At 37.6% G+C, this 69,905-nt stretch overlaps 2 protein-coding genes across 3 annotated transcripts; both read right to left on the bottom strand.

Annotated features, from left to right (window-relative positions):
- Positions 1 to 11,459: 11,459 nt before the first annotated feature.
- Positions 11,460 to 22,478, bottom strand: LOC307149957 (interferon-induced GTP-binding protein MxB-like; the record flags this gene model as incomplete). Its single annotated transcript, XM_079856614.1, has 12 exons — positions 11,460 to 11,684; positions 11,774 to 12,022; positions 13,131 to 13,207; positions 14,140 to 14,298; positions 15,909 to 16,050; positions 16,871 to 16,993; positions 17,091 to 17,169; positions 18,727 to 18,925; positions 19,002 to 19,140; positions 19,318 to 19,472; positions 21,818 to 21,955; positions 22,289 to 22,478. The coding sequence occupies 12 exons, from the start codon at positions 22,476 to 22,478 to the stop codon at positions 11,460 to 11,462; spliced, it is 1,875 nt and encodes a 624-aa protein (XP_079712740.1).
- A 16,669-nt stretch (positions 22,479 to 39,147) lies between these two features.
- LOC307149943 (interferon-induced GTP-binding protein MxB) lies at positions 39,148 to 56,836 on the bottom strand. 2 transcript variants are annotated; one of them, XR_013819638.1, is made up of 13 exons: positions 56,477 to 56,836; positions 52,749 to 52,886; positions 52,518 to 52,672; positions 52,223 to 52,361; positions 51,950 to 52,148; positions 51,758 to 51,836; positions 51,535 to 51,657; positions 51,281 to 51,422; positions 50,794 to 50,952; positions 50,270 to 50,346; positions 49,746 to 49,988; positions 48,801 to 49,667; positions 39,148 to 39,274 (listed from the first exon to the last, which is right to left on the bottom strand). XR_013819638.1 is itself a non-coding variant. In XM_079856579.1 (12 exons), the coding sequence occupies exons 1-12, from the start codon at positions 56,679 to 56,681 to the stop codon at positions 49,443 to 49,445; spliced, it is 1,884 nt and encodes a 627-aa protein (XP_079712705.1). In that variant the 5' UTR covers positions 56,682 to 56,836; the 3' UTR covers positions 47,902 to 49,442. The 2 variants fall into 2 exon arrangements, 1 of the variants encoding a protein (XP_079712705.1); XM_079856579.1 differs by lacking the exon at positions 39,148 to 39,274 and having other exon boundaries at positions 47,902 to 49,667.
- Positions 56,837 to 69,905: the final 13,069 nt, after the last annotated feature.

The following is a 69,905-nucleotide window of genomic DNA, read 5'->3' as shown; positions in this document are numbered from 1 at the left end:
TACATCTTGGACTAGTGAGTGCATTCATATTGCAATAAGAGGCACTTCAGGGGTTAAACGTATAGCTTCACAAACAGCTGATAAAGGGCCAGTGCACAAAGTAAGATATCAGTGTAAGAGGCAGACTGAGGAAGCCAGGGAAGAGCTGAAAGCAAGAGATGAAGTGATGGTAAAATGAGCAAAGTTTATTTAATAATATTTGTGCCGTCTGTTTCAATGCTCAGTAAAACTTCGTCTGACCAGCACAAATTCAACAAGTGTTATACATGTAGTAGCAATGGAAAATCTCTGCTTTACAATATTGTCCTGTGATGTTACAGTTTTTCTCGATTGCTTAAACACTATAACCAGGCTTTTGAACTAAAATTTCAAAACCATAACGCCATTAATCAAAAAGCACACCCATTTCACTAAACTATAAACACTATTCCCTGTTTTGACACATGAGTCAGATTTGTTAAACTGTCACTGCAAAACTCTACACACAAATCCCTTCATTTCTCATTGCTTAGACCATGTTGTCATTTAGAAAGCACTAGCATTCAAAATTGTTCACTCAAGTCAGCACAGCTTCAGCTCAGTTAGCACACAATTACCCAGGTGGAAACACTAAGAGTCAAAATTTAACACACATCAATCAGAACCTTCAATAGATATATAAAAGGGCCCAAATCAGTTTATTGTGTTTTGGAACAATGGACCCAGAAAGACATGAAGGAAGAGGGATAAGAATGAGGAGGAGGAAGGGCAAGGGCAAGAAGACAAGCAGTCTCAGATGAAATTCAAGCCACTCTAGTTGCCCATGTCTTTGTCAATGGTATGACTATGAGGGAGGCTGGGCTATGAGTAAGGCCAAATTTGAGTCGCTTTACCGTCGCCTCGAGAACCTTCAGGGAGGTGTGGTGGCAAACAAAATTCTATCACTGAATAAGAGACAAACATTTCCAATAGTATTTTATGAGGTTTATTTTCTTGCAAGAAAAGGCCAGCAGTCGTACAGTCACACAGTGTGGCTGCAGAGTGTGACAGTGAAGGGAGGGCATCCTTTCTCCTTTATAGTCTTGACTCCCAGAATGTTATCTTTCTAGGCAAATTATGGTATTTCAACCATATGTGGAACATTCTTAGACGTGTCCATCATATTGTATCCTTGAGTGGAGGCCCTCCTGTCACGACCAACACTCTTTACCATTCCAATACGATTCGAATTCCATATTAGAATATGGTTTGTGTGTGCTCTTTTACTGTCATATGTTGGTCACACACATCTTACTGTAAGTAAATATTTAAAAAAAAAATTAGAGGAGAGAGTAAAAAAAAAAAGTAAAAAAAAAAGAGCAAAACAGGAAAAAAAATTTTTTTTGTGTGTGTGTGTTTTCTGTGTATGAATAAAAATGTGCCAATGTATCCACTGGTTGTGTCTTTTGTGTTCATCATGTGAAAAGGTTTGTGAATGGTTTTGAGTGTAGAGCTTCATTTTGAGCTGAAAATAGGATGTTTGGGGAATTGGGTGAGACGTTATGGATTTGTGTTTATAGTTTTGAGAATACGAGGCATAGTTTCAAGAAATGTGTTTAAGCAATCGAGAAAAACTGTAAAACCCTTGAAATGGAGACTTATCTTTTATCTTTTATCTCTTATATTTCATTTGCAAAGACAACACAGCACACAACATAAAATTAAACAGTAATGGGATTGTTTTTTTATATAAAACATTGTAATATAATATAAACTAATTGATCAATGAATGAATCAAATTTAATGAGTAATAGTATATAAATGGTTTAAATGATTATTATAAGTGATTTTATGATTAAATATTGTTGCATTAAAACTGTTGCAATCCACTATATTCTAAAAGGTAACCAAGAGGCTGCATGCCGTTTGCTGTGCAGATGTTTCTGGCGCCTCCGTAAGCTCTCCCACTTTTGGCAAAGTCCTCTTTAAGCAGGTTGGCATCATCTTTTTCTTGCCGCAACTGCAACATGTTCCTTTCCAGCTCCAAAGCTGCTTCATAGATTAGCAGAGAGCGAATCACCATTGGGATCTGGTCACCAAGATGCTTGCTTGTAATCTGGTAAGATAAATAAGACAGCATCTCAGATATACATTACAGTTTGAGTTATCTGATATCAAAGAAAGCTTTAGCTGGCACACTTACTGTGTAGTAGGACTGAAGGTGAAACCTCCTCTCAGGCAAGGGGGCATGATTGTCTGCGCTAATGCCTTTGCTCAGGATTTTCATCCATTTCCAGTTTATCATTGCATCTTTCAGGCTCTGGCTTAAGAACTTTAGAATTCTTTACAAGTATTGAGAAAACAAAACAAAAAATCTTTAAATCTGATGATTGAAAGGCTATTTAGACTGAAAGTTTATCACAGAAAATTAATTATTTGTTTTTGTGAAATGTAAAAGCATAAAAAAAATAAAAAACTTATAATCAATTTCAAACTGTCCTTGATCAAGAAAGCCAACTGAAAGTAGTTTGATATGAACACTTTGAATTTTTGTATTGACAGATTTATTGTCTTAAAAAAAATACTTCAGCTATTTTCAGAAGATTAGGTAATCCATTAAAGCTGCCAGGACCAGTTGTATAAACATCCTTGTAACCACATCTATGAAAACATGAACACACTGTTACAGTTTTTCTTATAAAAAAAAAAAAAAATTCAAAACCTTAAACACAAAACCAAATATTCAAACTACACTCAGAGAACTCTTCTGGCAAAATCAAACCATTGCCTCAAAACCATTTTGTCTGTTCTCAAAATTATATAATGATTTCAGATCATACACACACCCAGTCAAAATATAAATTACAGATCATTCATTAGACACTGCATCAAAAAATGGAGAACAGAATCAAAAGCATGCAGTTACAGAAAATAAGTATATTGTAACCGGGTAAACAAATTTTGCAATTATGTAAAAAAGTATAGAACCAAATTGGTTTAGGCTTAAGGCTATTGAGGATTTGGTTCAGAGAATGTGATTGGGTGTTTTAGCAATTCAGAAAAACTGTAATACAACTCTAGCAAATGTTCATCTTGCAAGCTTGATTACCAAGTGTGTCCAGGTGTCTGGAGAAACTACTGTAATAAGCCACCTTTATCCAAAGCGAGATGTAAATTTAATCTAAGGGAAATCTGCCCGGATTAATTTAAGAGTAATGTGGTGACCCCCTTTGGTGGGTTTTCCATTCTGTGTGGGTGGATGGAGCTGGGCGGAAGTTAAGCTCACGGCCCCTTGAAAATCACGGAGATTTCCCTTTGGAGCTGGGCAAACATGGAGATTTCCCTTTACTTCCGTTTTTCCTACAGCATGGTATGCAGGTTGCATTCTTCTGTGTCGCAAGAAGAGCTATCGAGTATGCATTAAGCATTGAGCTCGTATTAAGTGCCGTAGACCAGTCTGAAATTCCCTTTTAACCCTTGTATGGTGTTCGGGTCTGTGGGACCCGTTTTCATTTTTTATAAAAAGAAACATGATACGATTAATTATTTTTTCAACCTCAGACTCATTGGCCTTGGCTCATTTTCTGTGAAGAACATTTATCAGAACACATTTTCAATGACCACACACTGTACACCCCCCTTACACATTTATATTACACAAAGTAATAAAAGTGTGGAAATTTTAGGTCCTGTGTACTCTGTCCTCCTCCTGTCAGGGCTTGCTGTTATTGTGTGTGTGTGTGTGTGTGTGTGTATGCGTGTGTGTGTGTGTGTGTGTGTTCTTGTATATGGTTTATGAGGACACAAATGTGTATAATGACATGGGTATTACAACGCAAACATGGTTTATAAAGACATCTGTGTCCTCATAAACCAAACGGCTTAAAAAAAACATACTAAATGGTGTTTTTTGAAATTCAAAAAAGGCCAAAAGTTTTCTGTGATTGGTAGGTTTAGGGGTATGGTGTAGGGGGATAGATTATACAGTTTGTACATTTGTAAAACCATTACGCCTATGAAGACTCCCCGTACACCACATATCCAAGTGAGAGTGTGTGTGTGTGTGTGTGTGTGTGTGTGTGTGTGTGTGTGTGTGTGTGTGTGTGTGTGTGTGTGTGTTGTGTGTGTTTGCATGTGTGTGTAGTGTGTGTGTGTGCAGTGTGTGTGTGCGTGAGTATGTGCATGCATGTGTGAGAGAGATTGTGTTTAAGTGTGAGTGCAAAAGTGAGTTTTGTTTCTACCCCTGCCGTTCCCGCATAAGGCTGCAATTCTTAAATGTGATCTAACAAAGGTAAAGGGAAAATATTAACCATATATGCTGTTTATATTGCTTTTAATTGGGATGAAGTAAACATCTGTTGAGTATTTTAACATAAATTGTTTGATTATGTTGAATTAAAAACCCAAAAATGCAGCGGGTCCACCAGACCCACGAACACTGGCTGAATAACAAAAATATGAACACCACACAAGGGTTAACTCTGGGTGTGGGCCTGAGGGTGTTCAACTGTATTAACACATTTCAAGGTATGTTACTGCACTGATATGTTGCCGCATACATTTTTTAGGCGTTTATTAATAGTGACTCGTTTATATATGATCCTGGTGGTTTGTTCACCGCTCTTATCGAGGGCCAGTCATTATTACTATGCAACCGTCTTCTACAGTATCACATCAGGGAGTGCATTGTAATCTCCCTAAGGAAAAAATCGATTCATTCATTACTATAGGAGAGGAAGAATTTTCTAAACTTGTTAAATCATCTAAATCGACAACATGTATGTTAGACCCTATACCGACTAAGCTACTGAAAGAAATGCTTCCAGAGGTCATAGATCCTCTTCTTAATATCACTAATTCATCTTTGTCATTGGGATACCAAAAACTTTTAAGCTGGCTATGATTAAACCGCTTGTTAAAAATAAAAAAAAACACACACAACTTGATCCTACAGAATTAATCAATTACAGGCGGATCTCGAATCTACCTTTTCTGTCAAAGATACTAGAAAAGGCAGTATCTTCACAACTATGTTCCTTTTTAGAAAGAAATGCTATCTGCAAGTATTTTTAATCAGGATTTAGACCGTACCATAGTACTGAGACAGCTCTCATTAGTCTCACAAATGATTTGCTCTTATCATCCGATCGTGATTGTATCTCTCTATTAGTGTTACTCGATGTTAGTGCTGCATTTGACACTATCGACCACAATAGACTCAATGATCAAATGATCAAATCAAATCAAATCCATTTTATTTATAAAGCACATTTAAAATCAACCTTGGTTGGCCAAAGTGCTGTACAGTAAAGTAAGAAAAACAAAACAAAACAAGACAAAAAACATACAAGTTATGGTACATTGAACGCATTAGAGAAAAAAATGTGTTTTCAGCAAAGATTTGAATTCAGCTAATGTGGATGCTGATTTAACATGTAGTGGCAGGGTGTTCCACAGCTTAGGGCCGACTACTGCAAAAGCCCGATCACCTCTTCGTTTTAAGCGAGATCGTGGAACAGCCAAGAGATGCTGATCTCTTGATCTGAGTGATCTGGATGGATTATGAGAGATAATTAAGTCAGAAAGGTATTTGGGGGCCTGGTTGATAAGAGATTTATAAACAAATAATACAATTTTAAAATCAATTCTGTATCGGACTGGTAACCAATGCAGAGAACGTAGGATTGGGGTGATGTGATCTCGTTTTTGGCTGCCAGTGAGCAGACAGGCAGCCGCGTTTTGGACCATCTGAAGACGAGAGATGGAAGAGAGAGGTAACCCGACATATAATTAGTTGCAATAGTCAAGTCGTGTTGAAATAAAAGCGTGAATAATTGTTTCAAAGCTATTCCTGTTTAAAAATGGCTTGACTTTGGCTAACTGGCGTAAATGGTAAAAGCTGGCTCTAAAGCTTTGGTCAGTTTAAGACTACTGCCAAGATAAAATCCTAAGTTTTTAACTTGGGAAGTGAGGTGTGGTGTGAGGGTGCCAAGATCGGTACATGGGGTTAAAGAGCGACAAACTCGTCTCCATATGTAATGCTGCCTGGATCATAATCATACACTGTTCGCTCGTTAGCCAGGGGAAAACTGGCCCTCGACTGAGCCTGATTTCTCCCAAGGTTTTTTTCTCCATTCTGTCACCTGATGGAGTTTTGGTTCCTTACCACTATTGCCTTGGCTTTTGGCTTGCTTAGTTGGGGACATTTAATATTCAACAATATTATTGACCTTCCTTACTTAAGGTAGACGATGACGCAATTTTATTCTAGAAACAAACTTTGTTGTATTATTTTCATGTTATCACTGTGAAGCTGCTTTGATGCAATCTGTATTGTAAAAAGCGCTATATAAATAAAGGTGACTTGACTTGATTGACTTGATTGACTGTGTGTGTGTGTGTGTGTGTGTGTGTGTGTGTGTGTGTGTGTGTGTGTGTGTGTGTGTGTGTGTGTATGTGTGTGTGTGTGTGTGTGTGTGTGTGTGTGTGTGTGTGTAAGTGTGTGCGCGTGTTGAGATTAGTTGTTATTAATTTGATTTTATTTTGATTAATTTGGTATTTCTTCGTTTGTTTGTTCATTGTGCTCTTGAGTACTGTGAGTGGCTATATCGCCACCGTTGATTATCTGTTGTCAATTCCTTTATAACCAACAGGGGCTATTATCTGCTGGGACTGGGAGGATTAACTTTATTTATTTATATAATTTTTGTTTGTTTACTGTGTGGATTGTTGTTTTGGGTATTTATTTTGAGTGAGGGTAATTTGGTTTAATTCACAAATTTGTATTACGGTGTGAATTTAGGTTGTTTGACTTGAATTTATTGGGATATTTGGAACATCTTTTATGTTCTCCTTTCCAAATGATGAATTATCCCATGGGATTTTGATATTGACCGTTTAAGATACGATTTTACAGATGACACTGTATGGTATCAGGATCCTTTATCTTTTGTCTAAATGTTATTGTATTTGTAAATTCTGTATTTTTCCCCAAAAATGTTTTTTTTTTTTTTTTTTTTTTTTTTTTTTGTATGATTACACATTTAAACCTCTTTGAGTGTCAAATAAAGAAGATTGTTTGTACACATCTCTGCTTGTTCTTTCCATTTGTTTGGAAACCCTGTAGTTGGAGCATTTACAATACATATTCTACATAGTAGGTGCATGGCACAAGCCTCCGTCCACATTTGGCGTAGTCGGCAGGGTTTGGTTTCAGACAGAGGTGTGTGCTTCCAATATTTGGACACTTTGTTGCGTGTGTTTGAAATTGGAGGTGTATTTATTTATTTATTTATTTATTTATTCATGTATTTTTTTTTTTATTTTTTTTTTTTTGGTGTGTTCTTTTTGTACTGTTTATTTGGATGTTTTGGGTGAGTGTTTATTTTACAGCGGCAAAGCAGCAGCGGGCTGTGATCAAGGGAAGCTTTCTCGAGACTGGCAGTTTTCAAAATACCTGTGAGTACCTTTTTATTTTTATTTTTTTATTTGCAGTTTACTAATGGAGAGCGAGTTGGAAGAGCTGCTAAGGCAGGTTCAGTCCCTGCAGTCAGAGAATGAGCAGTTAAAGCATTAAGCTAGTTTTGCAGCAGGGCCCTCAGTTAGTATTTGCTCTGCCTCTGTCACAGAGGTTCGTGTCTCTGGTGTGGTGGATGCCCCCAGGCCCATGACAGATTAAGGGTCATTTAAGGGCTCAAAATTTATCAGCAAGGGAGGAAGCTCTGTTTATTCCTGACCATCTAGGGGGATCAGCCAGAACTGAAATTAAGTTCAGACCCAGGGAAGAGAGGGAGGATCCAGAAATGGGGTTTTCTGTGTTAAAGGAGTTATATGGGTGTGCACACTCATATATTTCCCTTCAGTAGCAGTTTTTTTTTTCTGTAAACAGGAAGAGAGACAATCCTGGCAAGACTTTTTGCATGCCCTTTTTGCTTTGATGGAGAAGATGGTATAATGTGCTCCAGATGGCATGCCTAACTCCGCTACATTACTCAGGGATCAGTTTGTAGAACACTTGATCGACAACAGTCTATGCCTGAGCTTAAGTGTTATGTCCGGCTCAATCCACAGTCTACCATTTGGATGTAAGGAAAGAGGCAATTAGGTGGGTTGATGAGGGTTTTCGCCCTGATTCGCGGGAAAGAAGTTAGTCTGTTCCATCTCTCACTACTCAGTATAGAGTCCAAGGCCATAGTTTACCTCCTTGTGGTCAAGAGAATCCGTCCAAGTTGGCTGAATTGAAGGAGATGCTGAGGACCCATCAAGAGAAACTTAATCAACTCACCTAAGGTCTGCAGCAACTGCGGTCTCAGCATGCTTTTAATCAGTCTAGGCAAGTTAACCCTTTTATTTGCAGGCGTTGTAACCAACCAGGCCATATTGTCCGAAATTGTGTTTTGGATTTTCGTAGATCTACAGAGCAGCAGGCATCTTTGTCACAGCCGGGTAGCTCTCTGAATCCTAGTAGGCCGACGGAAAACTTCAACCCCCTGAATTGATGAGCCACACTTCAGGAGGGGTAACAGTTGGCTCCTGGCCCTTTGAATCAGGTGGGAACCAGGCCCTTTTAAAATTATTAGGTAACTGTCCTTCTGCCAGGATTACTATGGGTGGGGTAGAGGTTCCCTGTTTATTGGACACTGGGTCTATGGTGACCACTATTTCAGAGAGGTTCTTTCTCCAACATTTTGAGCCTTGGGGTAAAGAGAAGTTGTATAGTTGTTGATGGCTACATTTACGTACTGCAAATGGCTTAGATATACCTTATCTGGGGTATTTAGAGTTAGATTTTGACGTTCTTGGGAAGATAATCCAGAGTAAAGAGGTAGTCGTGGTGAAAGACCTGTCCCACTCTTCCTTACTGGGGAGTTTCCTGGGTTGCTGGGCATGAACATTATTTAGGAGTGCAATAGGGAGTTGTTTAGTCAACATGGTCACAATCTTTTTGACCTTCCCACTCCTGCATGGCTTTCTGCCCTACAGTATTGTTAGCAGACTGAAAATGATGCTTATGAGACCACGAAACGACTAGCTAGGGTTAGGGGCAGAGAAACTGTGCGAATCCCTGCTGATTCATTATGTTTTTTTGCCTGTTATATTTTCCTTACCGGTAGGCTCTCCACCTGTATTGCTGTTTGAGCCTTTGGGGAAAGAGAATTTGCTCCCTGCTGGCCTTTTGGCCTTGGTATCTCTCGTACCATTTGTCCGAGGGCTTGCCTTTGTACCTAATGTAGGGGAACAGGACGCCTTATTGCAGCATCATGTCGTGTTGGGAACCTTATGTAAAGTTGAGACTGTTCCGCAGTCAGAGGGGTGTGATATTGTTGTACCATCAGAGAAACAAGTCTGTCAGCAAGTCACTATTTCATTGCAGGCGGTCGAAGTGGATAGAATGGAGGCGGCAATCCAGAATATGGACTTGTCTCCGTTGCCTCAGGACAAACAGGCTCAGGTCAAGTCCCTTTTGCGTACATTTAGATCTCTTTTTTTAGCTCATGAGGGTGACTTGGGCTGTACTGAGCTCATTACTCATGAGATTCCCCTGCTCGATAGTGAGCCAATACTACAGAGGTATCGACGTTTGCCCCCTTCGGATTATGAGGCAGTTAAGCAGCATATTCACCAAGAGAGCTCTAGTCCGTATGCCTCTCCGATTGTAGTTGTGAGGAAAAAGGATGGTCAGATTCGTCTTTCTGTTGATTATAAGCAGTTGAATGGTAAGACACAGAAGGATGCCCCAGATCGAGGAGTCACTGGATGCCTTGTGTGGAGCCTAGTGGTTTTCCACATTGGATCTTGCCAGTGGCTATAACCAGGTTCCAGTGGTGGAGGTAGATAAGTGTAAGACCACCTTTTGCACACCCTTTGGGTTATTTGAGTTTAACTGGATGCCCTTTGGGTTGTGCAATGCACCTATTACCATTCAACAACTTATAGAGCACATGTTCGGTGACCAAAGGTTCCAGACATTGTTGCTCTATTTAGATTACATTATCTAAAGTTTAAAAAACATTAAATGAAAAGCATGTTACAGTACACTTTGTGCAACTACAAAATCAAGGTCAATGAGAGATTAATTCTGCCTCAGCATCACTTCTTTGTGCTGGGTCTGGCCTGAGGACTTTTTCCACATCACAGGTTTGCCAGGCAAAGGGAAAAACCTGCAACTTTTGGGAGATAATAACTGTATTTATTTGTGCACTTTCGACTTTGCAGAATGTCTAAATTCACAAACAGCTATATTACACTGCATGAATGGGAATACCTGAACTAACTGCAGTTGGTTTGATCAAATCATTTGATAAGTGTGAAAATTTTGTTTATCATTGTGTATAAACGATGACAACTTTTGCCTGCCTGTGTTTAGCATTTTGAAACGTGCATCACAGTGCAAAATGTATTTTAGTGAGTATTTTAGTGAATGAAAATGAGTTTAGAGTTAACAGTCTTAACTACCTGAACTTGTTTAATGTTTTACAGAAAGAGTGATTTATTTGACAAATTGGTTTAGAATTTGGTTTAGAACAAAGAATTTGTTTCAGAGAATGGGATTAAGTATTTTAGCAATTCAGAAAAACTGTAAGTCTTTTATCAGCCTGATATGCAGAGGGAGGAACCAATGAAAGAGAAGAAAGCAGGAGACGAAGTGATGGTAAAATTAGTTTAAAAAAAGTTTAATAATCGTAGTTGTGTCGGTTTCAATGTTAAACAAAACTTTGTCTGACCAGCACAAATTCAACAAGTGTTATTATACAAGTAGTAGCAATGGAAAATTTCTGCTTCAAAACATTGTCCTGAGATGTTAAAAACATTGAAATAGACATTCTCTTATCTCTAACTCACAAAGACAACACAGCACACAACATAAGACTAAACAGTAATGGAAAAATAAAAATAAAAAAATCTATAAAATAATATATCAATGAATGAATCTTAAATTTAATGAGTACACAATTGTTGAAATGATTAATATAAATGATTACATGATTAAGTAGAATAATAAAATGATACATGAATGAATACATATTAAAGAAAATAAAACACCACACAAATATATGACTGCTCACTTGCAGATTGCTGCAGGTTGCTACAATAAATCCTCTGATCCTTAACTTTTCTTCAATAAGGGATCGTAAAATTTAATATAATATAAAATGATCAATGATGAATTAGTGTAATGAGTAAAAGTTTATTTTTAATGATTATAAGACTAAATGGAATAACAAATTGATTAAATGATTATGAATGAATGAATAATAAAGGAAATAAAACAACACAAATGTATGGTTGGTTGCTACAAATCATTTTTAGATCCTTCACATGTTTCCAAACAAAAAGCTCAATTGCAATTTCCAAAATAAAAACAACAAAAGACATCAAGCAAGATTACATGTTTGTTCCCCTTGCTGAATATTTCAAGCTATAACCACTTGATCATTTTATTATTATTATTTGAATTATTATTGTTTAAAACTGTTGGAACCAGCTATATGAAGTGAATTCTAATAGGTAGCCAAGAGGCTGCGTGCTTTCATCAGGCGTTTCTGACGGCTCAGTAAGCTCTCCCGCTTTTGGCCAATGTCAAAGTCTTCTTTAAGCAGGTTGTCTAAATCATCTTTATCTTTCAGCAACTCCAACATGTTCCTTCGCAGCTCCAAAGCTGCTTCCTGGAGTAACGTGTAGCAGATCACCTTTGGGATCTGGTTGGCCAGACTCTTACTTACAATCTGGTAAAATAGATAAGACAGCATCTCAGATACACATTACAATTTGAGCTTCTGCTAATGGCACAGCAAGCTTTAGTTGGCACACTTACTGTGAAGTAGGACTCAAGGTGAAACCTCATTTCTCGCAAGGTGGCATGACTGTCTGTGCTAATGCCTTCGCTGCTGCAATTAACCCCTTCCTTAGTTTCTTCATCCTCTTTCAGGTTATCCTTTGCATCTCTCAGGCTCTGGCTGTATATGTCATCTTGACTGTAAACAATGAGCTCCATCTTGAATTGGGTCCTCAGCATGGATTCTGCCTGGGATTCTTTATCCTGCTTGATGGCTTCGATCTTAGTCTTAGAAAGTATAAAAAAAATTACTGAAAAAAACTTTAGAACTAGAGAAGTGATAAAACAACAGAAAAAAAATAATTTAAATTGTCCCTATTATGCTATTTTAAAGGATCCTAATTTTGTTTTGGAGGTCTCCTACAACAGGTTTACATGCATCAAAGGTAAAAAAGCACTTCCATTTTATCATAATATACATTGCACATCTCCACATTGTTCAATGATTCCCAAACAACTCGTCGGATAAATCAGTCTCTCTAAATCCCTCCTTTCCGAGAGCTTTCTCTGTTCTGATTGGCCTGATGGCCCAGTCTATTGTGATTTGTCTACAGTGTACAGTGCGTGTTTCGGAAAGCTAACGTCCATTGCCATAACTGAATTGCAGCTCCGTCCGGAGGTTTCCTCAGACCTCATCGATTGTACACACTGTAAAGACAGTAACAATGGCATCGATTTTACCATATCAAGCCGAGCGTGAGTCTGATGATGAAACATTGGTTCTTCAACCCGAACCTCCATCGCAAGGATGACTCCAGCAGGAAGTTCCTCAGTTATATTCTACTCAGTTTGAGGTACATTATGAGATGCTGAAACTGTAATTCCTCGCCATTAGAATTAACAAGTGTATGTCCATCAACAAACCCATGTGTGTATTTCTAATTTACTGCAGTGCACATGCGGGAACTGTATCAATAACAGAACATATAAATCCTACATTGAAAGCAGTCAACAGTAAAATTACATTTGAGGGAGGGTCCAGTTGTTCGCAGGCTGACAACGTACAACATAGGTGGGCATTATGCAAATCTATCTTAAAGGGACATAAAACCGTAAAGTAGTAGGATTCGATTTAAAAACGACTCGTAAAGGCGGTTCAGAGTCGATTCTTTCTTTTGGGAGACAATAACTTTATTTATTGTGCACTTTCGACTTTGCAGAACGTTTAAATTCACAAACAGCTGTATTACACTGCATGAAAGGGAATATTCGAAAAAACATAACAGGGTCACCTTAAATCTGATGATTTAAAGGCATAGTAATGTGATTAATTTGTATGAAATTGAATAGCTTTATCAATAAACTCGCCAGAATCATTGGCACAAAATCCATATACCTTTGCTGTCTTCAGAAGATCAGGGAATCCATTGAAGCTGTGCTGGGCCAGCTGGATGAACTTCTTTGAAACCAAATCTATGTAAACACAAACACACTGTCAATACAGCTTCTTTAGCAAAAGTTAATCTTTCAATCTTAATTATCCAGTGTTGGTTAAGTGTCTCTAAAAAAATAATGAATTAACTACTAATTACATTTTCAACAGTGTAATAAGATTACTGTACTAATTACTCTCGCTAAAAGACTACAATTCTTTCTAACTATCAGTTGAACAATATGAGGATAGGCATGCAACTGCTCTTTTAAATACTGTAAATAATATAAAAATGCATAAATTATTCTTGACCTGACCAAAGAACTTAAAGGGAGAAGGTTACATAAAAAAAACAATACATTTTAACATTAGACATTACATTTTTATGTTAAATCCACTATTGTTTTTGTTATTGAATTGTTTATGGTCTTTTCAGTATTTAATGCAATTAAAATAAGAGTCATCCCTTATTTTACTTTTTCAAGTGAAAATAAATTAAATTACAGTAATTAATTACTTAGTAATTAGTTACATGCAACACAGCCAGTTAATCCAGGTGTCAGAAGGAACTGTACTGTGCTAAGCCACCTTTATCCAAAGTGAGATGTAAATGTAATTTAAGGTAAATCTACCTGGAGCAACTTAAGGTTTAATTCTAAGGTTTAATTCCTTATTCTAGGACAAAAAGAGGAGTTCATGGTTCACCTTTCTTTGATATTTAACTATCATACTTACAAATGCACTGCATAAACTGGGAACTTCAGTGTGGCTAACATGGATTTAGATTTCCTGGTTTTCGGTATTCTTGACAATTCTAAGATTCCACCTTTGAGGCAACTGTTCTAGATAATTGCCTTATCTATCTTTACAATAGCAAAAGGCCCTTAACAAAGTGAAGTCCATTCACACATTAGGATTAAAAACTGTGGAAATGGAGTGGGTGGGATTTGAAATGTAAAAAAACAACACAAACCAGAGATGGTATTCAGCGTCTTTATGGCAGGTTCTTCCAGCTGCTTGATCTGTTTCTTAACCAGTTTTTCGAAGGTACTGTAATTGATGAATCCTGGAAGCTCTCTTCCCCGATACTTGGCTTCATATTTATCAACTTCGTTCTTAATCGTATTTATGGCTGCAAAGGATTTATGAATAATGTCAGAAGATGCTTTACATTATCACAGAATATACTTTTGAAAGATCTGCCAAGGGACCAGTGATTAAAGTCAATCAGCTTTTCATACATTAAAGAAAATGAAAGGCCCTGTTTACACCTGGTATTAAGATGGAGTTTGGTCGATCGGTTAATTGGACAACTCTAAATAAACGGGGTCTAAAACTATTTGAGCTTGTCCACTTTCGACTACTTCCAGAACAGGGGCAGCGTTAATGAATGGCAGTTGCCATACCCTGGCATTCAGACAAAACATGGGAAATAAACAACTCATGATGCTGCACCAGACAGCAGCATAGTGTCTGCCCAGATCCGGCCCATATCTGGTACGCGTTGAATCCACATGTACCAAATGTGGCCCGGATCTGGTGGTGTGATGTGGGCGGCCTCTCTCTGCAAGTGCACTGCATTCACAACGAAACGGATAAGTACATTATCAGATTCCTAAATCTTACACCATTTTAACATGATTAAAAATACATACTGAGTGACTGAAATAATATTTGTATCATAGAATACACTTGCTTGTTAACCATGAGTTTATAGTTTGAACTTTGTTGTTTCCTTTAATTTATTTTCAAGATCTGAGGTTTTAGCCTATCCATTGTTGCTTTCAGTACCTATGTATATAAAGGTCATGAAAAATGAAATTCAAACTCTAAATTATTTTTACATCAAATACAGCACACAATTAGCAGCTCAGATTATCATTGTCATTTGTATGTTGTTCCAGCTGGATTTTCTCCACATTTTGTTTAGATAGTATAAAATGATTGCATGGGAATGTCGTTTTTGTATGGCCAGAAGAAGGAATCATGCCATAGCCATACCCTAGGTTTTTGTGAAACGCCACCACTGTTCCAGAGCAAATCGCATTCGACCAGATTGTATGTAAGCGTTTAAAACAGCCACAAAAGACCACCTATACTCTCTGCCAAATTACCTCATGCGTACGCACTAGAGATGGTTGGCTAAAGACCCAAGTTTGGTTTAAAGACAAAAAACTTACCAAACACAATGTTCTCACACTGTACCTGTTTTCTAACATGAACTCGCCTCGTTCGGTGTGGTATTGCGGTTATCAGAGCAGAAACGAAAGCTGCTGCTCATATGTAAATGTATGAGAGCTTATTTCATCAATTAGATCGAAAGATCTGAAAAAGCCTGTGCATTTACCCACCCATAAACACTCCCCTTGAAGAAATCAGGACATAAGGTTGAAAGAGGACAAAAGCGATAGATTAAAATAGTATGTAAACAGGAATGTGACTCCCTCGTCTACTTGTGATCTGATCGACCAAAACGCATCTAAATACAAGGTGAAAACAGGGCCAAAGTTGTCAAATAATACAGACATGACTGTTTTTTTCCATTATAGCATCAGAAAGTTCTTATTAATGAAAATGTTACTTAGATTATATTAGAGATTTAAGTTGGTGGGTCTAATTAACAGATTGAAATTGTGATGAAGGGGGATACAGCAGATATATTATAAAGCAAATATTTTAAAGCAAAAAAAAAAAAAAAAAAGATTATAATAATAGTACACTAAGAAGGTATGCTTCACTTACATGATTTTCCAGAGTCATCCAAGATGCCATTCCATTTTGCAAATTCTCCACGAAGTTCTGGAAAAATCATTAGATCTAGTGCACATTTAAGCGCTTCCCCAGTGGTCAGTTTGAGTACATCATCTGTGAAATCTGTAAGTTTCTAAATTCAGTGATGAAATGTGAAAGATGTCAGTAACTCACTGATATCAATATGACTTAATATTCATACTGGAAACACTTTAGAATACTGTTCCATCAATAATGAGTAAAGGTACAAATGAGTATCGCACTATTAACATTCTAGAAACTACTGTAACTACTGTTAACTAACAAGAAACTCTAATTAACAAATTAGTTAGTAATAAAGCTTAGTTGAATGAGGTAGTTCACTATTAGCTTATCAGATTTCTTTCATACCTCTCAGAGGACTACTAAGAACTACTATAAAGGTTCATCATTACGGTTCCTATAAAAGTTTAGTGACACTTGAGTCATTCCTATCCAAAACCTTATAAAACCTTCAAAAGCTTACATTTATTTTAGTTATCATGTTTTTCACTTTAGAATACTGATCTAAATAATTAGTATAATTATAATATATAAGTATAATAATAATCAATAATTTGGAAATACTAGAGTCATTACTAGTGGGCTAGCATGACCTTCACTTTAGAATTAATTACATATTATGCATTATTCATGTTAATTATGACCCCGTATATAGTAGCTTAGTTCTTAGTAGTCCTCTGGGAGGTATTAAAAAATAGTAGTTACTGATTTGCTTACAGTGAACTTCCACTTCCACATTCATCTGAGCACTAATACTTATTCGTTAATCAGTTTATTTTTAGTTAATAGAAGTGTGTTAATAATGTGCTGCTCATTTGTTCCTGTGTATAGTTATTCATTAATGACGGAACAGTATTCTAAAGTGTTACCTTCATACTTTGATACTGTGTAGATTTTAATGCTGAACTCACATCACTAAGAAAAGTCCGTCTTTCTGCAGGGTCTGATGGGGGTCCGTCGCAATATTTCTCCAGTTCCGTCTGTGTTTCAGCGAGCTTTGTCTGGATTTGCTCTTCCAAACAAGGCAATGATTTCTATAGCAGATTAGTCATGAAAATAAGATAAAGTGTTTTTATTATGAGTCTAAAAGTTCTGTAGGTCTTTTTTGTACAAAAAAAAGAGCTATTTCACCTGAATGTGATGAACCAACTCAATTGTTAGTTTTTCAGCCAACTTAGGAATAGTTGCAAAACCTTCTTCATAGAGTTTGCTGGGAGAAAAAACACACAAATACAGTAAGTGAGCTGTGACTGAACATAACACCCCTAATTTACAAAAATCACAAATAAAGGGTACTAATTTGCATTTGCACTTTTTGGGCATACTTTAGGTGATTAAGAAATGCTATACAAATAACCACAAAAGCAAATAACAAGGAAAAATCTTTAGCCATACCTCTCACATAAAAGTTCTCACTACAGTTTTTTCCAGAACATAAGTCTCTGTTTTTTTATCACCTGAAATATCCTGCGACTTATAGGCCTATTCCAAAATTATTTATATTACAGGCTCAACTCTAAAGATTTGATCTACTGGCCTTGTGGCGATTATATGGCGATTTATTATTATAAAATAAATAAAATAAAACATGTCTAGTTATTGTTTTAGTTGTCTAAAAATCATATCTGTATTTTTTGGTTGAATGGCGATATATGGAACATGGTACACTCTCTTTTTCTGCATTTTTCTATTTGTATTAAAAAACATATTTGTAGCCTATTTGTTTAAAAAAAAAAAAAAAAAAATTCACATACTGTTCAATGTTGTCCTACAGACAATGTTCTTATTGAGGGCTATGAAAACAAATAGCATAGTGAATGTAACCTGGCCCTGGTATATATTATGTGCAAAAAAGGGTTAAAATCACATTACATTCTAACTTTGTGACATTAAAATCTAAAAACACAAATAATGATTTTATTTTAAAATTCACTAAACTAAAAATGAAAATAAATACAAACAAAAGCACAGACTAATGAACCTACATTTGATTAGGCTACACCATCTACTTTACAGTAGAGTTACTTCTATCATAAAAAATACACTTACTTGTAGGTTTAAATTTCTACATATGGCATATACATATTGTTCAACAACAAATATTTTAGCAATATTTTGTCCGAATTATTGAGCTCCTATTCTATTACGCTCCCTCTGTTCGGAGCGCACGAGTGTGGTGGCACTCAAATATATCTTACAAAATCGATATAGCTCAGTGTGAACATGTCCAAAATCTCAGGAAGATGTGAAAGAGTATTTGCGTGCTGTGAGACAGCTTGAATGCTTGAATATTTAAGTTGGCAAGCCTTAAAAACATGCAAATGATCAACTTCCGTGAAGATGCAGCACAAATTTCCGTCAACTGGCCCAAGTCTCTTCCACGCTTGCCACAGGCCACAGGGCAGTCCTTATTGTCAAGCCCTCTTAATTGTCAAGCATACAAAAAATAGCTTAAAGTTCAAGTTTCATTTTAAATAAATCTGTTTAGACTTGTCATTTATAAATGTTGTTTATAATAAATGCCACTATAATTTGTTTTATATGATACCTATAATTTTCATTCCTGTTCTGAATAACGGTAAATTTAAAGGTTTTGTTATACAGTGAGGGGAACTAAAATACATGTTTGTAGTGTTCATAATGTTTGTCGTTTAATTTATTGGTCATATACATTGATGTGACTTTTTCTCAACAATACAATTTTGGGATTTACTATTTCAGTTTGAATCTCAATAAATAACTAAATGTTGTAAAACCATTTACCCACCTGAAATGAGGATGGTTTTTGAAGAAGGCATTCTCTGTTGCTGTGGCGTCATTAAGTGTGACCTGATCTTTAATCTCTTTTTGTCCCCTGCACCTTACAATCATGTAGCCTTTAGTAAGGTCAATGACCTCATTGTGCACAATGTTTACCACTGTCTCTTCAGTGCCCTTATCCACCAGATCGGGCTTTGTTAAGATGCCTGTAGTAGACAAACAATGGTTATGAGTCTGATTCAGGTTGATTTATAGCAATGAAATGCAACGAGAAATGCACACCTAAAGTTCTTTCGCCCTCAGGGTCCTCCACCTGAGCCATCTGCAATGCTTCTATGGTCGCGATGTCAACATTGCATGGCACCACAACCAGGTTGATTGTTTCTTGCTTTGTAATAAACTTCCTGATCAGTCTCTTAATCTAGAAGAAATGCATATCATTGATTTTCCTGTGTCTTTAAACAGACTATGACATCACAATGGTCTTTCCAACAAAATATCATATAAAAAGAAAATAATATTTTTAAAAAAAGCATACTTTTGGGGGCAGAAAACCCCTTGGTCATTATTGAAACCATCATGAGAAAGTTAAATTTACCGTTTCTGCAATATCATCACGTTGACCATTGACTGCCACTCGTGCAATCCCAGGGAGGTCAATGAGAGTGAGGTCAGGAACATTGGCAGAATGGATCTGCAGACTGATGAGTTCATCACTAATGCCAACACCTTCTCCAGCCATCTCATCCTGGGCTACAAATATAATTTGTGTTTGGATGCAATCAAGATGCTCGATCGTATTTTAGGCATCGTAAACCTTCCCTCTTTTCCACTTTTCACAAATTCGTATTGTAGAAGCAAATCTTAACTTGATTTAGGATTCTTATCCAATCTTACAAAATCTCATCTTATCTGTAGTATCTTAAGCCACTCCATTGAGTACAACCACTCAATTAACTGTGTTACCATGCAACTACCAACGTGCAAGTAGCTAAGAAAATGCTAGAGATTAAAATGGAGAAACAAAATAGGCGTGCTTTTAAGTGTTACAGAAAGAGAAGTTTTGATAAGCCTGGTAGAAAAGGCAAAGCCTATCACTGTATTTCATGGGATGCTGTAATTATCAGTGTTTTGACGTCAAAGGACATCATTTGGGTGTTCACAAAAGTCTTTCCACCATCAAACATCACTGTTCTGTGATGTGAGGCCATTCTCAGACAGGGCTATTGGTATGTGATTTTTACAGTAGGCTTTCAAATAATTTTGAAGTTAGGACACCAGTGGTAGTTTTTAGGATATTTTTGTAGAGTTAGGATGCTTTTGTAATACTTTCCCTTTCCGTAGTTAAGATAAGATTATGCACTAAAGAAATGTAATTCTGTAATAGCTTTTGTCCTAAATGATGTTCTAACTGAAATTACCAAGGTTACCAAACAGATAAGACAGGATTCTAATGTAAGGATCTTTCTGTATTCAGTATTTTAGTATTACCTTTGCGGACCTTGATGACACTGACCAAGAGAGGCCTTGACTCTCTCCTCGAGTTTCAAAGGCCTTCCAGGAAGGTTGATGACTCCATCACCAGGCGCCACAATACCTATACCTTCAAGTCACTTTTGTTGTATTCCCCTGTGGGCCATCAGCTCACTCCCAACGACCTCATCAAGAATCTTCTACTCTACATGCATCCAGACTCTTGTTCAGCCTCAAAGCCAATGCAAGTAACTGCTTCTCAACTATTAAGATGCATCTTTAAGTGTTTACCCCTTTATTAAGGTGATTTTGATTATCTGATGGTTCTTGTTAGGTTGTGATTAACCAATTGTAAAGCTTGCCATTCTTTGTTCTCTCTCTTTTTCTGTACTTTTCTCCATTCTGTATATATCTCTTTTGCTTAGTTTAGCTGTATGTTCCCCATAATTCCATTTGTTAAACCCTTTATACTGGTTGACTCTTGGTTGCCAACTCACAAATCAAAATCACTTAAGCGTTTGATCTTCCTACATGCATTTGCTACTGTTAGTACTATATACAGTAAGAAAGTTATTCTTCTTAGCCAGGAGAATAATTTTTCTTAGAGTTTATATGATTGTGCTGTCTGTTCGATGGATGAACAGATCAGTCGATTGTAAAGTTAAAGGGTTAGTTCACTCAAAAATGAAAATTCTGTCAGTAATTGCTCACCCTCATGTTGTTCCAACCCCGTAAGACCTTCGTTCATCTTCGGAACACAAATTAAGATATTTTTGATTAAATCTGAGAGCTGGATCACTCCTCCATAGGCTTCTAAGGGACTGAAACTTGCTGGCCCAGAAAATGTATTAAAGACATCATTAATATAGTCCAAGTGACTCCAGTGGCTCAATCTTAAGTTTATAAAGCGATGAGAATACTTTTTGTGCGCAAAAACAAACAAAAATAATGACTTTATTCCACTTTTCATTTCCTTCTCTCTGGGCCTCGAGTCTTTTCACGTAGTGTTTAAGCGTAGCGCGTCTGTGTTGCACGTCACCACGTATCACACACATGACCAGCGTCGGCCAATAGTGAGCCTACGTGGTGACGTGCAACACAGAAGCGCTACGCTTAAACACTACGTGAAAAGACTCGAGGCCCAGAGAGAAGGAAATGAAAAGTGGAATAAAGTCATTATTTTTGTTTGTTTTTGCACACAAAAAGTATTCTCGTCGCTTTATAAACTTAAGATTGAGCCACTGGAGTCACTTGGACTATATTAACGATGTCTTTAATACATTTTCTGGGCCAGCAAGTTTCAGTCCCTTAGAAGCCTATGGAGGAGTGATCCAGCTCTCAGATTTAATCAAAAATATCTTAATTTGTGTTACGAAGATGAACGAAGGTCTTACAGGGTTGAAAGAGAGTGAGTAATTACTGACAGAATTTTCATTTTTGGGTGAACTAACCCTTTAATTCTGCTAGAATTAATTCTGAAAGCTGATTTAAATTTGCATAATTAATTATAACCCATTATAATTAATTATACATATTTTCCTTATGAGCTAATTTGCTACATTAGATATGACATTAATAAATGCTGTCTTAGAGAGACATCAGGATACATTCTATGCGTTTTCTACCTTCCAAAATCTTTTTCTCCACTTCTGCTGGGTCATCAATGTCTTCCTTGTAGTCCCGGTAACTGATTCTCGCATGCCATTCGTCCTCACCTTTAGTTCTTATCATCTTGAGCTCAAGAGGGCACCGTGTAACAATTCCTGCACAAAACACGAAAGAGTGGATGCCAGACAAATGCTGAATTCAGAACTGCATACTAGTGTGCTACTCATACTATTTTAGTCATAATACGTGCTAGTATGCGAATCCGAATTCAGTAATATTTTTACCATGTAGCCGACCATGCAAATTCCATATAGTAATCATTCACTATCATAGCAAAGTGTATACCATACCATCACTGTGCCATAGCATTTGTTGGTAGGCTGTAGTCATTAAATAACATTTATATTTTACATATGTATCTATGGTTTAGTTATATATATATATATATATATAGACTATATTTAATATTTTGTATGTGTTCTTCTTACCACTACCCCTGGGTAACGCTACTCCTGACAGCGCCTCTAGAATAGAACTCTTTCCTGAGCTTTGGTCTCCAATGACGGCGATGGCAGGCAACGCCAGGTCCTTTTCCACTCCCAAAGACCGTAAACTGTCGATGGTGTCGATGCAAGGGCGGATTTTTTCCTCATATTGCTGACTGAACGAATAGCTCATTTTCTCTATCTTTAACAATGTTCAAATGTCAAAATAATAAAGAAAATACTTCACGTCGATTTAACAGATGCTGTCGGTTTGTGCACTCTTCGATAGGATGTCTCAAAGTGATGCTGTTTCAAAGTGAATCCACCAGCGGTTTTATACTTCAGTAAGAGGAACTCATCATACAGGCGGAACAAAAAAAAAAAATACTAAGTAAGTCTGCATACCAGCAGATCCTGTTTTAAATAGATAGTTACATAGCGATCTTGTCTTATTCTTGCTAACACTTTACAATACGGGTGCACTATATGCATCAATGCAACAAAGAAGAAGAAGAAGAAGAAGAAGAAGAAGAAGAAGAAGAACATTCTGTTAAATAAAGGTAAAATACTGGTAGCAGAGGCCCCAGCAATCTTGTTCTACATTATGAATACTGTGAAATTGCTATAGGGTAGTTCATCACACTCAGAGGAAATAGTGCAAAAGCTGTTGACAGTACCCTTTAAAAAGGTTACATACCATTTAGGTACTAATATGCACTCTTTACCTTTTTAAAGGGTGCCATCCCAGTGACAGCTTTTATACTATTTTTCTGAGAGTGCTGGGATTCTGTGCCTTTTGTGACCCCAGTGAAAATCATGAACTTACAGCCTTACAATGGTGAATAATATTAATTTTAAAGCTGTCGTATCATAACAATACATTAATTATAACCTTATTGAAGTTAATAAAAATAAAGGTAAAATACTGGTAAAGGTAAAATAAAGGTCAAATAAAGGTAAAAGCCCCTCCTTGAACTGCCACCTTACCGTGGTGGAGGGGTTTGAGTACTCGAATGACCCTATGAGCTATGTTGTCTGGGGCTATATGCCCCTGGTAGGGTCTCCCAAGGCAAACAGGTCCTAGGTGACGGGTCAGACTAAGAGCGGTTCAAAAACCCTTATGATGGATATAAATTCAAGGACCGTGACGTCGGCCGGCATGGCGCTATCCCAAGAGATAGTTGGGATCACCTCTACGCACGGCTTGGGCTCTGGAACCACACTCCTCGAGAGAGGATGGACTCTTCACCACTCTGGAGTTGCCCAAGGTTGAGAGGCGGCGGGCTGGTGTGGGTTTGCTTATAGCCCCCCAGCTCAGCCGCCATGTGTTGGAGTTCACCCCGGTGAACAAGAGGGTCGCTTCCCTGCGCCTTCGGGTCGGGGGTAGGTCTCTCACTGTCGTTTGTGCCTATGGGCCAAACGGCAGTGCAGAATACCCGGCCTTCTTGGAGTCTCTGGGAGGGGTGCTGGGAAGTGCTCCGACTGGGGACTCCGTCGTTCTACTGGGGGACTTCAACGCCCACGTGGGCAGCGACAGTGACACCTGGAGGGGCGTGATTGGGAGGAACAGCCCCCCTGATCTGAACCCGAGTGGTGTTCTGTTATTGGACTTCTGTGCTAGTTACAGCTTGTCCATAACGAACACCATGTTCAAGCATAAGGGTGTCCATCAGTGCACATGGCACCAGGACACCCTAGGCCGGAGGTCGATGATCGACTTTGTGGTCGTTTCATCCGACCTCCGGCCGTATGTCTTGGACACTCGGGTGAAGAGAGGGGCGGAGCTGTCAACTGATCACCACCTGGTGGTGAGTTGGATCCGATGGCAGGAGAGGAAGCTGGACAGACTCGGCAGACCCAAACGTACTGTGAGGGTCTGTTGGGAACGTTTGGCCGAATCCCCTGTCAGAGAGATCTTCAACTCCCACCTCCGACAGAGCTTCGACCAGATCCCGAGGGAGTCTGGAGATATTGAGTCCGAGTGGACCATGTTCTCCACCTCCATTGTCAATGAGGCCACTCTGAGCTGTGGCCGTAAGGTCTCCGGTGCCTGTCCAGGCGGCAATCCCCGAACCCGGTGGTGGACACCGGAAGTAAGGGATGCCGTCAAGCTGAAGAAGGAGTGCTATCGGGCCTGGTTGGCTTGTGGGACTCCGGAGGAAGCTGACGGGTACCGACGGGCCAAGCGGACTGCAGCCCGGGTCATTGTGGAGGCAAAAACTCGGGCCTGGGAGGAGTTCGGTGAGGCCATGGAGAAGGACTATCGGTCGGCCTCGAAGAGATTCTGGCAAACCGTCCGGCGCCTCAGGAGGGGGAAGCAGTGCCCTACCAACGCTGTTTACAGTGGAGGTGGGCAGCTGTTGACCTCCACTGGGGATATCACCGGACGGTGGAAGGAATACTTCGAGGATCTCCTCAATCCCGCCGTCACGTCTTCCATTGAGGAAGCAGAGGCTGAGGGCTCGGAGGCGGACTCGTCCATCACCCGAGCTGAAGTCACCGAGGTAGTCAAGAAACTCCTCGGTGGCAAGGCACCGGGGGTGGATGAGATCCGCCCTGAGTACCTCAAGTCTCTGGATGTTGTGGGGCTGTCTTGGTTGACACGCCTCTGCAGCATCGCGTGGTGGTCGGGGACAGTGCCTTTGGACTGGCAGACCGGGGTGGTGGTCCCTCTTTTTAAGAAGGGGGACCGGAGGGTGTGCTCCAACTATAGGGGGATCACACTTCTCAGCCTCCACAGGAAAGTCTATGCCAGGGTACTGGAGAGGAGATTCCGGCCGATAGTAGAACCTCGGATTCAGGAGGAACAGTGTGGTTTTCGTCCCGGTCGTGGAACACTGGACCAGCTCTATACCCTCTACAGGGTGCTGGAGGTTGCATGGGAGTTTGCCCAATCAATCCACATGTGTTTTGTGGATTTGGAGAAGGCATTCGACTGTGTCCCTCGCGGCATCTTGTGGAGGGTGCTCTGGGAGTATGGGGTTCGGGGCCCTTTGCTAGGGGCTATCCGGTCCCTGTACGACCGGAGCAGGAGCTTGGTTCGCATTGCCGGCAGTAAGTCAGACTTGTTCCCGGTGCATGTTGGTCTCCGGCAGGGCTGCCCTTTGTCGCCGGTTCTGTTCATAATTTTTATGGACAGAATTTCTAGGCGCAGCCAGGGGCCGGAGGGGGTTGGGTTTGGGGACCACACGATTTCATCTCTGCTTTTTGCGGATGATGTTGTCGTGCTGGCCTCATCAAACCAGGACCTCCAGCATGCACTGGGACGGTTTGCAGCCGAGTGTGAAGCGGCTGGGATGAGAATCAGCACCTCCAAATCCGAGGCCATGGTTCTCAGTCGGAAAAAGGTGGTTTGCCCGCTTCAGGTTGGTGGAGAGTTCCTGCCTCAAGTGAAGGAGTTCAAGTATCTTGGGGTCTTGTTCACGAGTGAGGGAAGGATGGAACGGAAGATTGACAGACGGATCGGTGCAGCTTCTGCAGTAATGCGGTCGCTGTACCGGTCTGTCGTGGTGAAGAAGGAGCTGAGCCGCAAGGCGAAGCTCTCGATTTACTGGTCAATCTACGTTCCTACCCTCACCTATGGTCATGAGCTGTGGGTCATGACCGAAAGGACAAGATCCCGGATACAAGCGGCCGAAATGAGCTTTCTCCGCAGGGTGGCTGGGCGATCCCTTAGAGATAGGGTGAGAAGCTCGGTCACTCGGGAGGAGCTCAGAGTAGAGCCGCTGCTCCTCCACATCGAGAGGGGTCAGCTGAAGGTGTTCCGGGCATGTCCCACCGGGAGGAGACCCCGGGGAAGACCTAAGACACGCTGGAGGGACTATGTCTCCCGGCTGGCCTGGGAACGCCTCGGTGTCCCCCCGGAAGAGCTGGAGGAAGTGTCTAGGGAGAGGGAAGTCTGGGCATCCCTGCTTAGACTGCTGCCCCAGCGACCCGGTCCCGGATAAGCGGAAGAAGATGGATGGATGGATGGATGGAAGGAAGCTAATAAAAATAAAAATAAATCAATTCGTACGAATTCTACAAGGTGACTAATTCGTACGAATTCATACGACCTCACTTGTACGAATTCGTACGATTTTGCTAAATCGTACATATTTTACGAATTGCCCAATTCATATGAATTCATACGAATGACCTACCCCTGACCCCGCCCCTAAACCTACCCATCACGTGGGTTTAGACAAATCGTACAAATTCGTACGAGTGAGGTCGTACGAATTCGTACGAATTAGCCACTTTTTTATCACTCGTACGAATTCGTACGAATTGGTCGTGAGATAGCGTTGTCAGTTCAGACATTTTACAGCATTTTGAACCTCCATGTCTCCAGGCATGCAATACCCATATTTCATCATAAATTCATGTGTTCAGTGTTTTACAATCACCATATGACATTCAGCACTGTGAGAAAAAAAAAAAATGTATGGCATAAATCAAAGCATGTGACAGACCGTGGTCAGAGGAGATCAGCTGAAAAGGTGTCATAATGGACGATACCTGTCCTTAAAATGCAATATATCAACTATGATAAACGGTCAAAAGCTTTGTGTTCTCCAAAAATGTGTCTTAACTTATCGCACGTGTGTCAATAACTTTTTACGTATAAGCTATAAAACATGACGTCACTGAACATGCACAGTAAGAACAAATACAAATAAAATAAATTAATAATTCACAAAAATAATAATTATTATAAATTGACATAATACAAATATATAAATTTGAGCTCTTAAATTTCCGGCCCCTAATTGACAAGCAGCGAGACTGACGATTACCTTTTCACCAATAACAAAGGAGCCATTCTGATATACTCACATTATGCATTAAAAGTCTATTTTCTATTTACTGAAATGTCCACATCTTTTGCATATATAGTCCACTTCACAGATAAGACATAAATTGTCAACAGGCCTTTCCAAGGCTTGGTTTTAACATGTCTTAAAAGTTTTTTTTTATTTTTTTTTATCAGGGAACACTTTAATGATTCTTCCAAAGACCCATGAATTTCTTGGGGAAGAGTAATCTATTATCAGGACAACATCTTCAACTGAAAGGTTGTTCCCTATCATTTGGTCACTTTCGATGTACGTCGTTGACCGAATAATAGGAATCTCACCAGAGAGCCAATCTACTCTGAATGTAACTAAACGAGCCAATGAAAATTGGCATACAATGATGTGCAGTAGCAAATTGCTGCATTGCATCTTTAACTTTTCACTTCGGACCCGAGCGTTTCATGTATACTCATTATCTGCAAGCATTGTCTTCTGAACGAGCAAGCTCTTCAAGGAGAACCTCTCGATTTCATTGGTGTTGGTGTCATGGCACGGCAGTGGGGTCGATTTTTTCTTTCTTCTTTCTTCTTATTTGCCTTTCATTGAGCAAAAAAAAAAAAAAAAAAAGGCTGCGCAGCTCTCTAGATACGCAGTCCCCTCACCTATTCCCCGTTTTAGCGCCCTCCCTGGTGGCTACCAGGAGAGGTCTCCTTCGCTGGAATAGCTTGGGTGATCTGAGGGTTACAGAGGGCTTCTTCTTTGGGGAATCAACCCCCTACAGCCCATCCCCCTCTAGCACATCGTAAGCTGTGCAGCTTCCGGATGCGATTGCTGGTCCCTAGCGTTTCATTCAGGGCTCCAGCTGAGGATCAGATGTCAATCGCTGCATTGGAGAGATGGCTGTTATGCTCTGGAAATGAAGGTGATGCTGAGGTCCCACTGTATTGGTGTGTGCTTATGCTGACTCAGATTCAGAGTTGCCAACCATGCTTTCCCAGGTCTTTTCCCAGATGTGCACTGGAAAACTTGGCAGTTTGGAGCTATTTGGTGCCAATAATATGGAACGCCATATGTGCCAAAATCTGCATAGTTCTCCCCTCTCTCACTACCCTCAACGGTGGGGTGGCTGTGCGTAGACCACCTCCACCCAGCATTTGAGGCCAAGGCACTCTTAATGCACAAGGGTAGTTCTGAGCCGCGGTTGTGCAACGCATGTTGACTAACCGTAATCAAGGTCACTGCGCAGGTCCTCGGGGAGGGTAGACGGGGAGGCTTGGGTAGACCTCTTTGCCTCTCAAGAAACCTCTCACTGCAAGCTGTTTTACTCGCTGACCGAGGGACCACTCGGCATGGATGCACTGGCACACAGCTGGCCCCGGGGCCTACGCAAATATGCGTTTTTCCCAGTGAGCCTACTTGCACAGACCCTGTGTAAAGTCAGGGAGGACGAGGAGCAGGTCCTGCTGGTGGCTCCCTATTGGCCCACCCGGACCTGGTTCCGGGAACTCATGCTCCTTGTGACAGCCCCTCCCTGGCGCATTCCTCTGAAGAAGGACCTTCTTTTTCAGAGACGGGGGACCCTGTGTCACCCGCGTCCAGACCTCTGGAAACTCCATGTCTGGTCCCTTGACGGGATGTGGAGGTTCTAGGTGACTTACCCTCAGAGGCACTTAACACCATCGCTTCAACGCAACCACCGTCTACGAGACACGCTTGCGCCTTGTAGTGGAACCTGTTCGTCGAGTGGTGTTCCTCTCACCGAGAGGAACCCCGAAGATGTTCGATTGGCACTGTGCTTTCTTTCCTGCAGCATGGGTAGGAGCAAGGGCTGTCTCCCTCCACCCTTAAAGTACATGCTGCCGCTATTTCAGCATATCACGATCACATAGATGGCAAGTCAGTTGGGAAGCATGACCTAGTCGTCAGGTTCCTTGGGGGAGCGAGACGGTTAAATCCTTCTCAACCTACCTCCATACCCTCTTGGGACCTTGCCCTGGAGCTTTGAGCACTTCAGGTTGCTCCCTTTGAGCCTCAGCAGTCAGCAGACTTAAAGCTTCTGTCCAAGAGGACTTTGCTGCTGGCTGCACTGGCCTCTATCAAGAGGGTAGGGGACCTGCAGGCATTTTCGGTCAGTGAATCACCAACTTTGGGTGGTTGATCTTGTATTACTCTTGTCATGTGGCAATTCTGACATCTTTTGTTCTACATCCTTGCAAACCCGGCTATTGGCCCAAAGAAGGTTTCCAATGAAACGGGGAAGGTTTCTCTGCGCATTACTGTCTTTCCTTTTACGCAACACAACAAGATTAAATGGAACACAATTCTCATATGTATTTTCTCATTATTTCATCTGACTCCATAAATGAAAAGGTTTTAATGACATCTGTGCATCATTAAACGTGAACGAATATATGATTATTCTTTTAAACTCTGATTATATTTTACCCGTTTAGATCAGGAAACTATATCGCTTTGCAGTCCTTCTCTCGAGGTTGCACGATCACAATCTCGCCAGTCTGATTTATCAGAACAGAGGTAATTGGCTAAATATATATGCCGTATTCACACGTACAAAATAACAAGACACTTACATAGCCCCCTTGAATGCCACCTCAGGAACTTAATTAAATTGTTTCACTTAAGTAGAGGTCATGACCACCATAAAAAGACGTCAGTTGATCAACTTACTTTTCTTAAAATGGCTTTAGTTTAGTCAAGCCCGTGGTATATCCACGTACACTTATCTAAAGGAACATTAAATTAGAACAGAGGTTATGGGCGCACCCGAATCCAGGTTGATCAAACAGCATTTGCTGATTCCAGACGGAAATAACTCGCCCCCCTCATTCAAGTACACTTGAATCTGATATCAAGTATTAGTCGTCACTAATGTCTAGCGCAGGCTTGTGGAAATATACGGATCCTATAATCTATAAGGGAAAAAACTATCTCAGAGTCAGTCAGAATAAGATCAAACGTTTCCAATTTATTGACCAGGTAATGAAGTAATAATTCAAAATCCAATTCAAAAGAATAAAATCATCAATGAAGTACACCAATAATAATAATTAAGAAATCACGGAATTTGTAGAAATTACCTGTCAACAAAATTACACACAGCATTGTGTGGGCAGTCAACCTACAGACTCCTCGAACTTTTCTACACCTTTTCCTTATATACCCAGATAATTCAATATTCTTACCAAATGGTGGTGTCTGTCATTATAATTAGATTTTGGTTCCTTATTCAGGGATTCACACTGTGAGATCAGAATTTGTATTTGAATAGGTTCTTGTTTTACATACAGGAGGTAGTCTGAATGGAGGACCTGGGGGAGGGAAACACCTTTAAGGGACACATCACTTTTCTCATATTTTATAACTTCTTTTAGCTTTTCATTATGGTTGGGAGAATGAAACCATTTTACCAGGCGCACTGAGGCACTTTAAATGATATCAAACATGCCAGCCTGATCTCACGGCAATTCGTACGAATTATACGAGGTGGCTAATTCGTACGAATTCATACGACCTCACTCGTACGAATTCGTACGATTTTTGCTAAATCGTACATATTTTACGAATTGCCCAATTCGTATGAATTCATACGAATGACCTACCCCTGACCCCGCCCCTAAACCTACCCATCACGTGGGTTTAGACAAATCGTACAAATTCGTACGAGTGAGGTCGTACGAATTCGTACGAATTAGCCACTTTTTGATCACTCGTACGAATTCTTACGAATTGGTCTTGAGATAGCGTTGAACATGCATAGTTACTTCTTGTACATACATAGCATTGCATAGGTTTTCAGTGTATTTCAGGTGAGGAGGAGGGGGGATGAAGGGGAGATAGTGTGTGTGAAGTGTGAACTGCACTGTGTGCTGCGCCTTGGAAATCCCTGTTACAAATGCAGGAGATAGTTCAAGTGTTAATTTTCAGGAGGGCCTTTTGTTTCATCGAGGGGTCGACCAGACATACTGGCACCAGCCTTACATCCTTTTCTCCGACACTCATTCACCACCATCTATTTTGCTCTTACGTTCGTCCCCTAGACCAATCAGGAAATCGTATTCTTTAAAATTCTAAGAATTCACTTTTGAGGCAACAGAACAGCCATATCGTTCTTCAGAATGACAAAGGTCCCAAGTGCACACAGTGAGTTACGTGTGAAAATAGTCAACACATAAGGAATTAAATCTGTGGAAAGGAAAAGAATGGGATTTGAAATATAAAAAAACAACCAAACCGGAGATGGTCTTCAGCATCTTTATGGCAGGTTCTTCCAACAGTTTGATCTGTTCACCAGCAAGTTTTTACTGTAATTGATGAATCCTGATATGAGCATTGCTGTCCAAACAATACAGAACCCCACTGAAAAGAAAACAACTTATTTTATTTGTGTCTGTTACAGACAGAGGACAAATATCTGAAACACATTCAATTAATTTATAACTTGAGCAAAGAAAACTATTAGTATTTAATATACTTTGCTTGTAAATTATGAGTCTTTTACAAATCAACAATTGCATTAAACTCCACTAACAATAGTCATTGATTGTATAATTTTGTGGTGCCGAAGTTTCATTTTTAACGTGTTGAAATACAAGTTCTGCTGCCTCACCGATACTCTGCTAAGATACTACCATGAAATTTCATTTTCAACATTTGTTGAAATACAAGTTCTGCTAGCTCACAGAAACTCTGAAACTACAATGTATTAAGTCTTTAAAATAGTACAATAATCTTTTTCAGCAGATCTTGGACTTATAGCGAATTAAATAGTGAGTGCATTCATATTGCATTAAGAGGCACTTCAGGGGCTAAAAGTAGCTTCACAAACAGCTGGACAACAGTTCTAATATTCTTTATCAAAAGAATATGTGGGAAATGCATCCCATGTTTCTAAGATTCCACCTTTACGGCAACAGTTCTGGAGAATTACCTTTTCATTTTTTCATAATGATAAAGGGCCTGTGTACAAAGTGAGGTACAGTCTAAGAGGCAGACTGAGGAAGCCAGGGAAGAGCTGAAAGCAGGAGATGAAGTGATGGTAAAATAAGCAAAGTTTATTTAATAATCTTAATTGCGTCTGTTTCAATGCTCAGTAAAACTTTGTCTGACCAGCACAAATTCAACAAGTGTTATTATACATGCAGTAGCAATGGAAAATCTCTGCTTCACAACATTGTCCTGAGATGTTACACTCTTGAAATGGAGACCTTCTCTTATCTCTAACTCAAAGACAACACAGTACACAACATAAGACTAAACAGTAATGGAAAAATTTCATAAAATATATTAATATAAATTAACTGATCCATGAATGAAATGTAATGAGTATAAATGGTTTAAATGATAATTATACATGATACATATATTATACATATTTCATGATTAAATATAATAAATTGATTATGATAAATTATAAATTAATGAATATGAAAGGAAGAAAATAAAACAACTACACAGAAAGGTTGCTACAAACAATTATTCGATCCTTCACATGTTTTGTAATAAAGAGCTCAATTGTAATTTCCAAAAGGAAAACAAACAAAAAAACAGCATGCAAATTTACATAGTTCCTCATGCTGAATATTTCAAGATATAATCTCATGAGCATATAATTTTGTTGCATTAAAACTGTTGCAATCAACTAAGGGATTTAACCAAGAGGCTGCGTGCTTTCATCAGACGTTTCTGTTGACAGAGTAAGCTCTCCCACTTTTGGCCAATGTCAAAGTCTTCTTTAAGCAGGTTGTCCACCATCTTTATCTTTCAGGTTCTGGCTTTAGAAACTTTTGAACTCTCTACAAGAATTGTAAGTAATTAAAAGTAATTGATCAAACAAAACAAAAAATCTTTAAATCTGATGTTTGAAATGCAGCACTGAATATTTATCACTGAAAATTAATGTGATTTTATTTGTGTGAAATTTAAAAGCATCAAAAATAAACTTATAATAAATTTCAAACTGTCAACTTGATAGTTCAAGAAAGCCAACTGACAGAAGTTCGCAATGAACACTTTGAATTTATGTATTGACAGAATTATTTGGCATTAAAAAAAAAAAAAAAGAAAGAAAGAAAAAGAAAACTACTTGTGCTATTTTTAGAAGATTAGGGAATCCATTGAAGCTGCATGGGCGAGTTGGATAAACATCTTTGTATCCACATCTAGGAAAACATCTATGTCTATACAATATAAATCCCATAATGTAACCACTTTTCCTTTACATTATCTGGGATTTATATTGTATAGACATTTATACAAGTCTATGGTTAGGACATACCGTCTCCTAATGAGGATTTGTAATTTTAGGTTAGATATTTGGGTTATTGTTGTTACACAATTCTGGGCCTGGAGATGTGGTGGTTTCATACTGTTGTACACTCATTCACCACCATCTATTTTGCTCTTACGTTCGTCCCCTAGACCAATCAGGAAATCATAACACTTGGTATTCTTTAAAATTCTAAGAATCCACTTTTGAGGCAACAGTTCTAGAGAACGGCCATATCCTTCTTCAGAATGACAAAGGTCCCACGTGCACAAAGTGGGTTACGTGTGAAAATAGTCAACACATAAGGAATTAAATCTGTGGAAAGGAAAAGAGTGGGATTTGAAATATAAAAATAAAAAAAACCAAACCGGAGATGGTCTTCAGCATCTTTATGGCAGATTCTTCCAACAGTTTGATCTGTTCACCAGCAAGTTTTTACTGTAATTGATGAATCCTGATATGAGCATTGCTGTCCAAACAATACAGAACCGCACTGAAAAGAAAACAACTTATTTTATTTGTGTCTGTTACAGACAGAGGACAAATATCTGAAACACATTCAATTCAGTTATAACTTGAGCAAAGAAAACTATTAGTATTTAATATACTTTGCTTGTAAATTATGAGTATTTTACAAATCAACAATTGCATTAAACTCCACTAACAATAGTCACTGATTGTATAATTTTGTGGTGCCGAAGTTTCATTTTTAACGTGTTGAAATACAAGTTCTGCTGCCTCACCGATACTCTGCTAAGATACTGCGATGAAATTTCATTTTCAACATTTGTTGAAATACAAGTTCTGCTAGCTCACAGAAACTCTGAAACTACAATGTATTAAGTCTTTAAAATAGTACAATAAGCTTTTTCAGTAGATCTTGGACTTATAGCGAATTAAATAGTGAGTGCATTCATATTGCATTAAGAGGCACTTCAGGGGCTAAAAGTAGCTTTACAAACAGCTGGACAACAGTTCTAATATTCTTTATCAAAAGAATATGTGGGAAATGCATCCCATGTTTCTAAGATTCCACCTTTACGGCAACAGTTCTGGAGAATTACTTTTTCATTTTTTCATAATGATAAAGGGCCTGTGTACAAAGTGAGGTACAGTCTAAGAGGCAGACTGAGGAAGCCAGGGAAGAGCTGAAAGCAGGAGATGAAGTGATGGTAAAATAAGCAAAGTTATCAGTAAATTAGTGTGGCATGTAGAGAACTGTGTTTAGAGTTCTGCAAAAAGTTTGTTTTTCAATTTCAAACTGAGTGTAAAGCGTATAATGTGCTTGCAGTTTTGCAGACTTGGTCTGAAGATTAGGTACATGAGTGAATGGTTTCACTGAGTGGGCCTCAAGTTCTACTTTTAGTGTGTAAGCAATTTGAACAAACTGTAAATGTCGACCCAGGAAGGGTTAACGACTGAAGCTTTGGGGGTGTTGATGGACTCAATTTACTTAATGTGTGTTTTGATCATCATTCTAAATCCAATCCGGACGTACTCAAAAATGCGATTTTCTCAGCTTTTTGTTTAAAATGTTGCTTTTTAAATAAAACTTAACCACATTTGTGTGTTGATAAAAAAAGAATGCGTGAAGCTAGAATAGAATGTTTTTAAAATGAAAAGACTTAAAGTACAGTTAAAGGTATATTTCAAGTATAATAATACCTAAAAAGGAACTTAGACTTAAAATGCAAATAATTCTAAATATTTAAATAGTAAAATATAAGTATAATATTATGTTCACTTAAAGAGAACTTACAAGTATACTTGCAGTATAAAACTACTAAACTAGTTGTTTACTGAGAGTATAGGCCTACTTCAAAGTCTGCTTTCATAAATTAAAACATGTACTACAAGAATTACAGTTTTTACCAACTGCTTACACACAAAATCTTTTCATGTCACACGATTTTTGAAACCTCTCACTCAAAGTGCAAAACTACATGCCAAATCTTCAAAACCATAAGCTATTTCTCAGCCTTTGACTCAGTTTTCAATTGCATAAAACACTTTTTGCAAAACACTACACACAATTCTCTACCTAAAACACAAAGATCTATCAGGAAGTGCTTTCCTTTTTCAAACACAACCAATCAAAATGCTACACTTATTCACCAGGTCACACAGACACACTCCTCACATGTGCAAACACTAATTGCTTAACTGAACACTAACCAATCACTGCTTTACTGTAGTATAGGCCTAAATAGGTCAAAGGTCAGATGATCTGTTTTGAACAAGTGGGAAGGAAGTCGACCGGAAGTTGAAGCCGGCCGCGTGCCACCATCTTGTAGCAGAACTTCACCTGCTGTTAGCATTCCATTGACTCCCATTCATTTTGGCGTCACTTTGACAGCGAATAACTTTACATCTGAGGCGTTTGAAGACTCCATTTGTCCATTATTTATTTCTAAAGAAACACGACAATGTATAAAATGCTCCATTACCTTGTAGCTTATGTTATGGCCCCGTAGAAGCAGTTTTTGTAAAAATAGGCTAACGATTGCGTCATAACCACGCGACTCTCTGTCGCACAGTAGAGAGATTACCGTATGGATGGGAGTGGAATGGATCCCCCCCCCCCCCCCCCCCCCACCTCAAAAAATTAAAAAATGAAGTACTGTTACAGTACACTTAAACATACTTATAATACTTTTATGCACTAAAAAGTGGGCCAATTTAGTCCCAAGTAGTATTGAAATAGTACACTTACAAGTTTACTACATTGATATTATACTTACTACAAAAAGTGCATGAAATTTGCAAACAGTGTTTTACCTGAATTTGTTTAATGTTTCACAGAAAGAGTGATTTATTTGACAAATTGGTTTAGGCTATTGAGAATTTTGTTCAGAGAATGGGGTTTAGTGTTTTAGCAGTTCAGAAAAACTGTAAGCACTGATCTCTTGACTCTCTGGTCTCTCAAATCCCACCCACTCCATTTCCACAGTTTAATTCCTTGTATATTGAATATTTTCACACAGAACTCACTTTGTGTACGTGGGCCCTTTGCCATTCTGAAGAATGACAAGGTCGTTCTCTAGAACTGTTGCCTCAAAATGGAATCTTGTCAAGAATACAAGGAAATCTAATTACATTTTAGCCACACTGAACTTTCAGGTTTATACAGTGCATTTGTTGGTACAGATGTAACCATAAATTACTAAGGGTCTATGGGTAGATTTCCATTAGATTAAATTTACATCTCGCTTTGGATAAAGGTGGCTTAGTACAGTACAGTTCCTTCTGACACCTGGACACACTTGGTAATCAAGCTTGCAAGATGAACGTTATAGGGTTGTATTACAGTTTTTCTGAATTGCTAAAACACCAAATCCCATTCTCTGATCCAAATGCTCAATAGCCTAAACCCTAAACCAATTTTTTACTATACTTTTTTTTACATAATTGCAAATTTTGTTTCCTGTGTTTCAATATACTTATTTTCTGTCTTTAAATCTTTGGATTCTGTGTTCTCTGTATGCTCTGTATGCTTTGGATTCTATGTTCTCCATTTTTTGATGTAGTGTATAAGGAATGATCTGTAATTTATATTTTGACTGGCTGTGTGTATGATCTGAAATCATTTTATGATTTTGAGCACAGACAAAATGGTTTTGAGGCAATTGTTTGATTTTGCCAAAAGAGTCAGATGTTCTCTGAATGTAGTTTGAAGATTTGGTTTTGTGTTTAAGGTTTTCAGAATGTAGGTAATGGTTTCGAGAATTGTGTTTTAGCAATTCAGAAAAACTGTAACAGTGTTTTTTTTTTTTAATGTTTTCATAGATGTGGATAGAAAGATGTTTATCCAGCTGACCCAGTGCAGCTTCAATGGATTCCCTAATCTTCTGAAAATAGCATAAGGTTTTTTTTTATTTTATTTTATTTTTTATGCCAAATAATTCAATATACATAAATTCAAAGTGTTCATTTCAAACTTCTTTCAGTTGGCTTTCTTGAACTATCAAGTTGACAGTTTGAAATGTATTACAAGTTTATTTTTAATGCTTTTAAATTTCACACAAATAAAATCACATTCATTTTCATTGATAAATATTCAGTGCTGCATTTCAAACATCAGATTTAAAGATTTTTTGTTTTGTTTGATCAATTACTTTCAATTACTTACAATTATTGTAGACAGTTCAAAAGTTTCTAAAGCCAGAACCTGAAAGATGCAAATGATAAGCTGGGAGAAGATGAAAAAAATTTAACTAATGAACAAAGTCATTAGCAAAGACAATCATGCCACCTTGCCTGAAATGAGGTTTCACCTTATGATGTTTTATTAACAAAGTTTGGGAGGAGCACGTTCAGATAATTAAACCTAATTTAACACATGTGGAGCACACTCTGTTAATCAACCCAATCAATGAGTCAATACAGGTGTATATATACAGCAAACTTACCTCTGTTCATTTACAGTTTAACAGCATCCCTCCACCACACCATCTTCTCACTTCTAGTCTTAAATACTCTTACAACAATGGAGGGAGCACTCTAGGTTCAGGGCAAGTGTGAACTCGTGAACAGTCCTACTACACAGTAAGTGTGCCAGCGAAAGCTTTCTTTGATATCAGATAACTCAAACTGTAATGTATATCTGAGATGCTGTCTTATCTATCTTACAAGATTATAAGCGTCTAGCTGACCAGATCCCAATGGTGATCCGCTATATGTTGCTCCAGGAAGCAGCTTTTGAGCTGCAAAGGAACATGTTGCAGTTGCTGCATGATAAAGATGGTGTGGACAACCTGCTTAAAGAAGACTTTGACATTGGCCAAAAGCGGGAGAGCTTACTGAGTCGCCAGAAACGTCTGATGAAAGCACGCAGCCTCTTGGTTTAATCCCTTAGTCCCTTAGTGCAACAGTTTTAATGCAACAATTTTATGATCATGAGATTATAGCTTGAAATATTCAGCATGAGGACCAACTATGTGAATTTGCATGCTGTGTTTTTTTTTTTGTTTTGTTTTTTTTTTACCTTTGGGAAATTACAATTGAGCTCTTTATACGAAACATGTGAAGGATCGAATAATTGTTTAACCTTTCTGTGTAGCTTCAAGAGAGCAAACATACATTTGTGTTTTATTTTCTTCCTTTTTATATTCATTCATTAACATAATTTATCATTTTATAATGTATTATTTAATCATGAAATATGTATAATATATGTATCCTGTATAATAATCATTTAAACCATTTATACTAATTACATTTGATTCATTCATAGATCAGTTCATTTATATTATTATATTTTATGAAATTTTTCCATTACTGTTTAGTCTTATGTTGTGTACTGTGTCTTTGTGAGTTAGAGATAAGAGAAGTCTCCATTTCAAGAGTGTAACATCTCAGGACAATGTTGTGAAGCAGAGATTTTTCCATTGCTACTGCATGTATAACACTTGTTGAATTTGTGCTGGTCAGACAAAGTTTTACTGAGCATTGAAACAGACGCAACAAAGATTATTAAATAGTTTCAAGAAATTGAGCCACAGTTTCAGAAATTGTGTGTAAGCAATTTGAAAAAACGTTTTGGTAATATTAGGTTTACTCAGTTTTGACTTCAGACTGTTTAAAGTTTGATTGCGTTTTTACATTTTACACAAATCAGATTTAGGAGCAAATCAGTTTTCTTTATAAATCAATATTTTCAAACAATGTAAGTTTATTAGTTATCGAAAATCCTGAACCACCCCTTTAAGCACAAATGCAATCTTGTATGACCTATATGTGACATCTAATGAATACCATTTGATCAAATCTTATGTAAAGGAGATTAAAAGTCTGTTGGAAATTTCAGGATGGATTAAATGTAATGTAAATGATGGATTGTGTTTGTATATGTATTCCATTCTTCTTGCCACTTTTTTAATATATAATGATTGACAGGTCTAAGGACTGAATGAGGTATTTGACATTCTTATACTTCCAGATTAATAGCCTCCTTTGCATCTATATCAGCTCGTTAATTTCCCGAAAGACCAATATGACCTAACCCAGCAGAAGATAATAGAAAAAAAAATATTCTGTAAGTGGTCCACTTTAGTTAAAATGCAGTCCACCAAAGGATGATCAGCTTTTAAAGTTTGCATTACTTTATTTGTGAAAATTATAAAATTATTTTGTTGTGAGTTTCCAATATATTCAAAAGCTAAAAGTAAAGGAAGTGTGAAAATTGACTGAGTCCAGCTTATGAGCACCACTGCATGATGATGTTACACCAGAGGGATCAGTGCTCTCATCAGACAAAGATCTCAAATGCAGTCTCAGTTTAAGGACATGTGTTGATCCTGATAGCCTGCAGAAACTACAGAACTACAGCAGAAAAACAAAACAAAAGTGAGCTTTAACCCTATTAAATACCTTCATTATGACACACAAGTGTCCTGCTCCCCACTTTAAGGGCTCTGCCATTCGGAGTGAGTATAGAGCCGAAAATAAACTAGTCATATATGTGAAAACCTACGGACACTCTTGAGCGTAGGCCTACGTATCCACTGTTTTACTGGTGTGAGCGAATTAATGAAGTAAACAGAATGAGTTTCATCACTATTTTCATTTTAATACACATTTAGATTAAATATGCCACTCTCATTAATGGAGTTATGCACTCAAATGACATGAAATTATTATCCTGAAGTTACAACATTTTATCTGAATTTAAATAATGTTGTGTAATATGCATAAGAATACCCTGCTTCGTTGTTTGACGTATTTAGCTAATGTATACTCTTTTATTATTTTGTTTATTCCCTGGAAAAGCAATTATGCAATTGGCAATTATGTTACTGTTACATAGTTATTTTATTTTTAATACAATTAATATAACATTTATATGATGTCTTATATTCATCTAGTAGTAGCCTAATGTGAGTGTTAGAGCTTTGCAGAGTTATACGTGTGTGCAAGTGCAAAATCGGCGGTACAGAGTTAAATTCGAAGTCAAAGAGGTAAGGATGAGACCGCTACTTATGCTCAAAGTGTAGAGAAAACATGTATAAGAAAGACCACTTTTTTTGTACTTTAAAAGTATTTTATTAAAAGTAGAGTAGAGAGAGAAAACATGTTGCTAAGCTATAAGAAAGACCACTTTTTCATATCATTACTTTTATTAAAAGTAGAATAGAGAGAGAATGTATAAGAAAGAGCACAAATATTACAAGAAGGGGGAAAAAAGAGAATGCGTTACCATCAGATTGATGAATATGTTGCAGACGAGACGCAGAAGGCAGCCAAAGAGCACTGAGGAGACAAGAGGAAGAGACAACAAGTGTTATATAAGCAGACCCTGAGGGTGTTACCAGTCTGGATGACCTCCTTCTGGGAGGTCCCTAATTTATCTATACTATCCGTGACGACGACAGTGCTTTCGGTCATTCAACAAAAGATGTTATTGGTGAGCAGGAGAAGAGGTAACCGCTCTACCTACTTTTGCACACTTTATTTTATTTTCCTTTCTATTTGTGACCAGAGTGGAATGTTAATTTGTATGCTTTTTCTGACTCAATCCCCATGTATGTGGATGAGTGTGATGTTTAAGTAATTTTATTAAATATCTTACAGCGCACATTCTATTCAGAGATACGCCATCTCTCGTGCATCTTTTCCTCCGACAACACATTATTGTTTTTCTCTCTGGGCAACAAACATCTCAACTTTTAGCGTTACAGTGCACTTGTTGTGTAACATTTTGACTGAAATGGGTAGGCCTACAAAAATATTGTATTGTATAACCTGCAGCCTATCTTGATCAGGAAAAAAAATGTTTTGTGCATGCTTTCCTTGATTCTGCAAGCCAACCTTGAATAAATATTGATTGTGTTGAAAAGTCATTGATTTAGAGTTGACACAGCCCTCGGAAACCATACGATCAGGTAAGCTTGCTTAATGTTCGATTATTCGATATTAATTGAATTAATTAATTGTCCCCAATCAAATAGGCCTACTGTTACTCGTTATGGTGTAGTAGCCTAACCGACGCAGTGCAGCAGACAGTCATTGAAATAGATTTTGTTAAACCAATGTCAAAATCTGCCTAAGTTAACTTCGTGCTGATGGCTGTCGTGGTTCACTTCCAACAGGTTACAAAGTTAGCAAAACCTCCGAGCCCAGTCTATGTTTGTAATAGCTAACGTGGATTAAAATGTCTCCATGATCTGCTTTTGAAGAAGTATGGTATCATGCTACAGCGCACATTCTATCAGCTGCAGTTCTCGCCTCCGTCCCAACACCTACAACTCGACGTACATTCACATCACACGTTAACGCAGCGGTTGAGTTACACTCACAGGACACTGCACTTATTCGCAATCACAAAAGTTTATTATTTGCTTTGCCAGTTTTTAAAGCTTTGCCAGTTAGACATTTCATTGGCGTTCTGTTCTGACATGATGCATTTTTTCTGAGCGCGTAGCTTACGCCCGAAGCGCGCGCACTGTCAAACACTGCCCCTTGTCCTAACGGATAGTTCACTCTCCAAAAAATGCGTCATAGGAAAAAAAATACTATGGAAGTCAATGGGGTCCATCAACTGTTTGGTTACAGACATTTTTCAAAATATCTTATTTTGTGTTCACCAGAAAAAAGAAATTCTTACTGGTTTGAAACAACTTGAGGGTGAGTAAATGATGACAGAATTTTCATTTTTGGGTGAACTATCCCTTTAAAGGAGGACCCGATTCGTCACCAAGTAAACATGCACACACTCATCACCGAAGCTCCCATGGCGCCATCTTGTGCACAGGCTATAGGACTGATCTATATAAATGATGTAATTTATGTAGATATAGGTGCACCTAGTCAATCAAGATGCCACTTAAGGAGCTACCAAAGATGAACATAACCAATGTCCATCGTATATGCATATGATATCTAAAAGTAGTGAAGGGCGCTTTTAAAACACGCTACCTGAAGCTTCGAAAAGTTGTCTTTTTATGGGTTTTCATCTCTTTCATCATTTTATCATTTGCATGTTGCAGGCTCTGGCTGTATATGCCATGTTGACTGTAAACAATGAGCTCCATCTTGAATTGGGTCCTCAGCATGGATTCTGCCAAGGATTCTTTCTCCTGCTTGATGGCTTCAATCTTAGTCCAAGAAAGTATATAAAAGATTTACTGAAAAATGTAACAAGAACACAGTTTCTTTACATTTGTATTGTGATTCAAAGGCATAAATGATGAACATTGAGAAGTAATGCGACTTGTAATTCTGTGGAATTTATTAGCATCATTAACATGCATAATTAAAAGAAAAGCCCATAAAAATGACTTAAACACTTGAAAAAAGTTCCTTTGCTATTTTCAGAAAATAAGAGAAGATCTGAAAAAATCTGCTCTGGGCCAGCTGGTTGAAATTCTTTCTAACCACATCAATGTTAAAACAAACACACTGTTAGTACAACTGCTTTTGCAAACGTTCACTTCCAAGGTTGATCATACAATGAATCCGGTTTTGCCACATGTCGCAAACAACTGCAGCAACTTACGAAAATAGAAAAAAGAAAAAAAACACATGCAAATAGAAAACACACACACATGCAAATCAAAAAAAAAAAAAAAAAAAACCCACACATGCAAATCGAAAAAAACACCCGCAAATGAAGAAAACATCTTCATCAGTTTCACAACACAACCAAATACAGAAATGCGCTGCAAATAGCACAGACCACAACGGAAATGTTTCCTGAGGACCCCAATAAGTGACGAACCCGGCTGGGACGTGCTTATTGCTCGTGCATGAGCATCCCTATGCCCTACTCCCTTCTAAGGGCAGACGGCAGAGCCCTTGAAGTGGGGACTTTGGAGTGAGCAGAGCACTTGTGTGCCATTATGTAGCCGCTTGGAATGCACTTGATGAAGGGAGCAACGAAAGACAACGTAATTTCCTCATTATTTTCACCTGGGATGTTCCCATGTCAACACAGCACGGTCCATCAGCTGAATATCTGTTCTTACTACAGAAATATAATGTTGTTAACATAACGGTTGCAAATATATATATCCACCTGAAGCAACCTGGGTTGCATGCCTTACTCAAGGAGAGAATGTTAAGTTCATGGCTTGCACTTCAAAAGAGTCCGCACACTCCACCAAAGACAAGAGTCATCAAAAAAGCGAGATAAAATACATGCTTTACTGAAGCAAGGGCAAACGTTTCGGTCACATGTGACCTTTATCAATCCCAAGCTTACTATGCTAAGTGTAGGAGCTATCTTAATTTATGAAGTCACATTACATAGATCACATGATAAACCAAGCCAAGACCAATAAATAATCTAAACACAGTGTTGGACAGCATGCTACAGAAAAAAATAAAATAAAATAAATAAAAATATATATATTTTTGAGGGAGGACCTGATTCGTCATGACTGGCTAGAGAAATATTTTTAATATTAAAGAGAAGATGGTGGACTATTAGAGACATCTTTCTTTTGTATACTCTGCAGTTGGTAATTCATCAAGATAAATCCACTTAGCTTCACATTGCAATAGTTTTTTGTAAAAGTCACCATCTCTTCTTGAGTTAGACAGTCTCTGAATGCCACAAAATCTCATGTCAGTAAGCTTGTGACCAGCATCTGCAAAATGTCTGGCCACAAGATAATGGATATCTGTCCTTCTTATAGAACTCCTGTTCTCATTGATGCGGATCTTTAATTGGTGGTTGTTTTTACCAATATATTGTAGGTAAGAACTTACCAGTATATCGCACGAACATGAACAACAAAAGACAATGCGCAAGTGACTCTATGATTTTATATGTTTTCTGAGTTGCGGTGCTCATAAATGAATCAGTTTTGATGGCATTATCACAAGCTGAGGATATCTTACATGGAAAAAAGCCAGTAGCCTAGAGTGGTCCAAAGTCACATGTTTGTTCTCCTTGATGAAAGTTTCCAAATTGACCAGATAATATATTATATTACATCCCCTATAGTGTTAAAAAAGGGGAGGCTCCTTGAAGATTTTATTTCCAATGTCATCAGTTTTCAGAAGATGCCATTGTTTATTAATGATGAACTTAATTGTCTGACTGTGGACAGTATAGGTGGTAAAGCACGTGAGACGATCTATGAGATGACTAAGATTGTGACTTAGTTGATGTAGATTTGACTTTTACAATTGCTTGTTTGAGCCGTTTTTCAGGATATCCTCTTAGAAGGAACTGCTTGTACATCTTGTCACACTCCACCTCAAAATCGTCAATGTTCATACAAATTATCTTGTTTCGAAGAAATTGGCTGTAGGGCAGACCTTTCTTCAGAGGGATGAAAGCTTTTAGTGTGAAGAATACTGTTACGGTTCATGGGTTTTCTATAAAGAGTTGTAAATAATAAAGTATTGTCATTGACACAAACATACAGTAAGTATCCAAAATGTTTTTTTGTTTTTTTTTAAAACTTGCTGTACCATTCTTTTGCAAATAAAACTCCTTATTATACATTAAGTAGTTCTTGGTCAATACAAGTTCTGCCATATCAACAAGAAATTTACTAGGAGGTGTAGGGTCACTTCTTGAATCCATAAAATGTCTCATCGCTGTAAGGCCCACAGAATGTGGAATATTGGTGTATAGACTAACTACATCCAAAGTCACTAATTTGATCTTTTTGTCCACCTTGACTGATTTTAGCTGATCAATAATGTCACTTGTGTCTCTCAAATATGAAGGCTGGTTGGCAAAAAAGATGATGGTCAATGAAAATTGATAGAGGTTCTTTGAGAGATCCTATACAACTTACAATTGGACGTCCCAGAGGATTTGAAAGTGTCTTATGTACTTTAGGCAAAACAGAACTGGCCTCACTGCATATTTGCATGCTAGAAACGGCAATTCCATTTCATTAATAGTTTGGTTATTGAAAGCTGATATAAGAAATCCATCAATATCTTTCTTAAAAGACTGGGTAGGATCACCATTCAACTTTACATAGAAATCATCATTATTAATTTGACGTTGTACTTCTTGATCATACGATTCCCTGGACGTTAGAACAATACCGCCACCTTTGTCTGCAGGCTTGACGACCTTGCTCATTTTCTGCAGGGAAGAAAGGGCTTGTGATTCACCTTTGGTACAGTTAGACAAAAATTATCTTTTTTGACAAAGAAGATTATCAACTTCCCTCTCAACCAGTTTCACAAAAGTATCGATTGGAGCACTTGAAGTTGGCGGGCAAAAGGTGCTCTTCATTTTAAACGGAGTGTAGATTCTTTGCGTTACAGGGGTTGTCTGGTTTTTGTCAAAAAAGTTTCTCAGTTTTAAGCAACGGAAGAATGTAAACAGTTCAATTGGTTCATAGGTTGCCTTTCAATGTAATCTTTCATATTTATCCATTAGGAAAAAAAATAATAATAATAATAATAATAAATAAATATCTACAAATGCATTGTGCCAACTGGAAAGTTCATTGGGTTTGGTATTTCCTGGTCCTGGTTTTCTTGTCAATTCTAAGATTCCATCTTTGAGGCAACAGCCTGGAGAATGCCATTTTAATTTTTTTTTCAGCTTGACCAAGAGCCCAAGCACAAAGTGAGGCCCATGTTAAAATGGTCAAGATGTTAAAGGGTTAGTTCACCCAAAAATGAAAATTCTGTCAGTAATTACTCACCCTCATGTTGTTCCAACCCCGTAAGACCTTCGTTCATCTTCGGAACACAAATTAAGATATTTTTGATTAAATCTGAGAGCTGGATCACTCCTCTATAGGCTTCTAAGGCATTATAACTTGCTGGCCCAGAAAATGTATTAAAGACATCGTTAAAATAGTCCAAGTGACTACAGTGGCTCAACCTTAAGTTTATAAAGCGACGAGAATACTTTTTGTGCGCAAAAACAAAACAAAAATAACGACTTTATTCCACTATTAATTTCCTTCTCTCTGGGCCTCGAGTTTTTTCACGTAGTATAACTGTGTATAACGGCGCATCTGTGTTGCACGTCACACGTAGGCTCACTATTGGCCGACGCTGGTCATGTGTGTGAAGCGTGTGACGTATAACATAGAAGCGCTGCGCAGTTATACTACGTGAAAAAACTCGAGGCCCTGAGAGAAGGAAATAAATAGTGGAATAAAGTCGTTATTTTTGTTGTTTTTTTGCGCACAAAAAGTATTCTCATCGCTTTATAAACTTAAGATTGAGCCACCTTAGAAGCCTATGGAGGAGTGATCCAGCTCTCAGATTTAATCAAAAATATCTTAATTTGTGTTCCGAAGATGAACGAAGGTCTTACGGGGTTGGAACAACATGAGGGTGTTACATGAGGATTACTGACAGAATTTTCATTTTTGGGTGAACTAACCCTTTAATGATCAATGTGCAAGTGTCCACATTGGTCATGAAGTGCATTATGAGAGTATCCTCAAGTAGAACAGTACCCTGTTACTGTAGTGTTTAATGTTCTATTATTTTGGAATTTAAATTTTTTTCTGGTATGTGTGAGTTTTTGGGGTTATCATTATGCTGAAGAGTAGAGCCTGTGGTTGGGTTAACGACTGGCCAAAAACCATTAAGACTAGAATTATTATATTTTATAAGTAATGAGCACTGTGATGACTCTTGGCTAAATACTTTAGTACATACATGTATGCATGTGTTTTTGTTAACTAGCTTGAAAATATAAAACATTTATAATGATAATAATTTAAAAATATAAGAAATATATTACACAATGTATTTTTCTATACAAGTTTTTATGTTTCATGAGTAAATATATCTGCAATATATTACACATGCAGTATATCTGATCACATATACATCGATATATTATCATCCCCTTGGAATTATAAGGTTCTATCTGCATTCTGAGCAGTTTTGAGATATTGAGCTTCGAAGTTTTTGCATTACATATAGGAAAATGTATATGGGGAACAAGTTTCTTTCAAACATGAAAATAACAGGGACCCTAAATGTATTCTAAATATACAATATCAAAATCCTCTCAAATTTGTAAATGGGGATTTTTGGAATGGGTCAAATGCAAATAGAACCTTCTAATTCTAAAAAAAACACTTTTCGCTTAGAATTATAAGGTTCTATCTGCCAAAACATTATTTGAACACTAAATATAAAATTATTAATGTTGTAACAATGTCTCAACATTTGTTAGAAAGTAAAATTTGATCCTTTCTATTACATTTATTTCATATTTTTAGCACTTCCATGTATTTAGGACATTTCAAATTAAGCAAGGTAGGTCTAAATATTTTGTCCAGTGCAGATGTTAATTTTTGGTACCAATTTGGTGGGTAATTAAACACATTATTGCAGAAATTGTTACTTTAATCTTTCTTTTGTTTAGACAAAAAGCAGCTACTGTAATACATCTGAGCAGGACTTTATTCCACCTAAAGTGGGCCAGGTAAAATGGCTTTCTCTCTAGACATCAGTATGGCTGAAATAACATGCTAACGTTTATTGTTGTAATTAAGACCCCATCAATTAAATTGTTGATTATTTCACCTTTAAGGCTTAATATTGTAAAAATTAAGACATTTTAAGACTTTAAAAACTGCAAGAAAACAGACATGCATCAGCAAATTAATTCATAAAGTTTAATAATCATTGAAAAATGATTCACTGACTATATAATCACAAAAAAGGTCTAATTTTTTCATTTTTTCAAGGTCTCAAAAACTCATATTTTAAAACACAGAACTATAATACTCTCTGTGACTCATTTTGTAAAACACAGACTTATACTCTCTATGACTCATTTTTTGATTGGTCCTCTTCTGTCCATTCGAAGTGCTGATTGGCTCACGCAGATAGAACCTTATAGAGCCAAGTTAGAGTTCGACTTTGTAGATAGAACCTTTTTGTTTTTTCAATAAAAAGTCCCAAAATGTACACAACTTAAAAAAAACATCACACAATGTAAATAAGTTGTCACAGAATAAGAATATGTGAATAACTCAATTTTGACAAAAATGTCAGATAGAACCTTATAATTCCAAGGGGACGATATTATGAAGTGTATTACTGAATATAAAATTACATACATTTTTAGTAAATATAGTGTCACATATTTTTCAGTATATGAAAAGCGGCAATTCCTTATGTATTATTCAATATATAGTACTATATTATTCTGTATATTTTTAAACCATTTAATATATTGATCATTCATATATAGGGAAATATATTTTCTTTTCATAAGGGTTGCCAGGGCAAGTGAAATCGAGGATCCCCATGCAAGTGCTATGAGGATCAGCTGAAGCAACAGTTGATGCAAGTTGATTTTAACCCCCAAGACTGTGATAGACTGGCATATACTACAAAGTATTGCTTAAGACTTTTCAGCACATTAATCAATCATTATATTGCACATTTAAATAAAACCCAGGTAGACCAATGTGCTTTACAATGGATAAAATAATCGCAATGAATTAAAAGAACAAAATATAGAAATAAAAGCAAAAAAAATAACTAGACAATCAACACTATAAAAAGAGACACAAAATAACATACTAAAGGTGTGTTAAAAAGCCAGGAAGAATAAATGTCTTAAGATAGGATTTAAAAGCAGTGATAGATGGGCCGTGCCTAATGTAAAGAGGAAGGCTATTCCAAGTGAGTTTCGGTCCAGCAGTATAGCAAAAGCGCAATAGACACGATTTTTAAGTTTAACTCTAGAGACAGTGAGTAGGCCAAGGTCACAAAATCTTAAGGTTCTAGAAGGTGTATACAACACCCATAAATCAGTATTGCAGTATACAGTAAATTAAGTATTGGGGTGCCAGGTTATTGAGGACTTTGTAGGCAAATAATGAGTTTAAAATCAATCTGATACTTGACGGAGCCAGTGCAAAGAAATTAAAATATGTGTAATATGGTCATGTTTGTGTTTCCCTTTGATTAGTCTAGCAGCAGTGTTTGTACCAGCTGCAGACAAGAGATGGAAGCCTGAGAAATGCCATTATACAGCGAATTACAGTGGTTCAAAATTGCTCGTGGGGCAAGACAGCATGCCATGATTCAATGATTAAATGTAAAATGTAATGTAAATGTAATATTTCAAGCTATAACCTCATGAGCATATTGTTGCATTAAAACCGTTGAAATCGACTATATGAAGTGAATTCTAATAGGTAACCAAGAGGCTGCGTGCTTTCATCAGACGTTTCTGGCGACTCAGTAAGCTCTCCCGCTTTTGGCCAATGTCAAAGTCTTCTTTAAGCAGGTTGTCCACACCATCTTTATCTTGCAGCAACTGCAACATGCTCCTTTGCAGCTCCAAAGCTGCTTCCTGGAGCAACATATAGCGGATCACCATTGGGATCTGGTCAGCTAGACGCTTGCTTGCAATCTGGTGAGGTATATAAGACAGCATCTCAGAAATACAGTACAGTTTGATGGCACATAAAGCTTTAGTTGGCACACTTACCGTGTAGTAGGACTCAAGGTGCAACCTCATCTCTCGCAAGGTGGCATGACTGTCTGTGCTAATGCCTATGCAATTCAAATGGTCTTTAGTGTCTTCATCCTCTATCATATTTTCCTTTGCATCTCTCAGGCTCTGGCTGTATGTGCCATCTTGACTGTAAACAATGAGCTCCATCTTGAATTGGGTCCTCAGCATGGATTCTGCCAATGATTCTTTATCCAGCTTGATGGCTTCGATCTTAGTCTTTGAAAGTATAAAAAAAAAAATACTGAAAAATTGTAACTCTCTATAAGTGATAAAACAGAAAATTCCTTAAAACCTTTATTATTATTTAAAGGCATTACTGATTATTTGTCACTGAAATGTAATGTGATTTATTTGTGTGAAATTTAATATTAACACTCAATCAATTTGTCAAACTGTCAACTTGACAATCCAAGAAAGCCAACTGAAAGTAGTTCGAAATGAACACTGAATTTGTGTATTCCCAGAAACATTGGCATAAAAAAAAAAAAAAAAACTACCTTTGCTGTTTTCAGAAGATTAGGGAATCCAATGAAGCTGCACTGGGCCAGCTGGATGAACTTCCTTCTAACCACATCTATGTAAACACAAACACACTGTTAATATAGCTTATTTACCAAACTTCCAGCTTGAAAGTTTGATTATCCAGTGAATCCAGTTGTCACGAGAAACTGCACTGTAATACCTTTATCCAAAGCAAGATGTTAATGTAATTAAAGGAAACTCTACCTGTAGCAACTTAAGGTTACATGCTTTACTTGAGGACAGAATGTTGAGTTAATGAGTAACCTTTCAATGTGATCTTTGATATTTATCCACTAGGCAACAAAACATATTGTCAACAAATGAAACAATCAACATATCTATTGGATAAACCGGAAAGTTCACTTGTGGTTAAAATGGATTTAGATTTTCCTGGTTCATGGTTTTCTTGCCAGTTCTAAGACTCCACCAGTTTCATAATGACAAAGGGCCTGTACACAAAGCAAGATCCATATGAAAAATATAAAAAAACAACACAAACCAGAGATAGTTTTCAGCGTCTTTAAGGCAGGTTCTTCCAACAGCTTGATCTGATCCCTAACAAGCCCTTCAAAGGTCTTGTAATTGATGAATCCTGGAAGCTCTCTTCCCCGATATTTGGCTTCATAGTTATCAACTTCTTTCTCAATCTTTGTGTTGACTGCAAAGGATTTATGAAAAATGTCAGAAGGCACTCTTACATTTACATTACCACAGATTTTTTTTCAAATCAGATTAAAAAAAATAAAAAAAATAAATCTAATTTAAAAAAAGCATAATGAATGCTTTTCATACATTAAAGGAAATAAAAGTTGTCAAATAACTCAAAAATTATTTATTTTTTTCATAAAAGCATCAAAAATGTTACTTAGTAAAAAGTTACTTAGATTAAATTAGCAATTTAGGTTGGAAAAATGTTGTGCAGATGTGGATATGGTTAAAGTATTTTTAAACAAACAAACAAACAAAAGCAACAGTGCTTCACTCACAGGAATATCCTGAACGATCCAAGAAGCCATCCCATTTTGCAAATTCTTCACGAAGTTCTGGAAAAATCAGTAGATCTGATCCACATTTAACCTCTTCTCCAATGGTCAGATTGAGGGTATCATGTGTGAAAGATGTAACTTTCTAAATTCAGTGATAAAATGTGAAAGATTTTAGTTACTCACTTATATTAATATGACTAAATATTCACACTTCTTTGATATAGTAGCTGTGTAAATTTCATGGTTGTACTCACATCAATGAGAAAGCTCAGTCTTTCTGCAGGATCTGATGGGGGTCCGTTGCCATATGCCTCCAGTTCCTTCTGTGTTTCAGCGAGCTTCGCCTCAATTTGTTCTTCTAACCGAGGCAGGGATTTCTACACAGCAATTATGAAAATGAGCTATGTTTATTATGAGTCAAAACATTCTGTCGGCCTTTTTTTTTTTTTTTTTTTTTGTTAATAAAGATTATTTCACCTGAATGTGATGAACCAACTCAATTGTTAGTTTCTCAGCCAACTTAGGAATAGTAGCAAAACCTTCTTCATAGAGTTTGCTGGGAGAAAATAAAAAGGCAGGTGATACATACTACAGGTGATTTACTTAGAAAAGTTGAAAAGTTCAGCTTGAATCTCAATAACTAACTATATGTTGTGACCATTTACCCACCTGAAATGAGGATGGTCTTTGAAGAAGGCATTCTCTGTTGCTGTGGCCTCATTAAGTGTGACTTGATCTACAATCTCTTTTTGTCCCCTGCACCTTACAATCATGTAGCCTTTGGTAAGGTGAATGACCTCATTGTGCACAATGTCTACCACTGTCCCTTCAGTGCCCTTATCCACCAGATCCGGCTTTGTTAAGATGCCTGTAGAAGACAAACAATAGTTATACTGGGTCTGATTCAGTTTGATGTGTAGCATTGCAATGAGTAATGCACACCTAAAGTTCTTTCGCCCTCAGGGTCCTCCTCCTGAGCCATCTGCAATGCTTCTGTGGTCGCGATGTCAACATTGCATGGCACCACAACCAGGTTGATTGTTTCTTGCTTCGTAACAAACTTCCTGATCAGTCTCTTAATCTGGAAATGCATTTCATTAATGTTCCTGTGTCTTTAAACAGACCATTATATCACAATGTTCTTTCCAACAAAATATCATATGAAAAATATAGTGAAGTAAAAAAACAAAACAAATCATAGACTACAAAAAGAGCATTATGAGAAAGTTAAATTTACCTGATCTCCAATATTTTCAGGCTGACCTTTGACTGCGACTCGTGCAATCCCGGGGAGATCAATGAGAGTGAGGTCAGGGACATTGGCAGAATGGATCTGCAGACTGATGAGTTCATCACTAATACCAACACCTACTCCAGCCATCTCATCTTGGGCTACAAAAATAATAAGATATTGTTGAAATGCTGACTTAGAGAGACCTCTGGATACATTCAAGCAAGCATTTTATACCTTCACGAATCTTTTTCTCCACTTCTGCTGGGTCATCAATGTCTTCCTCATAGTTCTGGTAACTGATTCTCCCACGCCATTTCTCTTCACCTTTAGTTCTTATCATCTTGATCTCAAGAGGGCACCGTGTAACAATTCCTGTACAAAATGGTAGAGGCCAGACATAGTTTTAGCCTTAAGCCCTATTTGGACGGGATTAGCTTTACAAGGGTAGATTGAGTAATGTAATTTTACCACAGGACATCTGTAATGGCCAATTTGCATGGGATAATATATCTCCGTAAAACTAGCAGAAGTGGGAGGGGTAACTCGATTTACACACCGCCGTCACCCTCCTGTCGTCATGTGTGTAAAATATTTGTGAAAATTAGATTCACAGCACTGTCCCATTCAACCTGACAGTGTTAGGTTGAGTGGGACAGTGCATTACAGGCTGAGTGGGACAGTTTTAGGGCTAATGCTAGCAAACACAGTGCAGCCATTTCATGAACAAGAAGATAACATTTTAAAGTTATAAGTAATAATAATGTGTCACTGAAAGGGTGATTGAGGAAACATCAGAAACCCTTCTGTTGTCAGAGGAGGACATTTATTTTGGTGTGGAAGAAGTGGTGGTAACCAGCCAGCCTGATGAGGACGCACATACACCCTCACAACTGGGTCAGCCCCCCATGTCTCCACCCTCACAACTGGGCCAGCCCCCATGCCTCCACCCTTACAACTGGGCCATCCCCCCATGTCTCCACCCTCACAACTAGGCCAGCCCCCCATGTCTCCACCCTCACAACTGGGCCAGCCCCCCATGCCTCCACCCTCACAACTGGGCCAGCCTCCCATGCCTCCACCCTCACAACTGGGTCAGCCCCCCAAGCCTCCACCCTCACAACTGGGTCAGCCCCCCATGCCTCCACCCTCACAACTGGGTCAGCCCCCCATGCCTCCACCCTCACAACTGGGCCAGCCCCCCATGCCTCCACCCTCACAACTGGGCCAGCCCCCCATGTCTCCACCCTCACAACTTGGCCAGCCCCCCATGCCTCCACCCTCACAACTGGGCCAGCCCCCCATGCATCCACCCTCACAGCTGGGCCCACCCTCTCTACCCAGCACTTCAACAGCTGAGTGGGCTTCCATTGTAAGGTTCTCAGACCTTATTGAAGTACCTACAAGAGAGAGGGGAAAGAAGAGGATGATGGCGAGGCCACCCAGCTACCACCTAACAAGCAAGGAACACTTCAACTTTGTCCAGGCCAAAGCAGACAAAAAGAAACCAAAAACTACCAAAGTGCGTAAGCCTGCTGGTGTCCGCCCCCAAAAAGCTGCCGTTCCTCCCCTGCAAACAGTTCAGGGAAGTGACCCCTGTACTGGTTGCAAGGGGGTCTATGGGGATGCAAGCGACCCAAAGGCCAATGAGGAATGGGTGGCTTGCTGCCACTGCCAACGGTGGTATCATGAGTCCTGCGGAGAGCTCAACAGACTTATGGATGATGATGACTTAATCTGTCTTGGATGTGTTCCCTGAAGTTGTTAAAAGGTGGTAAAAGGATGTAGGCTTAATGAAAGATCCATTCATTGAATGTAGAGTGAAGTTTACAGTGTTACAATTTTTGCATTATTTCCAGAAATGCATTTTTAAAAAATCCTTCCAAGTATTAATTAATTGAAGGTCTCCATTGTTGTATTTTGCGCTTGATAATGCGCCACACATTTTCAATGCATGTATTCTGGTTTTATTTACGTTTTACACAACGTCCCAACTTAATTGGAATTGGGGTTGTATTTCTCATGTTCATTTTAACCATAAAATAGTGTCCCACTTTCTCTAACAAAGTGTCCCACTCAACCTGATTGCTTCCAGTTTGCTGAAGAGGGTGTCAGATGGTGTTTAAAGATGAACAGTTTGTTAATAAATACATAAATTGGGAAAATTTCACCATAGTGGCCTTCATTACAATCTATTTAAACAAAACAATTGTAATACATTCTAACTGATTTAGGTTGTTTAAAATGCAATTTACCAAAAAGTGTCCCACTTTACCTGACTTCACCTATTATGTTGCTTCCTGATGTCAGGTGCGCAAACACATTTGATATTTATATGTCTGGTCGAACGATGTATTAATTAACTTAAGATTGGATTGTGTTGGTAATAGGCACTAGCCCAACTAAAATATGTTTCGTGCCTCTAGTCACTAGTGCTTTCGATCTTCTTTTTGATGGTTTATGGAAAACACTTGAGTTTTGCCAGAAACTTCTTCCAGCGTCTAGAACGCAAATGAATGCTTTTTCAAGCGTCTCCATACTTGAAAAACTGCGGAAAACTAATTTTAAACAGGAAATGACGGAATATTTACGTACAATACAGCTGGGCACGTTCAAGTTCAAAACGGTGCGCAACGTTTTGTCGGGGCTGAACGCAGCCCTGGTCTATTCGCACGGAATTAGTATTAGCCTACCTGACGTAATTTTTCCGGACCTTTTTACACAAAGTAAAAGTCGCCGTAATTTTTACTGACATTGAAATGATTACTGAGATGGCACATTCGGACGGGACTAAAATCACTGAGAAGCTCTGGTAATAATTACTTTACCCCACCTCTCCATGTTAAACTATAATAGGGCTTTACGGTACCATGATGTAGGGGAGAGCGGGCACAAAGTAACGCTTTTTGACTTTCTCAATTTGTGTAAATCTACTTATGGTTCAGAGTATTTATTTTTTTCCCACATTAATTTCACACGTCTATTACAATTATGTGGTTTTGTTTTATTAATACAGTATATCTTTTTTTCTTGATATACCCCGAAAGAATGGAAGTGAAATGTGACAACATGCCCCATAGGTGGGGTACATTGTAACATGTGAGGGGCACATTGTAACATGACCATATTACAGCTTAAGATGTTATCTGATCTAATAAAAAAAATATACAAGACAAACTAAAATATTTTCTAAATAAAATACAATTATTAACTTTTTCATATAAAATAATGGCATTTTTTAATAATTAAATATAAACTAATTTTTGAGTTTTGACTACGAACACAGGAAAACACAGCTATACAACATAGTTCAAAACAAATAAATAATTAGTAATTTCTGAACATTGACTCTCAGTCTTTATTCACCTTTTTCTCATGTTTTCTCTATAGAATTAATAAAAGTATAGAATATAATAGCATATTTCTAATAGGGGCACATTGTAACGCAGTGTGACAACATGCCCCGCCTGCACAACTGGGATTTAAACCCGGCTGGTGTCTTCTGCTAGTTAGCGAAGCATTAACTGTTATAACATATTGGATATTAAAATAATATCAGATTTGTCTAATTTTAAATCAGCACAGAGATGAAAAATGAACTTAAGTAAGAAATTTACTTTTGCTATGGTTTAATTAATGTCTATGGGTATCTTCCAAAAAAAAATAATTTTGGCGCATTTTTTTCTCTATATAGTGTTAATATGGCAACATGGCAATATGCCAAGTTTCACCAAGTGTGGAAGTATTTAAAACAAGTGTGTTACAACTAGCCCCGTGTTGCATTGTGCCCCGCGCTCCCCCTAAATTATAAAGGCTATATGAATATGAAAAAAAAAAAAAAAGATATCCCGGTATACCATCACTGATATTCGTTGCTAAGGATAATCACATAAGTTATAGGCCTACTTTATTTATTTCTGTTTTAGTTTATATTTATATATCATGTGTTTCCCTACAGTCCTTACCACTACCCCTGGGTAACGCTACTCCTGACAGCGCCTCCAGAACAGAACTCTTTCCTGAGCTTTGGTCTCCAATGACGGCGATGGCAGGCAACGCCAGGTCCTTTTCGACTCCCAAAGACCGTAAATTGTCGATAGTGTCGATGCAAGGGCGGATTTTTTCCTCATATTGCTGACTGAATGTATAACTAATTTTCTCCATCCTCATCAACCAACGACGGAAATGTCTAAATAAAAAAGAGAAATAGGCTACTTCAAGTCGATATGTCTGGCGCTGTATGTTCGCGCACTCCTCGAAATGATTGTCTCAGAGTGATGCTGCTCTATGGTTAAGTGAATCCTAGAGCGTTTATGTACTTGCTTAGTTTCTTTTCCTGGATACCACAGTAGTTTCGTTTCGTCCCCTGAAGAACGGTTTCATTTCTCAGTTTCAATAGCCTACATCATATCGTGAGGTTTATTGTACAGTCAAAGTGGACTGGAAATTCATTAGGGAAAATACTTATTTGTAGTTATACTAATACTACTTGTAAACTATCTTATTATAGTTTATTTTTACCCCTTATTTACACTGCACACGTCTGCGGCGCGTTACGGCCACCAGAGCTGATCGCAGCCACTCTAACATAAATGCCTGTGTTTACACCAGCCGCGACGCGGTGCGTTTCAGAAGTGTCCCATGTGTCCCATGTGGAAAGCCAAGAGCGCCAGTGAATTTTAACACATCAACAACGCGTATTTAACGTGTTAAATACGCGTTAAATACACGTTGAATACGCGTGACAAATCAGCGCATTAAATATGCGTATTCAACGCGTATTTAACACGTGAGATGCGTATACGCATTAAATACATGTAAAATATGTGTGAAACGTTAAAAATCAGTTTGAACGGGTCAGTATCATTGGCTGCTGAAGACTTGGGTCTAACCATTTCTGTGAGCTTAGGGGGGTGTACCGTCCATAGACTAGGCTACCACCATTTTACATGCTATAGATCAGCTTATTCAGCCTAATATTTATTTTGTCCTCTTTTGTCTTTTTTTGTATAACCTATATAAATAATGGATCAGACACCTGCTATCTAAGTACTGTTATTTATTTCCATTATATATATAAACAATCACATACCTCATATAGAGATCGCAATGACAGAGTATAAAGGAAATATGTAAAGGAAATATTCACACATAATTTATAAACATAAAAACATGATATCAGAGTTAATATCAAACATTTTAAAAGAGAACAATCACGGTTGTTTAACCAATGAGCATAAAGCTGTGTTGTCAGTCGTTTCCGCAGTCGGTGGAGAGCAACTCCGGCTACAGAATCTGACACGTCCGCCTCGCCGTCGCGAGAGTTTTTTGACAATAAGTCAGCATGACATCAGAGCAAGGCAGTGCTCGGACACATTTCCGGCATGCATCTCGCGCTGATCACTGGTGATCGGTTCTGTGCAGATTTTGCTCGTCTCAAACGAGCCTAATATTATCAATGTTGAAAATGGTTATGTGCATTTTTTTTTTTTTTTTTCAGGATTCTTTGAGGAATAGAAAGTTCAAAAGAACAGCATTGATCTGAAATAGAAAGCTTTGGTAACATTATTCAGCAAGGATGCATTAAATTGATTAAAATAAAAGTTACAGTAAAGACATTTATTATGTTACAAAAGATTCTATTCCAAATAAATGAAATATAACTTTCTATTCATCAAAGAATCCTGAAAAAAAATCAACAACTGTTCTAAACGTTGATAATAATAAAGTATGGTTTTTTTTAGCATCAAATTAGCATATTAGAATGATTTCTAAAGGACCATGGGACACTAAGTAGTCATGCTGAAGATTCAGCTTTGATCATAGGAATAAATTAGGCTACATTTTAAAATATATTCAAATAGATAATAGGTATTTTAAACTTTTTTTTTTTTTTTGGCGTTGTTTTTTAATCAAATAAATGCAACCTTGGTGAGCATAAGAGACTTCTTTTAAAAACTTTAAAAATCTTACCTGTCTCAAACTTTTGAACGGCAGTGTACATTGAGGGGGACAAGGCCGTATTGAATTGAAAATATGCATTTACGTGATTAATGTATAGCCTAGTTCATAACTTAGTGTGACGAGACATTTTCGAAATAGGCATACAAATAAAAGTAGGCCTAATTCATATGTACATATTTGAATGCAAATTAATGCAAATATTATTTGTAAATAGTTTGAAATGATTTCCCTACTAGAAATAGAATGTCCTTCACGGTTCTATTTCTTTTTGCTTTATTGTACAGTATATATAATAAAATGGTTACCAAAATGGTTCAAATCCCTGGATGTATTTTTGATCCACCCCTTTTTATCAAGCAAGTTGAATGACTTTATATAATAAGGCTATTTAACTTTACCATTGTAGCCTCCTAGAGTACTGTAGCTATTGTATCCTAATGTATTGACTCACTATTCAATAGTGAGGTCCTTTAAGAGGCTAAAGCCTGGGGAGGGCGTTCCTGTTTTCCCCCGGGGAGGGTGAATATGTGTTTTTTTGCAAATGATATTGAGGATGATGCCTCCTCTCTTAAGAGAATAGGGGACCTGCAGGCTCTTTCTATCAGCCCTTCCTGTATGGTCTTTGCCCCAGGGCTGGTTAAAGTCTTGATGCGACCTAGGCCAGAGTATGTTTCTAAGGTTGTGTCAACCCCTTTTCGTTCCCAGCAAGTGGTTTTGGAGGCTTTTTCCCCTCCTGACTTGAAGACTGGGAGTGATGCGCGGCCTCTCGGCCTCTGCCCTGTGAGGGTATTGAAGATCTATGTCGACCACTCAGCCTAGTGGCGTAGATCAGAGCGATTGTTTGTGTGTTTTGATGGTAAAAACAGATGAGCTGCTGTCACCAAACAGAGAATGTCTCATTGGGTGATTAAGGCTATCTCGGCGGCCTATGAGGTATGTGGTTTGGCTTCGCCTAGGTGTGCGGGCTCATTCCACTAGAGGAATGGCCTCTTCTCAGGCTCTTTTCAGAGACTCTTCTTTAGTGGATATTTGTGTTGCAGCAGGATGGTTCTCTCCAAACAAGTCAAGTCAAGTTTATTTATATAGCGCTTTTCACAATACAGATTGTATCAAAGCAGCTTCACAGTATTAAATTAAAATAATACATCAATGTTTGTTTCTAGTGGAAAACGTCCACGTTTGGTAATGCTGATCAATAGTATTGTTGATTGATTAATTAAATTAAATATCAAACACCTTTATCAAGTTCTACGATCAGGATGTGAGGATGGCTCCTGGCTCCCAGGTCTTATCTGCTTGAGCGGACACTTTCCACGGTCTTCCAGCTATTCTCAGGTCAGTGAAGGCATTATGGTATATCGTTCCCATAGCGACGGAATCACAGTGTTGAGAGACCTATGAAATGGAACGTCTCGGTTACGAATGTAACCTTTGTTCCCTGTGTAGGGAACGAAACACTGCGATGCCGGCCTTCCCATATTTTAAATGCTTCCTTCATCATGGAAATAGCGTGCAGCACACTAATATGAATACGTATTCTTGGGGTGGTGCTAAGCGCTATTGGCCAATAATATTGGCGTGATGGTATAAAGGCTTCAGACATTCGTCACACCGTCGTTCCCATAGCAATGGAATCACAGTGTCTCGTTCCCTACTCAGGGAACAAAGGTTACATACGTAACCGAGACGTTTTATAACATATTCTGTTTTATTGTTGCCTAAAATATACACTGTAAAAAGAATTATATGATCAATAAGTTATGACAACAAATGTTTTTACATTGCATTAACTCATCAAAACAAGCCTTTTTCTACTTTTTTTATGTCATACAAGATTAACACATTTTTTAAGTCAATTTAATTTGAAATGACATAAACATTCAAGTTGATTGTACTTTACAATTTAAGGCAGAAACTTTTAGGGCCCTTTTTTATGGACTTTTCTTACAGTGTACATATACAGAGATAACGCGTAGCCAGAGAAAGCTGAGTGAAGCTATCAAGTATGCTGCTGTACCATTTGCAGAATTAGGACTTGCGGAGTTCGTTCTCTTGAGTCGAACTTGGCAAGTCCGAAGTAAGGACACAAGTCTGAACTTTGCATACTTGGTATTTAGAAACGCCCAGTATGTCACAAAAGTATACACATTTTCTTCACAGTAGTAGAAGCAAGCGAATTGGGACGCAGCGATGGTTACAGCCTCTGTTTGTGGTATACAGGCACGGATCAGTTGCGAAGTGCAAACACGTCATATGTGAAAGCACAGTGAGCTTTTGCTGCCTCTGCACTGCATACTACAAATAGGCCTAGACCTATTGCATATGCACTGCAAACGGAGTGTGAACCTCTTAAAAAAGATAGTTCTTTAAAGGTTATTTACACGTAGTAACAGTTATATTTAGTACCGTATCATCCTGAAGAACCCTTTATATGGTGAAATGGTTCTTTGTTTTAGAGTTTAGGGTTCTTTATTCCCGCTTTTTTTTTTTTTTTAATCTGTAACTGTCAAAGCCACCTCATTACTGATTTTCTGGAGCTCAGCTATACAACTACACAGACTGTCAACATACTCTCAACAGGTAAATGATTTCTTTCTTAAAATGTCTATAAATGATAACTTTGTAACAATTTTGTAACAAAATTGTAACAATCATTTCCTAAAAATCATGAAATTTTCTCTTTTTAGTTTAACAGAACATGTAAGTGTGAGCAGGGGTGCGTTTCCCGAACAACGACGTAACTCGCTGCTTAACTACCATAGTACGATGCATCGTTGAAGAAATCTCGAAATCAACTAGCTAGTCACGACTGTTTCTCGAAACTGTATTGTTGCAAAGTGGTCGTTCAACCACGTTAGTTTATGACGTCACGCACGTGGTGGAGTAATAACTTATTTTAATGAATCTGTTTGAGATCGAATTAACGCTAGATGTTTTGCTATAAATTACAGACATGGCATCTGAGGACTATTTCTCATTTTTCTCAGTTATTTTGCTTTATTTCCAGATTCAGTCATAGACTCGTTCTTACAGAGCACGTTCGCACATGCGCAGTCTTCAAAAACGGTGCTTTAAATCTCTCGACAAACTAAAAGACGTAAATGACATTTGTATGTATTCTTAGTAAAAGACACAGGTTCTACTGAATGTCAGCTTACTTATTTTGCTCAAGATGAGGATTTATCAAGTCATGCAAACTAGAAACTATGCTTCTAACCACAGCTGGAGAGCTGTCGTTCCAACCACACAACTCTCCGATGCTGTTTGCGAATGTTCGTTAGAACGATGGTTTCAGGAAACACTGACTCGTTGAACTATGCTGATAACGACGAAACTTGCGAAAATAGTTGGCTAGTGGTGCGTTTCCCGAAAGCATCGTTGGCCAACTATGGTCGCAAGTTCATCGCAATGTCCATTGAACTCTATTGGTAACGACGGAACTTGCGACCATAGTTGGCCAACGATGCTTTCGGGAAACGCACCCCTGTTCAGTTAAGGATACTCATCTTCTCTTCTCCACAAAGTAAGTAGGCCTAACAGAGATATTGAATTTATGATCCATATTGTCTGATTTTTTTTTAAATTATGACTTTATGCCTAAACATACCTAGTTACAAAAACATTAAAGCTATACCATGCTTTTATATCACTTTTTCCTTTTAACATGGTGAAGGGCTCATACTGTCCATTTTTGCTAATTTGGGCCTTCATTAATAATTGTTTTTACATAATCAAATGGAAGAGACACAATGTAACTCTAAACTCAATTGTGCATTTCAGATGCTTACAAATCATTTATAAAAAATATTAATAATTGTAATATTAACAATATGAAGATATTGATAATATTAATATTAATGAAAATAAATATAATTGAAAAGGTTATTTATAACACCATTAAGGTCCTATATAACACTTTCAGAGCATGGTTCTTTGTGGAACCTTATAAAAAGAGTTCTATTTAGCACCAAAAAGGGTTCTGCTATTTTTACAAGCCGACGAACCCTAATTTGGTACCGTTTAGAACCGTTTTTCTAGAGTAGAGTAGAGTACTGAAGAAATCATTTATGTAACTGTTTTACATTTTACTGCATTGTAAGTTTTTCTAGCTCTGGGCCTTTTATTTTATAGGCCTATAGTTTACATACTTGCCTAAATCCATCCATTTTCTCATATGGTCATTCAGCTTGGACTAAGATTATAAAACCAGTCATCTAAATTACTGTTTATACAATTTATCAGTAAATAATACACACTGATCTCACTGTCCTAATCTTCTCAGATCATCACCCACTTTTAAAAAGTTATAGCCATACATTATTTGCAATATTATTGATATTTTGAAACATAATGATAGGCTATAATGTTATGTATATAACTTAATTAAGTTCATTCACACAATATATTATGTTTTTGTGAATTGAATGTTAATGTTAAATCATTATTTAACTAGGCTGCACGCTTAGTTTCTGTTGAAATTTTTTTTTTTTTTTTTTTATCTCTGAAATACCCTGTAGAGGGGGGTGTTTATCCATAATCAGACTACAGAGATGATTAGGTGAACAGAGCAGCACTGTCTGCTGAAGAGCAGGTCTTCTGACCATGATAATAAAAGCAAGAACAAGTCATTTCTAAAGTTTAAGCCCTTACATGCTGTAGCCTATTGTAGGCCTATGTATCATGACTTATGAAAAAAAGAAAATGCTTTCATTTATAAGTTAAACCAGCCTCTCAATGTGCACCATTGAAAGCCATAGAACAGCTGAAATTAATTTATGTATAGCTCTTGGCAAATACTTTTTTTTTTTTTTTTTTTTTTTTTCATTCCTCAGGTCATCACATAATTTTTAACACTGTAAAAAAGAACAGGAATTCTTCTGTCAACATACTGTATTCTGCATAATGTCAAATATGACGTTTTTGTAAATTGTTGCTGAAAAAGTACAGCAGTTGTTTATACTGTTTGTTTACCAAAACTGCTTCAAAGAATGGTTTTAATTCATTTTGTGCTTTCTTTTGGACTATTCTTCTCAAAACCAACAAGGTGCAAGTTCAAAGTAATGCACAAACTCTGCTCAATGCCTGTTAGTATCACTGGCTGTTTGACCAGTGTTTATTGACCAGAACACATTTTCAGGGACATTGAAAGATGATGTAAATATTGTTATAAATGAGTTTTTAAAATATTTATTCTGTGTCAGTTATTTCCCATTACATCTAGTGTCTTGAAGAAGCATTATTGTGACCCCATTTGATCGTGTGATTTTATACATTAGCTGGTTCTCCAAGCCCACCCAAGCCTCAGTATTAGACATTGCATGTGGTGCTATCAGCATGACTGGATGTGTTTTGAAAGTCAGGCAGCTGAAACAAGCCATCCTGAAGTTTTTGTTTGGGTGGGAATGGAAACTGAGCTCCAGTTTTAGAGTCAGCCAACTAGTTTAAAGGATGTAGTCAAAGATATCTGTAAAGATATGTTGAGATTATTTATTCGACATTTTTATCTGTTGAATACAGCTAATTGTGACATGTCTCTCTAGACTACGTTATACTGATTAGTCATTTGCAGCACTGAGTGATGAAATATATTTTGAATCATGATGACGTTGACCATGGCAACATATTTGTGCCAATAAGGCCTTGTCCCAAATACGCATAGACAACCAGATGGACTGCTGTGAAGTTTACAGTGCTTGTCGCAAATTTAACCCCTTGTTTAATGTGATACAAGACTCTTTATATCTGTCTTTTTCACCCTGTCATGGTTTATTCAGCAAATATGACTCCAAAAGCTACAATTCCTTCAACATTCGTTAACTATTATTTTTATTGATTTGTAATGGATTAATGTTGTGTCCTAACACCTCTCTTGGCTGTTAGATTATTCATCCATGGCAATTCATATTTTGAATCTTCAACAAAGCTGTTTTCAAATTTCATTCACATTTAAAATTGTATTCAGTATTTTTACACTCCCATTGAAACTCGTAAAATTGAAAAAACTGAACAAAAGATTTTTTTAGAGTCAGATCACCATGTATCAATTCTGTGCTTTTATTATAATTTGTGTCCTCACTTTCACAGAAATGGAATAATCAATAAACATATCAGGAGTTTGATTACTATGCCTGGATGTTTTCTGGCAAAGATGTCACTAAAATGTTAAAGGGATAGTTCACCCAAAATGAAAATTCTGTCATCATTTACTCTCATGACATTTCTATCCTAACCTGTATGACTTTCTTTCTTGTGGAACACAAAAGACGATATATTGAAGAATGTTGGTAACCAAACAGTTTTGGTTCCCATTTACTCCCATTATGTTTTTTGTCCATACAATGGAAATCAATGGGAACCTAAACTGTTTGGTACCGACATTCTTCAAAACTATATTTTTTAGTGTTCAACATAAGACAGAAATTCATACAGGTTATACACATATATACTAGGATCAGATTTTTTTTTTTTTTTTTCTAATCTTTTTTTTTTTTTATGTGTAAAAGTTTGTAAAACCACACTTTTTGTGCACAGATGTTTTTTTTTAAGCAGACTGGACCACATGTGTTTGAAGAACCTGCAATGTCCAGTCTGTTATTACTTGAATCCTTTCCCATGCAAATGAAACATACACACACACACACACACACACACACACGCACACACACACACACACACACACACACACACACACACACACACACACACACACGCATCTTCCCCTCATTGAGCCATGCTTCCTTCCTTTTCCCAGATGCTTTTGTATGGAGAGCCACCCAGTTATTTAAAAAGTCTATTAGGCCCTTGTTTAGAAAGCCTGAGATTAAAAATAACAAGAAACAGGCGCATGGAATATGCCAGCATCACATGTTGTGTGCTGGAGATGTTCGGGCATTTGCACAAAATTTGAAATAAATAAATAAAGTAAAATAACACCGATTAAAAACTACTCACAAAGACATTTCCAACGTCTAGTTCAAAGTTATTATCTAAAAAGGTCAAATTCACTTTGACAATGGAAAGAAGACTAGTCTAAGCATATGGCCCTCCTCAAGGGACATTTTCATCGTCAAGGATGTCAGTTTAATCAGAGCTGAATTTGACAAACACCAGGACTGTTGTTTTTTCTTTGCTGTTTTCCTTTCTTTTACCACAACCCAAAAGAAAAACAAAATGACATTATTTTTATAACCTTTGTCACTGACAATAACATATTTAAGAAAATGCATCAATTTGGTTTTTCTGTGTGTGTATGCACAAGTTCGGCTTTTAAAAACAACAGTGTGCTTTTTTTTTTTTTTTTTTTAAGTCGAATCTTCTTGATGTTAGAACTAACCAAACAATGTTAGTGTTATTGCATCCTTTCCCACAATGACTGTAGAGTTCATCACCTTTATTTATATAGCGCTTTATACAATAGAGCTTGTTTTAAAGCAGCTTTACAGTGATAACAGGAAAATGATGCATTTCGGCAGTTCAGGTCAGTTCAGTGTTGATTCAGTTCCGTTGTAAAGACCATCAATTATTAAATTAGTTAATTTCATCTATAAAGCAGTTCTACAAAAAAATGATGTAATCGTCAGTTCTCACTGGCATATCTCATCCCATGCACTTCTTTACACTGCTGTCGCCCACCACTTTGAGTGAAGGTCCCTCAGTAGCCTGGGATCATAGATGCTGGCAGGCTGAAAATGGGAAGCATGACATAGTCCAAGAAGCATGAAACAGTCTCACCCACGCGCTCCTGCCTGATGTAGCCCACAGAGACCATGTTCTCCTTCATATTGAGACTTGAAGCTACCTCTAAGCTCAAACGTCTTCCTCTATTTGTGCATTCGTTTTGGTCACTTTGTCAAAACCGTCTGAGTGAGATCACCATTTGTGTACTCCTGAACAGGCTGTAATTTTTCATGTCTTTTATGCTTTTGTTAACCTCAAGCTGTTATTTCTTTCTATTAAAACATGAAACACCTCATTCGTTGTCTTCGTTATGTGCACAGGGCCTTTTTTGTGGTGATTTATGCGATGAATATGTAAAGCCATGCATTAAAAGAATTCTCTCCTGATTAATCACTGTTATACTGTCATAATTCATTTGCAATAACAACTGCCAGTTTGCTTATGTTGCTGTCTGTGCTGTAATATAGAACGGTCTCATATTGCATGGCAAAGTACAGATGTGTTCCCCTTTGCTGAAAACGTTATACAACAACGTCTTTCAAATTATGTCTGAAAAAGACACTGCAAATGTTGATCTTTTAAGAAAGGATTTGTAAAAAAAAAAAAAAAAAGAAAAAAGTACCAGATCCCCTTTGTACGCAATTCCTTATAAAAACTTGTGTATGACACTTGTGTATGACATTTTCAAATAATGATTCTTGAACCTTAAAGTTCTGTTATGCTTTTTCGAATTTACCTACCGTATAATATATATGTTTGTGAATGTAAAAAGTAGAAAAGATCAAAGTGCACAACAGATACAAATTATTGTCTCCTGCTGAGTCTTCAGCAATTCCAGTCTCCAATCCTGTTACTACGTAACAATGTAACAGATTTGCATAATGCCAGCCTATAGTCTTCATTGGCTGCCCGCGAATGACATTTACTTTGACCCGCCCTCACTGTAGTTCTAGCAGAGACTGGAAGTTTGGTTTGTGTTGTCGACATGTCAAGAAGACCCTGTTTTCAGACTCTTTGAGACTGTATATTATGAGAAAATTAAAGTGTTTTTTGACCTTGGATGCATGTAAACCTGTTGTAGGAGACCTCCAAAACAAAATTAGGAACTTTAAAATAGCGTAATAGGTGCACTTTAATGAACATTTAAATATTTAAAATAAATGCTGTTCTTTTGAGCTTTCTATTTATCAGAGAATCCTGAAAAATATATCCACAAAAATATTAACTGTTTTCAAAATTGATAATAATAAGAAATGTTTCTTGAGCACCAAATCAGCATTTTAGAATGATTTCTGAAGGATCATGTGATACTGAAATTCAGCTTTGCCATCAGACATAAATGCATTTTAGTAGTTATTTTAAATTGTAATAATATTCTACAGTATTAGTGTTTGTATTGTCTTTTTGATTAAAATCTAAACTAGTGAGCATAAAAGACTTCTTTAAAAAACATTAAAACTGACCCCAAATGTACTTACTAATAAGTAAAAAAAAATTATGGATTTTTAAACAATAGCTTGATTCCAAAACCTGACATTTCAAGTAGGCTAATGTTGCATTTGCAATTTATTGTTTTTCTTAATGATAACTTTGGTGTTTACAGGTTTAAACTGGTAAAATAGGAAAATATATTTAATCTATAATTTGTTGACAAAGTGTGCCAGAAATCTTCAACTAATTATATATGATGACATGAGGATGCATAAATACACAGTACATGCAAAAAAAACAAAAAAAAAAACTTTGTATGTACATTATGTTGGGACCAGCATGACTAACTGACAACAAAACAGAAAAAAAATATATAGTTTTTAACCTTTTCTCAAATAAACAGAAAACATGTTTTAGTTCTCTTTCAGTAAAGCAACTTTATATTAAACAGTAAGCAATACAAACAATGTGCTCATTGCATGCAAACCCATTAGCCTAAATAATGAAGACAAGACTTTTCCGATTTAATGTGCACAATTGTCTACATGTTTACACCACATTCGTTTCCCCACCAAAGTTTGTAAATGGTACTAAATCATAAACGTCTGCAATGTCATGGGTATTTGGTGCATATGGCAATCACCTGTTTACAGAGTATTGTTCGAACCCATTAAAGCAGTGTTTTTGTGTTTTTGAGAACTGTACAACACGATGAAAAATCGCTGGTTTCTTCTCACATGAGAACCCTCCAAAGGTTTGGCTCGATGCCGAAACTTGATTTGTGTACCTTGTTACAGCACACAACTAGATTGACAAATTCCCTCTCCCCGTCCTGGCTCTGTATTAAACACAATACATTATGGGGCAGGACTTCCCCTATTGTCTGAGCCCGGGTGTGGACCGGAGTGCTCTGTCGCCACATTGTGCCTCTTTTCCTCTCCTCCCATTCTGCCTTGAGGAGCAGCTGAAGTGACTGCACCAGAAAAAGACTTCTGGTTCCTTCACTTCTTATCTATATGGACAATATTTGTTGTTGAGTTAATTACAGAACTCTGAACTGATAAGCAGCTTAAACCAAGATGAAACTGGTGGCTCTATCTGGCCAAGAGATTTGCTTTGCAACAGTCACTTCTATTCTTCAAACAAAGAGTGAAAAGTCATTTTAATCCAGCCTGGTCTCATTGTTAATACGTAGGTATTAATACATAACTTTCAAAGTTAGAAAACATACTTTTGTACGTTTGGATAGATGCTGAAATGGACGTATCTGCAAAATTTAAACGTAACATTATTACGATTTTACAGCTACAAAACGTTAACTATTTACGAATCTTTCATATCATAAATATATCTGTATAATTTACCTTTTACCGTTTTATAGATAAATGTAAGATCCCTTAACCCTACTCCCAAACCTAAACATACCCATTTTATACAGAATATAAAAAGGATAAAACGTAATGGACAGACATGTGTAGGGAAATGGCAGTTTTATTAACAATATAGCATTAAAAGATATTTTGAGCAGCTAATCCTACTCCTACCCTTAAACCTACCCATAACAATTTCTTAAAACTACGTAGGCTACAATTATGAAGAAAAACAACAGACATGTGTAATCACAATAATTTATTTATTGCGAAAATGTCAAAACCGGTAGCAAAAGTCCTCTCTGGCAGTATATAATAGTTTTGTATGAGGTACAGAGCAGAATTTAAGTTATTAATCCATGAAAATGTTAATCTGGCTTCGCTCTGTGTGAAGGCGCGCGCGCGCTTCTCCATTTCAAAATGTAGTTCACCCATAGATATTATATAGAGAACTATAATATCACTTGCAGCAGCATCTATGTTTTGGAATCTCATTGGCAATATCACAGTCACATTATCACAAACCCTAACCCTATATCCAATATGTTACAATACATTACACAATATTTTTTGCGAAACTAGTGTCGGCCCAGATATGGCCCACATCTGGGCTGTGTGCAAATAGTTGTACCAGATGTGGGCTGGATCTGGGCCAACACTATGTTGGCGTCTGGGAAGCTATTGTATGATTTCCAAAGATTTTTTTTGCATGATTCATATGGCCAACTTATAGAATATTTGTTCTTTTTGAAAATTTACAGATCACTTTTACCAGTCATGTATGGAAAACAGCATGTGTGCAGATTCTTCAAAAATTCTTGTATGGGGGAAAATAATCAGCATACCTGTTTGGAACGACATGAGTGAGTAAATGACAGAATTAAATTTTTTGTATGAAAGCAAACTTATTTTCTCTTCTAATCTGTAGATAGCTTGTTAATAATTGTGTTAT

The sequence above is a fragment of the Squalius cephalus genome (genome assembly GCF_949319135.1).
Source record: "Squalius cephalus genome assembly, chromosome: 2".
In the NCBI taxonomy this organism is placed as follows: Eukaryota; Metazoa; Chordata; class Actinopteri; order Cypriniformes; family Leuciscidae; genus Squalius; species Squalius cephalus.
The sequence above is the reverse complement of the archived record's forward strand: the minus strand, read 5'-3'. Positions and strand labels throughout refer to the sequence as shown.

Coding starts and splice junctions, on each gene's coding strand:
- LOC307149943 (XM_079856579.1), bottom strand. CDS start 56,681: ATGAGGATGGAGAAAATTAGTTATACATTCAGTCAGCAATATGAGGAA. Junction 50,347..50,793: donor GACGCTGAAAACTATCTCTG/GTTTGTGTTGTT, acceptor GTGTTTACATAG/ATGTGGTTAGAAGGAAGTTC. Junction 49,989..50,269: donor ATCTTCTGAAAACAGCAAAG/GTAGTTTTTTTT, acceptor ATACTTTCAAAG/ACTAAGATCGAAGCCATCAA.